This window comes from Alosa sapidissima, chromosome 2, assembly GCF_018492685.1.
Source record: "Alosa sapidissima isolate fAloSap1 chromosome 2, fAloSap1.pri, whole genome shotgun sequence".
NCBI lineage: Eukaryota > Metazoa > Chordata > Actinopteri > Clupeiformes > Clupeidae > Alosa > Alosa sapidissima.
The window spans coordinates 3,915,927-3,988,015 of record NC_055958.1 but is presented as its reverse complement, the minus strand read 5'-3'; the positions used below and the strand labels follow the sequence as shown (position 1 = coordinate 3,988,015).

Genomic DNA, 72,089 nt, shown 5'->3' with positions numbered 1-72,089 from the left:
AGCGAAGGATTGCAATACATATTATTTTTTACACAAATGACACCCTTTGTTGACTTATATTCAACTAATGCATCAAAATTACCATCAATTGTCATCTTTGTTGTACATGAGTCTGAAGATAGGCATTTCAAGGGTGTGGTAGTAATGAACATGGCAACTTTGGCCAGGAAATGACAACAGTATAGCAAACATTTTGGTGTTTCACAAGGCAAATGATAGTTGACTGAGTTGTGTCAACAAGAGTGAGAGTGGGATGAAGCATTAAATGATGACTCAATATTTGCTCATAGGTTTGTATTTGTGTTGTGGGGGCACAATATCAGAGCACTGATAAGATAAACACTAGTATTTACATGAACAAACACACATAGAAATGTCTACTTTTTCGCAAAACAATATAACCAAAACTGCTTGCACTCTGAATTACCTAGGGGCTTAACCTTCACTGAAAAGGCAAACAAGTGAATATTTCGACATACAAGGCAGTAACCAACATAAAAACTGCAATGTGGGACTTGTGGGAGCATGTACAGCACTGGTGACATTTACAGTAGAATAGAATCACTCAAGTGTGATCTTTAGAGCTTAAAACTTTCTATGCTCATCTGACTTGTTGGCTCCGCTCCCTAATTCACACACACCCACACAGAGTTTGAACTGCAAGCTGGGACATGAGAGGGAATACTGTCCCTCTGTCTCATATAGAAAAATGCGCACACACACACACATATATGTGATGCCACATACACACACACACACACACATGGACACATGCCACACACAAACGTGAATGTTGGCCACACTTCTCGTCTGACCCTTCAGTCTTGCAATTCTGTGCTCTTCTTTTTTTGGCTACCACGTGTGACTGGATGGCATTCAGATTGACAGTGTGACTGACTGAAATATCAGTGTAGTATTTTTCAGAATGTTCTATCAAAATTCCATGTTGAGGATTTTTTGTATAGAATTCAAATCACACATTTTCCCTACCATCCAATTGACACAGTGTTTCATAGTCTCTGCTAATGTTAGTTACATTTTACCCTCTCACTCCTAGACAACGAAAATGATTTCAAAGGGAGTAGCCCATAAAAAAGAGCGTCTCATTTAAAGGCTATTTGAATTGGGGCAGGATTTACGCTCTCCAGCTGGAGACCTCTCTGGACTACCTCTGACCCCCTGGCTCCCCCCACACAAAGACGGGCTTCAACTCCCCGTCAAGTCTGGCCGTGTGTGGGAACGGCTCCTAAGAAAGCTCTGTCGACAGGAGGCTGGACAATGACACTATTGTGCCAGGGGGGGAATTTTCCCACAGCCTGACCCCTCCGCTGCATCGCATCTTTACAACGCTGGGGTGCGTTTCCCAAAAACATACTTGCTAGCTAAGTTAGCAACTTTGTTGGTTGTAATGCAATTTCCCATTGCACCCCAACTAAGTTGGTGACAGGGTAGCAAGTATGGTTTTGGGAAACGCATCCCCGTGTGGGAGATGAGCTGCCTTGCCAGTGCTTTTCCTCCACCAGTCTGTAGCCCCGGGGGCCTCCTCATGGTGTGTAGGTGAGGCTGGGCCTCCATTGCTAACAGCTAAAGCCACCTAGCCTGGAGACACCTAGTGGGCCCATGGGTTTGTTTTTGTCTTTGTGCTGTGCAAATAAGAACAGCAGCTCCGCCTGCTCCATCAAAGACAGGATCTGAATGAGATCTGTACTCAGCAGGGGATGTTTGAACAGGAGGCCTTGTAAAGGTAGCCTTTAAGCAGTGCTTTAAGCTTGCCACAGTCCTTTGGCAAAAAGAGTCTTTTAAAGCGGCATAGAATATGAGTTCAGAGTGGAGTTCAGTTGACACTGTTATTTGATATGTAAAAGTTAACACAAAGAAATGAAAATTGTATTCAAATTCAGTGTATTTTAAAATAACCTAAATGTCTCATTTAGATTACCTGAGCCCATGGAATAGACAGCTTACTCATCATCCAAAGAAGATGGTTGCTATGTATTTTTCACATACGTGGGATATAAACATTTTCACTCCTGATACTTCTGTTAGCATACTTCATACATGTAGTGCACTGTGTAGCCTACTGCATGTTTGTGTTGTTGGTGAATTTGCATAGGGTTAAGTTGTGCACTAAAAGCAAATAGGCTAATATCGATCGCAACATTCATGCAACTTCTTACTGCCTTTTGAAAAAAAGACATCCCAGTTCCTCTTTTTCCGCCACATGGCCAACATTTTGACCAGTTGAGGGTGTGATGTGTCCGGCTTACCTCAAAGAAGTGTTTGGGTGCGTCTGCACATAATTACCATAATTATCAGTGTGAAGTCACTTAGGCATTCTAAGGCCTAGTCCACACGTACCAAACCGATCTTTTTTTCCTCCATCTTCCCTGGAACCGTATCAAGAATATTTGCGTCCAAACGGATCCATCTCAACACGACTCAACACGTTACTTCATACCCCAGGCCTATAGGTGGCACTGTGTCTTTACAGAAATTCACCAAAACTTGCAAAACTTGCGATTTAAAAACAGACAGAATAGGCTACGGCAAAATGGCTAGTGCAAGGAAACCTGTAGCCTGTAGCCAACTGTAAAACTAATAAACTTTATTTTACGGTTTGTGAAGGGTGCAGTCCCGTCCTTTATTTGGCTAACGCAGGTAGGCCTACTAATCACCTTTACTTTCTTTGGTTGTAGGATAGTCCGTGATTCACATTAGTTTTGGCCATCACCGCAATTAGGCTACTAAACGCAAGGCTTACCCAAGTTCTAGGCTATTCTGTCGCCACATTTATAATATTGCTATAAAACCTTCGTTAGTAACAGTCAATACTTTTGCCTGCATCAAATCGTGCATTCGCATTCAGTGGGCTACCATCGGCTTAACGTGAGTTCTAAGCGTCTTTGTATGCTTATATCTGATTTCACTCGACTGTGAATGCATGTATATATGTTGTAAGACATGTAAAATAAATGAATGACACTGGCACTACGCACAAATTAATGTAGCCTAAACCTAAAATAAGTGCAAGTCCAGGGCAGCTGAGGTGTGGCGATGACATCATCGATACGCAAGCAGGATGTGTGGTTTCGCTGTCTAAACGAACTCAAACGGGCTACGGTTTCAGATTTCTCCACTCTGGGACCAGGTTTCAGAAAAGTGCGGTTTCGTGCAGTGCGTTTACAGGATTCGTTTGGACACTCGGCCAAGACGAAGCAAAACCTCTGCGTTTAACCTAAAAAGTGTCTCCGTGTGGACAGGCCCTAAATAGTATGTGTTAGGGACATAGTGGGAACACACCGCAGGTTAGCAAGACAAAGATACGACTGGTCTTACCACTGTCACAGGTAGGGCTCGACAAACTGACTCGGGCAAACGGGTGGTTCATGTGTCCTCAACCACTGGATAGATTGAGGGACACAGATGGAAGAACACAAACACTGCTAATCGTTTAGCTAGACCAACCAGAAATCCAATGAAATCCAAATATTCTAGTGAGGGTAAGTCTCCTTGAATCCAATGGCAACCTATTAATTTTGCTAAGTTAACTAGTTAGCTAATGGGTGTGGAGGATTTTGATTTGTTTTCTATGAGGGGAAGATGTCAGTTGTCTGCAAGTAGCCTTGAGGTGTTCTCAGTGGAGGATATTCCAAATGTACAAATCAGTGCCGGCCCGAGCCTTTTGGTGGCCCTAAGCAAAATTTGATTTGGGGGCCCCCTCCCACAACGCGGAGTCACCTGTGCTTGGCGATAATTGACAACTTCACACTATAATGTCATATTATAAATTAATACAGTGAGGTTATGTATTAATACAGTGACTGATTATGAACTACTGTCCCCCTGGACACAGATGCATAAGGACTCGGTAGGCTCATTCAGTAATCCATCCTTGCTCACATGCCAAAAATGTTTTGGGGCTCCGCTCTAGACTTCTGGCCTCATGTGCTTGGTAAACCAATGTATTAGTTGTTATTTACACCAACCCTGTCACCATTTAATCTTAGAGGGTACTAAAATCACAGATTTATTTGAAACATTCATATTCAAAGTGAAGCACTAAGGGTGGTTTACTGAAGTTGAATTGACAAATAACAAAATACAGCATTTGTATTTGTTGTAAACAAGTACATCCGTTTAATGACCTGTTTTTTCAACAGATTTGCAGAACAAATCCGCAAATGTGCATTAAATGAGCAATCTTCAACTACAAAATAAAACCAAAATAGACAAACATTAATAATCAAAAATAAAATGTCCCAAAAAATAGATACTTATTCCTACTTCGTTCCTGGCTTTCAGGTATACAAGGATACAAGGAAGTTTATTGTCACATGCATATAGTTACTGGAAGTAAGAAATGCAGTGAAATTATGTCTGGTGTCAGCCTATTTGTGCATTAATGGGGGGGGGGGTAAAGAGTGCAGTAGAAGAGGGGTTTAGTAGATTAAGTGGCAAGGGCTGCATAAAAAAGGTGGGGGAGGATTGGGATTGGGTGGGGGGCACCAACAAGGAGCACCCAAGAGCAATCTATCTAAAAGTATCTGCAACTCTGCAGTGGATGAACCTGCAATGATTAAATAAATACATAAATAAATAAAACAAAAACTATGTTAAATGTGTCATGTCATATTAACAGGCTATGTAACCATTTGCCATCAAGAAAACCTCACCTTCTGTGTCATATCAGCCATGGAGGCAGACACTTGATGAGGTAGAGTTAGGTAGTTGTAGAGATGTGCTCCAAAGTACTTCAACAGTGTCTCTGAAAAAAATATATATTGCATAAGTGCATAGTTGATCGAGCAGAATGAGTTTATTTTGCTATCATTACTTACACTCATCAACAAGCAATTCCACATGTAACAATTCATATTCTGTTGGCAAATGAGGCAAAATCAAAAGTGTACTTAATTGCAGTGGTGAACGTTTAACATGGTGATCTACTGCAGCCTAAATATTAGGGTAGCACCGCTACATCATTTGCCACTATCTTAAACAAATGTAAGTTTATTTCCATCACAGAAGTCTCCCCACCCAACATGGTATATTTTCTCAAACACTACCATCTCTCTCCAAAGATCTTAGAGCAGAGCGCACGTACTGTTCCATCTTTGCCTATGAAGATGGAACGTTACCGATGCCCAGAGTCGCGCTAGTCAGTGGGTTGGGACTGGGAGCCTGGGCTTAGCCTGCTGTTGCTATCAGACTTACCACTATGTCACATATTATAGAACAGTAATAAACTATTCTAAAACTAACACTTTCAGGTGCGAAATCAGAAACAATCCCTCTGTGGTAAATTTGCCTTCAGCTACGTTTTCATGTAGCTACTGTAGTGCTAATGTCCACTTCAGTCAGCTAGCTAACTTTAATTTACAACATAAGCCCACCTATGGCTAGGGTACATGCTTGATTGAACATCCAAAACAATCCCAATATCCTTGACATCTGAAATACACCTAGATAAATATATATTAATGGGAGACATTTCTCTGTTGATGGCGAGGATTTAGCTCTGGTGATGGCTTATATTAGATCATGACAGCTAGCTAGCTACCTCAAGCACAAAACATACTGTAAATAATCATGCAAACATACCTGTATCTTGCTCGTTTTTCTCCTCCTCTGTCATTTTCTTCTATCTGTTTTCAGCACCAGAGCGATACGTCCTTTTTTGTGACTTTTCTTAACATTACCGTCTCTTCCGATTTTTTAACTTGATAGAGTGTCTGCACGAATTGTCTATGCACCCGAGGTGTCTAGTTTATGCGCGTGACTCAAAGGCTGGCAGACACAGTAGAGGTAGGCAGGCATATTGATCATGAAATCAGAATTTTCTTGTTTTGAATTATTAATTGTTTCATTTATTCATTCATTGATGTCACAATTGTTTACGTTATTTATTATGTAAAAAAAAAAAGAAACTCTATTGGGGGCCCCCTGGTGGTCAGGGGGCCCCAAGCAGCCGCTTAGTTCGCTTATGCCTCGGGCCGGCCCTGGTACAAATGCATCACATTTATCTTTCCACATTTTTCATATCACATTCACATTCACAAATAGTTTTATAGACAGAGGATAGAAAAGGACATTTTGCAGGGATTGGCATTCTGGAACACTGACAGCCTTCTTGCGTTTTGAATGGGCTGGTGGGAAGAAAAAGTCTCTTGCCATGTCTGTTCATAAAACAAAAGCGGTGGCATCTAATGATTCTTATGTCTGTCAGGTGTTTGTCTACGTGGCATACAAACATGTCCCTGTAACCTTTTAATTAGCTGCACTTTTGTGCAGAGCGTGAATTAGAGCGATCTGATTGGCTGCCAAGAGTGGGAGCCATCACCATGGAGAGAGAGTGGGGCTTTGGACTTCATTCAATCGTAATCCTTTGCATTCTGATGGATGTGTGCACCCCCCTTGGGTGAACCCAGTGCCTACAGACAGCTGTGAATGGTTGCCATGTCAACCGGTCACCGTCTAGCTTTTTGGGATGATCAAAACAAAGCTCTAATACTATTCCACAACTCCACTATACTCCCTGTTACTCCACAATAACAACTATTTAACTCCCATTTGCATTTCTTGTCACTTCAGTGAAGATAAATTCACATATTCATGTATTGTATTTTATTGTGCTGGTGGGCTGCATCTACCACCATTTGGGAAAACAGATCTTTTACACTCTAGACAGTCTGTTGGCCTCTTAACTATGTGCACAATGTGTTTTCAACATGAATACTTCCAGTGTTCGAGTCTCAACAGCTTTGCAAAGTTCTTCCAAGCTTCACCTATTCACAGGGCCAATATGACATGATTCATTAACCATATGATTGCAGTGGCAAGGCCAGTCCGTGTGTTAATGCCCTCAGAGGACTTCCAGACACCAGGTCACCAGACAACTTCCATTTGTTACCTTCACCTCACATGATAGTCTTTTCATTATGTTGTGAGATGACATTAGATTAGTCCAGTCATATGATTTCAAATGGACGGCCAGTCAGTCTTATACATACAGTATATTTCTGTTCCTAGGAGACGTCTAAATGTGTGATTTAACTTTGTCTCAAACTCATTGAATGGCTCTGACAGACTCAACAACAAGAGAGCATGCCAAATAGATTATCACCTTCACATAACGCTTCAACCAGAGGCCTCCTTTCTGAGTTGGCTTGAAGTGACACCTAAAAATAAGTAATCATCTGTGCAGATTTTCCACTGTGGCAGGAAGTGATAATGATTTTCTCTCAGCCGTTGCCTCACGCACATGGAAGGTGCGATGCCAGCAGTATCACTTCCGAGCTGCTGATATCCTCAGCTTCTCACATAGACTTCCTCTTTCCACACGTCCCATCGTTAAAGAAACCGCCTGCTGATATCCTCCGCTTCTCACATAGGCTTCCTCTTTCCACACGTCCCATCGTTAAAGAAACCGCCTGCTGTCAGCAGAAAAGAAAAGACTTAATAAAGATTTTAAACACACACACACACACACACATGTGCACACTCACATGGTGGTGCCGGAGAAAAGAGAACAGTCAGCACTCAAACACAGGAGTCTATGTCTGCCTAAGGGCCCACCCTGGCTGTTCAAAAATTGTTCCGAAACGGGAACGAACAACTCCTGGGCCATTCATTTTTCTCCAGAAAAATCAAAGGCTTTGCACAGGGAACCCGGCGTCTTTCTTTAAGGACATAATGGAGCTTTTTTCTCAATTTGCACCGCAGCATGAGGTCGAGAGGAGGATTGTAGGTGGAGATAATGAGGTGAGGAAATCCCTCCATCATCAACAATTAAACAGCCATTACGGGATCCGCAGCATCCTCACGTCCTGGCATCATACGCACGCCTTCCTCGTTCCATCCCCAATCCCACTGGCAAGCCATTAGGAGCTCAGACAAAAAGGCCCTGAAGTTATGTTAGGCCAATAAAGGTTTTATTATATATATATAATAATCCCTACTGCTAATGATTCTGTGTGGAAGGATTGGCCAAACTTTGCCCCATAACTGTGTTTAAGTAGGCATTTGCTAAACCTGTCTGAACAACTACATCCCTCAGTTTCATTTTGTGCCAGATAATCATGCCCAAATGTTAGCTTGGTAATACTCATTCCTCCATAATCTAAAAAGCATTACGCAGAAGCCCTTGACATGGTTTTTGTACAAACTACTACAATCACCGCCTACAGTAAAAGCTGTTTAGACTTGTTCACACAAATGATCAGGTGCCAAGCGGGAAAACAGGCCTGTGTCCCTCTCCTCCCACTCAGCTCCAGGGAAACCACAGATGTACAGCACCTCTGTTCAAAGCACCGCCATTATAGTTTAACTGTTCAAAGCACCGCCATTATAGTTTAACTGTTCAAAGCACCGCCATTATAGTTTAACTGTTCAAAGCTCGAGGCAGGCAAAGTTAAAAGGTGAAATTGCAAGACACAGAATCAGTGCAGTAAGAAAATAATGGGCTAACACACATACATTTTCAATTTTAATTTCACAATACTGAATAAACAACAGGATATCGGAAGATGATTAGCCAACAGTGTTGAAGACAGTCCCCCACAATAAAGTTGTTTGGGCACAGATATACAGAATACAGAAATACATGGACACATATAAAAGAAATAATGGCACAGTTGGAATTTACATGTACACATATGCAAGAAAATCATGGCACAATTGGAATTGACATCAACTATAAAGCTGTTATGTCTACTGCGGATATTGGCATGGGTCTGGTTTGTTTGCTTGGTCATGCATGGATGCAACAACCTCCACCCTTTGACCTTAGACCCCTATAATCTCCTCTCCCCTCCATCTAAAAGCAACCCTTCTCTTCTGGTGTCCTGCTCCTTTACTTACTGACCAACAGAGAAATAACCTTTGACCCTCTGCCTAATGGGAATGTTCCACTGCCCTCTCCATGCACCAGCGGAATGTGCCGCATTCAGGGTACAACATTTAGCACATGGCCAGGCTCCGACAGACAATGACAAGCACAGACGGAAGACTAAGCAGAAGACTAGATGAGGGTTATCTGTCTTAGGTTTTATTTGGGCTGGTTTTCCAGATATGGGATTAAGCTTAGACCTATAGACTAAAAGTTGTTGTTTTTCTTTTTTAGTGGAGATTTTCACTGAAGTTCTCTTGCAGTGTGGGGCGAGGATAATCAATGTCCGAGAAACCAGCCTATTGAGTAAGACAGCAGCTGGATTGGAGTTTGTTGGAGTCAGGGTGGAAGTGTATTTGTGAGGACAACTGTACTTCAGAGGCGTCAACTTTTCAAGTGCTAATCAAACAAACAACCAAATCCAATTGCTGTTAACAAAGTGAATGGGTATTTAGGGACATAACAGATGTCACGTAATGCTTCCTCAATACCATGAAATTCAGCTGTACCTTCCTCACCATTCAAAATGTGAAGATAGGAAAGAATAAACACTCTAATCATGCAATGTAAACAGAGGGAGTGATTACTTTGACACATACCTGAGATAGCAAGGTGTTAGCAGCAGTGAGTGAGTGTGTTTTGAGCTAATAGTGTTATTGCTTTGACACATCCGAAGTGTGAAGATTTAAAGTGCTAGACTTCCATCTGGCTGGTAAAATAGGAGTAGTGTGAGAGGACCTGCTGTTTGGAGGATGTATCACTGATTGCTACAGATCTTTCAGTTCCCTTGGCACATGTCTGTTAAAATACAACTCTTTTCACAAACTGTCCTTAAGTCGTGCAGACACTGCAGTTTTTCAGTGGCATATGGCCACACTAAACATTTCAGTTGGACAAAATTGCTGTGCTCACACTGTATGTTCAACTGCTCACACTGCAAGAAAGTCGATAAAAATGTGGACATGCCAGAAATCCAATCGGAACAGACCAGAACTAGAATGTTGATTGTTATATGCTCTAATCTGTTGTCAAAGGTTTGCTGGATCTGACTGATTTAGGGCTAAAATCATGTCAAAATTGCAGTGTCTGTTTGGCCTTGGGATTAATGAATTCATCTACAGAGAGGGACATTAGGTGCTGAAGATTTTCAGTGTAAGTTAACTACATAGTAATGGTTGTTTTCTTTTTCATCATGTAAACAGTGTAAAAAAACCATTACAATCATATAAAATAACAGTTAATATAAGTCAATAAGTCAATATTCATGAGTGATTTTTTGACGGTGCTCATCATACAATTTTCTCAGTATGCTCTCATTCACAGACAAATATTGCTCAATAGTAAGGGGGTCGGCAACATTTGCCGATGAGACATCTCTCAGTCATGCTGTAAGAATTATGTCGTAATTGTGTGTGACTTCCTTTTCCCTTTTACTCAAGGTCACTTTTGCATGCCCCCCCCCCCCCCCCATACAAAGATGTGCACAGACTCGTGTTCCTTAAAATAGCCATCTGTTTGTGGTACATGTAATTTCAGAAGCACTAGATAGGCAACAGGCCCCTGATGTTCAGGTCAGTTAAAGTTCAAATGTTTCAAAGTTTAAGGAACAATCACTAAAATATTATAAATGTTATGATAAACTACAGAAAGCAGTGACACATTTGCACAAAAATGTGCGTTCCTTCAGAGATTGAGAGGGTGAGTGGAAGAGGTGGAGGAGCAGGGCAACTGAAAAGTAGGGCAACAAAAAGTCTGCCACATTTCCATCTGAAAGGAGTTTCCCAGCGAGGGCCGGGGAGATTTGAAGGAGGAAATCATTTTCGCTTCACTTGTCACCAAGTAGCAGACCCAAGGAGAGCGGCACAGTTCTGCTTGGGTGTGCATGGATTCATGGACCCCTTCAAAAAAGAGAAACAGCAAATGTTGTCTTTCAGCCTTCACACACCGACTAGAGCTTTTTTTTTTTTTTTGGTCCAGTTCAGATCCAGCTGGCTGCTCTAATGAACACCTTACTGAAATGGCCCGGTCCATTCTAACAAATCACAGAACCACAGCAGAGAGAATAGGACTTTGTTTTTAGTCATCATTCCCAAAGGCCTCAGTTCAACCATGCAGGCTGGGCAAGGGTGGTGGACAACTGGCTAGTCTACATTCACCTCAGACCAGGCCCTGTTTCACTCAACCTGCCATTTAGAGACAGAGTAGCAGAGGGACCTAAACCTAAACTTAAACATGGTGTTGCTTTAAAAAACGTGACCCGTCTGAATGGGATCAGCATATTCTGGTGTTGGACATGTAGTCTTTAGAGTGGAACGTATTTAAAAAGATACAGCACGTCCTCCTCATGTGACACAACATCTAGTCTTTAGAGTGGAACGTATTTAAAAAAGATACAGCACGTCCTCCTCATGTGACACAACAGTAGATGCGATGCCATTCGTCTTCACTTGTACAGATAAGGCCGCATATCTACTTCCGATTGTAATTCTAATAATATAATCTATGTGATAACAATAGGCAATTTATGTCTAGTTTAGCATTCCAGTTAACTGACATCAGCACACATTTCTATGCACTCTACTTCCCCAAAGCTTTGCATGTAAAAAGGACATTGTATAATGATGTCATTTTTATCTAATTAGCAGTCAGTGCTCTCTGTGCAATAATAGACATATGTCAACCTGTTTATCAGTGGTCAGTCAAGTTATCAAATCTGGCTGTGACCCATGATCTAGTGGACATCCTACCCAATCAACAGCATTACATAGAACAATATCAAGTGTTCTGGGTGTGCATTGGCCATGTCAGAGACTTCATTCACCATATTCGGTGTAGCACCAAAATGATTTTGAAGCAGTTTCGGCTGCTCTGGTTCATTGGACATTGTTGCTAGTAAAACAGCAACGACCTCATTCCTGAGTGGTGGCATTCTTTATACTGTGATCTTGAAGGCTACACCACTCAGTTGTGACTGAGCAAGCCTAGAGTGGTTGACTAGCGAATTTCAGAAAAACACCAAAAGTGACCTCTTACTCATAGCTGTCTACTCTAAACTGGCTAAACTGGAAAACATGCCAGGCAAACAATGATGCCATTGTAGAATGACCTGAAAAGCAGAATGGGTTGAGGGGATGGTTAGGGGGTAATGCATGGCAACACAACGTGACCCATTTTTCTCTGACAATGGAGGAGGCTCTTTTTTAATGAAAGGAAGGTCAGGTTTAGTTCTCAGAGTAGCAGCCCAACCAGGTGCCAGATTATTATGACATGATGCTAGGAAGGAAAAAAGGGGGGAATGTTTTCACATTACATCTTATGTTCTCTGACTGTTTCTCAGATGCTGTGGCACCAGTGAAGATCACAGACAGGTGGCTCGCCCTGCTGAGTTAATGATGGATTCCCATGCCTGGCCATGTTGAGAGCCTGTTTATTTATTCTATGTTTGACAGCACTCCTTTGTCATCGGATTAAATGCATAATTCATCTATACATTACTAGCCGTGGGAGGGGGGTAGGGGCTGGGGGGGGGGAGTTCTGATGTTTTGTCGCCCCTACTGTTGGTTTCCAGGAGATTAATTATCCTGGATTTGGTGAGTGGGAGGAATGGGTACAGGCAGGAAGACAAATATACTGAGGTATGGTTATGCATGGAGTATTGCTGGAGTAAGCGCTGTGCTCTATTCAATGAGAATGTTACCGGTAGACAGCATTGAACCAAACACCAGGACATTAATCAGCCCTGTCATAGACAAAAGGGTGGGCCACTCACATGTATCCAGGTTCATACAGAATAGGGATAATTACAAAAACACACACACACACACACACACACACACACACACACACACACACACACACACAGAATATTTACACACTCACACACACAGAATACATACACACATATACACACTCACACATATACACACACAGAATATACACACTCATATAAACACACACTCACACATACACACACAGAATACATACACACTCTCACACACACACACATGGAATACATACACACTCTCACACACACACATGGAATACATACATAATCGCATACATAAATTATACAAATCAAATATCAAAAGCTCCATTAAACGTTGAAATGCCTTAATCACACAAGCCCTCTCTCTGTACTGTACCTCTGTCTGTCTGACTCCAACAGCAACACTTCCCAACTGACTTCAGTTAACATAACAAAGCCCAATCCTCCGACCCTTGCTGTTTTCAGCAGGGCTGAGGTGTCTGGGACAGTATGTGTTCGGAGCCTGCTGGGTAGGGGGATGGTGGCCTGGCATGGACACAGAGGAGAGCTCAGACTCCGTTGGGCCCAGCAAAAGGTCACGGACAAATGAACTGGTGGGAAGGCTGCTGTCGGCTCTCTCCTGACAGATGATGTTTGCTCAGCCATCCCCCACCCTGAACCCACCCCTGCATGTGTGAGATTGTGGGTTTCTCAATGCATGCTAAATTCACCAAAATGTCTTCAGTGGTCGCGGCTAAAGCGCTAGCTCCAGTGTTTTGGTATTCATAAGTGGGGACATTATGGCTTTATCTAAACCCATTTCCTCCTAACGTATCTGTTTGTGTTATGCGAGAAGTGCTCTTATGCTTCTCTGCTCAGCAAAAGTGCATTCTCAGAGACCACGCTTTCTTTTTATCTTACAATGACCTCATCAAACAAACCTACGGTGATAGAACACCTGCGGGTAATCACCAGTGTGAATAATTAAGCTCAACGTTTCTTGGCAGTCACCTCAAAGTGCTGGGAATATGTGAGAGAACTGTTACGATGCAACATGCTTTGTTTTTTAATCTAACAGCTATTTTAAAGTCATTGGGAAACAAAGCACACACACACACACACACACACACAGACACACACACACACACACACACACACTCTCTCTCTTAAATGTCTACTAATTTATTTGTGTGCAGCTAAGGTTGGTGTTTGTTTCCCCCTCAGTGATCACAGACCACCCAACCCCACACGAGGGACTGAGGCACCCATTCTTAAAGGAGTACCGTCACACCCATTCTTAAAGGAGTACCGTCACACCCATTCTTAAAGGAGTACCGTCACACCCATTCTTAAAGGATTTGTGTGCAAAGAAGGAGTGGGGGGGCAGGGGCAGGGGCAGGGGCAGGGGCAGGGGCAGGCGGTGGTATGAGCCAGGGGAGGGGAGGGGAGGGGAGCTTGTGGGAGGAATTGGATTGCTGTGGGAGCTCCGCTAACCCAGAGTCTGTCCCTTGAGGTTCCTTTCTCCTGATTGTGCCTCCCTCTCTCTCCCAGGGACACAGACTGCACCCCCACCCCCTCTCCTCTCCTCTCACCCACACCTCCCCTCTCCACTCCTCTCACCCCCACCCCCTCTCCTCTCCTCTCACCCACACCTCCCCTCTCCACTCCTCCGTCACACCTCCCCCACCATACAGCACATCCTTCCCCTTCCCTTTCTCCTCAGGCCAAGTCACCCATCCCCCTTCTGCACACACACACACAAACACACACATATGCACCCACACTGCACCCACCCACACACACACACACACACACACAAATGCATGCACCCAAACCAAGGTGTGCATCAACACAAGCACTTAGATACAGACACAAACACACACAATAACACACACACACACAAACAAGCACACATGCATGCACCTAAACCAACATATGCATCAACACATGTACCTTCATACAGACAGACACACACACACACACACAGACACACACACACACACACACACACAGAGACACACACACACAAACACACACACTCAAATGTAAGTATACATGCCTGCACCTAAACCAACATTATGCATTAACACATGCACCTACATACACCATACACACACAAACATACCGGTACTGTACCCACACACACACACCGTTGTTAGCTGCCTCCCTCTCTTTCAGGATTAGAGAGTGTCTCTCTCCGTCACTCTGGCAACACAGGGGATTGTGGTGGGGGGTATGCTACAGTTTGATTGGCAGCTCATCCCCACATAGGCACCAAGAGATGCTGGGGATGCAGCTGTCTCCACATAAACAGGGCACACAGTGACTGTGCTTACAAGGCTCTTATTGGAGATACAGATTTTGTTGGCGTCATAGCGTTCCTGTTAGTGTATGTCCTTGATACAATGTCTGGAAGATGGAGACAGGAAACCCACATGCCCCCCCCCCCCCCATCTCCCTACTTACATACAGAGAGATAGAACCCATACTTAAAAATACACATTGACCTATATATGTCAACAGCAAAAAAACAATCTGCGCCTTATCGGCCCCCACCAGGAAACAATACAGCTGAGAAAACAAAGTAGCTACAAGTGTCCTTGGTGTAGGATACACAAGCACGCTCTCACATGATTAGATAGTGCTCGGTGACTCAGTGTTTCACATTGCAGTTTTTCATAGGCTTGTAACCAAGACAATTTCATAGGCTTGTAACCAAGACAATTTCTTGAAAATTAACACATTGTTGACAAAAAGTATCAACATGTTTGTCATGCAAACTGGAATGCACACTAGAATGTTTTGGTCAGAGTGCTCTGAAGCACGCTCCCCAGCTTATCTGTCCATATTTCCGAGAGTAATCATTTGCGTCAGATTCAATATTAGTAAGTATTCAGACCACCAGTGGGTTAATTGCATCACAGTGGAGGAGTGTGAGTTATTAACATCCTGCTCTCTCTTCTGTATCTGAGACATGCTCTATTTTCAATTAAAATCATGTCCTTTGGTCGTTTGTCTTTGGAGTCATGTAGTCTCCTCCAAAGGCATTACTGCATTAGTGCTTTTTGAGAGAGGACATTTAAGTGACGGCCCTCCTCATTTACCCTTTCTGACGAGTTGCCTCCCCCTCTGTGTCAAGACACAGTTCAAGGCGCAGAACACACACTTGCCAACACAGGGTGCAATAGTGGAGACAAATAGTGTCTTGTTTGATAGGGGAAAGGAGAGGCCTAGAGTTGACGTGTGCTTGGGAGCCCTATGTACGTGACAAACAGTGAAACACTGTTGCTCCACAGAAATGGGTGACGCTCATCTCTCACTTAGCGCGGCGTTAGGTGTCATGGCACTCTCTGCATGTTTTGAATCGGCCCTAGAATCTGCCCTTGGCCTCGAGACATGAAGGACCACTGTCATGGCGTCCATGAAGACTGTCTTAAAAAAAACAACCTTCATGAAAGTTTAATGACTCAGAAGATGAAACATTGAACAACTGGCTTCACCCCACTAACCCCTCCACAAACACACACCATTCATTCACCCATCCACCCACCCTTCTCACATATCATCTGCGGGATCACATTTAAAGAACATGCCTCCTCCCAATCATCCTATCCTCATTAAATAATAATCCGCGTATTAGCAGATGTTTGTTGTTAACGTCGCTATTTCAGGCTGTTTCCCCAGCAACTGTGCTACTGACACAACTGTGCCACCATAAATAGTAATGAGATTTTTTCTTCTGTCAAATGACTTGGGCAGAATTAGTGATGCACAGCCATATCAACTAATAAAGCAAATAATCACAAACTGACTGTTTTGGGCAAATTTGTCAGATTACTACACCGAAGGCCCATTTGTAATGTTAGCCTACTTGACCTGCACAAAGGCACTGCTGCAGGTGAACCTGAGAGAGGCCCTAAAATGAAAAGGTTTTTGTTTGGGAAATACGCCTGAAAGCCTGGTGAAATATAAGATACTTGTGAGGATAAAAGGAGGCTTGTCATGCCCACATGGCTTGGCAGACAAATATACTAAAAAGAGCCAGTTCTTTTCTGTGTGCACAACTAAATAATACCGCATATTGAATTACATGTCGGATGTTGCTCTCAGAGAAACCTACTTCATAACATAATTAGGTGTTTGTCTCCAGCATTAGGATACAATACAGATTTGTCATTCTGTGCTGTGCTGTTGCTTCTTTCCTGTTGTTTATTGGTCATTACAATGAAGGTAGATAGTGCAGTCACTGAATAGAAGTCATGTGTTCATGCTTCTATTCAGTATTCAATGTCAATATAATATCAAGTTAACTTATTCCGATTGTTCTAACAACAGCATTACTTGCTGTTGTCATGACCAGACATAACTGCATTAATGTACTTGTGTAGTTAATCAGGTGTTCTATATAAATAACATATCACTACCAATGACTTATCCTAGTAAAGAGATATTTTAAACACTTGTGGGGACAGTCCAACCAGTGTTACTCAAAACAAGTCAGTTAGGACAGGGAACTCATTCTTCAAGTCAACGATCCATGTAACACAAACCAGTTTCTGAAAATGTCACCAATGTGGCTAATTGCTGAACTTTCAGGCCTTTCACACAGACAAGACAGAAAGAAAACATTGTCTCAGTACATGTGGCTGGGAAACTGTGTACTATACGTTCTCCTAGTCCCATCAGATAAAACCGCCTGTTAGCGCTCTCCAGCTGTATATCTTAATTAAGTGTCACATTACTAAACCGTATGGTGAGAAGTCATTCATGCAACTATCTGGTACAGTTCAGTTACCATAGTGGTTATGTGCTACCATGACAAATATGAGGGAAATTAATCAGGAAATAGATGATGCAATGTGCACATTTTAATTGCTGCATTTTTGATCACCCAATGCTTTCTCCTTGACACTTTCATGGATAGGATTTCTTGTAAATGCATCTGTAACCACTGTATAAGGCATAGATAGTATGTCATCTCACCATAACAACAATAAAGTAATAAAAGGTGGCAGCATTATAGAAGTTTAAGTCATTGTATCATAAAACCTAACAACCATTGTATGCCTAGTTATGGCTAAATAGCAGCCGTAAGGGGGAAATGTGCCAAACACTGCATTGCAGATTCATAAATTTAAGGAATAAGCACAGGCCAGCTCTCAGCAGATCAGAGTAGCTGTGGCATCTGTGTGTCTGGGTACATGGGGAAGAGAATAAAGAAGGCATGCATGTTGTGTGGAGATGAAAGGACTGATTGGAACATTTCTTTTCAAATGTAGCAGGAGTATTTTTTTTCTGTCAGCATTTTGTAATGGCGTCCAACAGGTCTCAAAGGCTGAGGCTTTGAAATGAACATTGTCCTCCTCCCTCCTCCAAGGGAAGGCTTTCACCAGGGGCTCTGTACTGGACTCTGACACTGTAAGGCCCCCAATTGTGCTTTAATGAAAGGGACCAACAAGAATGTATACCTGACCATAGCATTTGTCTCACACTAAAGAAAAGGGTTTGAATCAAAGACTTGTGTACAAGCCAGTGGTCTATGAGAGGGGTCTACAGGACAAAGGTAACACAAATAAAACAAGGTATACTATTGTTTCAAACATTTTAATAATAAAAATACTTCAGTAATCATGTTTTTTTTCAATACACGATCATCATCGGTTTTGCTATACAGTGTTTCACTCTAATATTTTGGTAAGAAATTAAAAGTGCTCAGTAGTGGTGGACCATCTTGCAGGCAAATCTAGGGACAGTCCACGCCACATGATGTAGGGCTACAATGTCTCCAGGAACAAAGTGAAAACCTGCACTGAGTCCATTTGAGACAGAGGCAACATTTCTACAGTATCATGTCATGGTGGTCGAGCTGGAGTGGTGTCCACACTTCAATAGTTCCTCGAATCTCAATGTTTAATATTGTTGTGATTTCATGAACATTGGCAGCAGGCATGAGATTCCTTCAACACATGGTCCACATCCAATCTTACATGCCTATGAGAAAATGGTTGTGAAAACGGGCATTCCGTATTGTCAACTGCAGTGTGTCCAAAATCCTCACAGTGCTCAACTCCTTCCATACACCATCCGGTTTGAAAATCCGTTGAAAGCAGCAAATAACGGGCCAGCCCGTTCTTGGCGTTTGTTTTGTTCTAACTCGTATCACTCAAGTTTTTGGTTCAACACATCAAACCACCTGTCCCATGGTGGAGGTGTTGTGTTAAAAAAAAAACACGTTAGGCATGTTTTACGCTTCAATTTCAAACATATTCCAAATGAGAACAATTTGAAAACACTTCAAATTAATAATGTAAACGGTGCAACAAAGAACTGGTAAATATACCAAAAAACAATGTCACATATAACTGTGCTAGAAACGGTTCCATGGACCATAGCAGGCCTACCGCTTCTTTTTTTGCTTCAGCGATTTCCGTCGCTTTAAAATCATTTCATAAAGTTTATCCATGCCCTCGTGAAGTCCCTCTCCAATAATTGCACAGGCGGGTTGAACGTGATATGTTGTTGATGGCGTGAGCTCGTGGAGGGCCAGTTGTTTCTCAATGTCAGCCACGGGAAGAGACTTGGGCAGGTCCTGCTTGTTAGCAATTACCAGCAGTGGCGTACCTTGGTTTTCCGCAAATTTGGTGACTTTGTGAAGCTCCGTCTTAGCCTCCTCAAGTCGGTCCACATCTACCGAGTCGACAACATATATGATGCCGTCCGTGCACCGACTGTAGGATTTCCACAAGGGCCGCAGCTTCTCCTGCCCACCGACGTCCCAAAAATGACAACTGATACCTTTAGCCGTACCATTGCTCAATTTGATCTTCTCTGTGTTAAATCCAATTGTTGGTACGGTGTTCACAAATTCGTTAAATTTAAGACGGTACAAGACAGTCGTTTTTCCAGCAGAGTCCAAACCCAGCATCACAATATGTAGAGACTGGAAGGCTGACACGTTAGAGAAACTGTTGCCCATTTTATGTCAAGAGATGCGCAGCTTTCAGCTGTATCTACGTGACCGAAAGCATCAAGTTCCAAGATGCGACTGTTTTTTCCACGCGTCAAGAAAATAGCTTCAATGTCGCATGACACGAATTCCGTGGAAAATGCCAGAGATGTATAATCCCGACACCTGACCAGCTATGAGTTGCAGCCTTGCTGTGAGAGCGTCCCCCCTAGACTAATAATAAGGTTTACATTTGCATTCTATAGGCAACCCTTAGTTTTTTTTAGTCCCACTGTGATTTCTCAGTCTCGTTCAACCGGTTCAGAAGGCGTCCTGGCCTGAAAACACCTTTGCTTTCTCCAACACTGAGGCAAAGGTGCGTTTTCCTTTTCTGTTTTCCCAAAATTCTGTCCAATAAATCCGCCGAGTATTTCAGACTCAATACATCCAGTCACTCTGTAATGTAGGCTATATGAAGAGTACCTTTTAGCAGTTTTAGTCCGGAGACAGAGAGACGTACAGCTGGGTTGGTGGCAGGTCGGCTACCACACCGGTGGAAGCAGCACACTGACTACAGCCTACAATGTTTGTAGAATCAGGACTGCAAAGCGGCGTTTCGCTGAAGATACTCCTCCCACAAATTCAAAAACAAACCTTTCTCCGACCAAATTGAATCGCTGTACCGGTGAAGTTGCCAGATAGTAATCAGTCGAGAAAATGAGCAGAGCAAGTTTATATGCAATCAAAGTAGCTATATTTAATTGGTGAGATATCTGAAAGATGCTTTTTACCATCGGGTTACCTCATGGCCTTACTGATAGCTTATTTACGAGTAATTCACCAAAGCGAGCAAAATTTCACTTCAGTGACTGTATGGGATAGAGAGGTAGATTTATTTCGGAATTAACAAATATATAACCAATAGGCCTATACCGGTAGTGCAAGTGTATGTATATAACTATAACTCAAAGTGCCATTTTTTGGGAGAAATGCTACCACCTACCGATTTGTGGAAAACGCCTATAGGCCTAGTAGCCTATAGCCTACCTCTTCACCAGCTTGCTCACACACACACACATAAAGTTGTAGGCTATGTTGCCAAGAGATTCTCTGCATAATGCTAATAAATAAATTAATAGAGCAGTATTATGCTAATCTGGCATACACATGCTTTTGTTTCTTTCTTTCTTTCTTGACCTAAACGAAGTATGCCTACTAGTATAGCCTAAAGTGCACATTAGAGTAGGTCTACTATCCTGCCACAATTACACCACCATCAGACCAGATACTATTATGAAATGCTTACCAGTTTTAATGCTCCTGTGTTGAGGAATAGCCTACCTTAGTTGTCTCAACAGGTCTGTCAGATATTGCACAAATAGATGCTCTAAGCAAAAAGAAGGGGAAGAAGAATGTAATGTTGCTGAATCATTAGGGAATGGAAATAAATAGTTACACGTGTTGGTTTCCACTTTCCAGTGGTGTCTAAAAGAGATATATATCATTTGTTGATGTCCATTCAGAAGCAGCTACCATAGATGTGGAGTTGCCTGCTTATAAACAGTGCACGTTTCCTGGAGAACTACTGAAACCTGCTGAGTTTATACAGTTGTAATGTGCCATCTAGTGGTGATCATTATTAGTTGCATTGCGAAATGATAGAAAATAGATCCATAGGATTTTTATATTATTATTATTGGGATACTGGAACAGTTATAATTTCTCAGTTCGCTTACATTTTAGGCAAATATTTGTGAATGTGAATCAGTTGCAGTTGGTATATCATGCATAAATTAACTTGGGAAAGTAGGATACTGTGCCAATAACTATCTAAGTTTTGGGCAACCTTTGCCTTTTTTCAGTTCTAAAATGATAAAATACACTGCTGGAATAGGACACAACCGGTTTGATTTTAAGTAAGATAAAAAATACATTTTGTAGTTTAGAATATTTACTAGGTTACCTCACTAGCACTTAACTTCTGACCAACACTATCCACAGAGTCCAATCCACCCAGCCATATATCTCATGTCAGGCGAAAGTTCTAACTACTCAGAGAAATTACCTACTCCCTGCACATACAGCACATGATATTCAGATGGTCAGTGAAATAATAATTGTGACTTGAATTTCATTTCTTCTTTTCGTCACTAGATGGCAGTGTTCATGTATGAAATCCCAGAGTAAAGAAGCAGTCTAACTGAAGTAGCACACAGAAGCTATGACATATTGTGTTCATTATGGAACAAGGCTGTGACCTGTGACTTGACATTTTGCAAAATGTTATCAAAAGGAGAGCTGTAATATAATGTGTTGTGGCATGTCATCTCTGTTTTAAAATCAAATGCAGATTGGTTGTTTTTGGAGAGCAGAGCTATATTTTGACTGCCTTACGGAGTCCCAAAATATGTTTAATCAGTATTGCGGAAGCCTCTGCCCTCTTTAAAAGGATTGCTTTGCAAGTTACCAAAGATCTTACATGAGACGTAGCTGAACTATAGGTAAAGCTCCATAGGGAAAAATGTGGTTAACTAAAGCCACAGAAACAGTTTAACCAAAAAAGTCACCAAATTGGGACTGCCACCCTACTGCACATGTGTTGTGAAACTGTTTATATTGCTAAAAGTACTTATATTTAAGTATTAAATAAGTAAGTATTTATATTTATGTAAATTGTGATGAAATCACTCAAAGGACAGATTAAGCTAGACAAATATGAAAATTTGAATTTGGGACAATGGTTTTTCCCTCAGTTCTTGTTGTAATTAGTTGTAAAGGAAACCTATTTAGTCAAAGAGAAATCAATTAAACAAACCCCTTTCAAATGTACAGTGTGTGTTGGCAGATTGTTCTCCTCTCTTGTCAGACCTTTTGATAGATGAATCTGAGACTGTCTCTGCCAGTGTTCCAACTGCAGCTCGACCTACAAAGGAATGCTCTCTAAATGAAGCCTGGGAGTACCAGTCACGGCCTCCCTGCTCTCTCATCTCCATGTATACAGAGAGAAGGAGAGAGAACAAGACACCCAGGTTAAGAGTGGTACTTTCTGGCAGCTTCTGTTTTGCATCAGACACACCCACACTATGGTGGACTTTTGGTACCGAGTTGCCGAGGCTATAGCCTCAGTAGAACTTAAACACACACACACACACACACACACACACACACACACACACACACACACACACACACACACACACACATACACACACACACATCTTATATCATAGCTCCTGGATGCCTCTTTTTAGTTTTTTTTTTTTTATGTATGTCGCTTTTTCATAAGGTAGAGGCACACAACAAATTTGACTAAGCGGCAAGTTGTTAAACATTTACAAGCTTAAACAAAAGTAGGTCACACAAGTTGCAATGCTTGGGTGAAAATTCATCTCTGTGGCATTCCGGACTATGACGACAGCATACTGTAAAGTTTGTTTGTAAAAATGTAGTAATTGCTGTTTACTCAACAGTAGACATAGTTGGGTGGGGACATGAGCACATTAAAATCCAATAAGAAAGCATTTATGGGATGGATAACCCCTTATTGTATTTCATAGAATGTGTTACAGTGACATATATGTTGATGTGGCTTGATGTATTCTTGAATAAGGGTTGATTGCATTACAACATCAATGTGTCAGTTCTAAAATAACACAGATGGCCCTTATGTGTTCCTCCTGTGATGGAGAGGAGATTTTGGAGAAGACAAATTGACAAATTGGATTTTCATATATATAACCTTGAGGATAATCTGAAAGTGTTTCAGTGATCTGAAAGGTCGTTCATACCCCTGAGGCTAACATGGTGGGTGAGGAACCTTAAGCAATACCTTTCCCCTGCCCCTGTTTCAACCTCTTGCACTCAGAGCAAGATTGAATCGCCTGTCATTTCCATGTTGTCAGGAGCTTCATGAGGCCTTGGATATTTCAGTGAATAGGGAATAGATGGAAATCTTTTGAAGTTCAATCCCTCAATGTATATGTATTAAGGGAACATCATCCTCCTTCTCTCCTTCATGTACAGTAAGGGCTGTAGTATATGTATTAAGGGAACATCCTCCTCCTTCTCTCCTTCATGTACAGTAAGGGCTGTAGTATATGTATTAAGGGAACATCCTCCTCCTTCTCTCCTTCATGTACAGTAAGGGCTGTAGTATATGTATTAAGGGAACATCCTCCTCCTTCTCTCCTTCATGTACAGTAAGGGCTGTAGTATATGTATTAAGGGAACATCCTCCTCCTTCTCTCCTTCATGTACAGTAAGGGCTGTAGTATATGTATTAAGGGAACATCCTCCTCCTTCTCTCCTTCATGTACAGTAAGGGCTGTAGTATATGTATTAAGGGAACATCCTCCTCCTTCTCTCCTTCATGTACAGTAAGGGCTGTAGTATATGTATTAAGGGGACATCCTCCTCCTTCTCTCCTTCATGTACAGTAAGGGCTGTAGTATATGTATTAAGGGAACATCCTCCTCCTTCTCTCCTTCATGTACAGTAAGGGCTGTAGTATATGTATTAAGGGAACATCCTCCTCCTTCTCTCCTTCATGTACAGTAAGGGCTGTAGTATATGTATTAAGGGAACATCCTCCTCCTTCTCTCCTTCATGTACAGTAAGGGCTGTAGTATTTTCCCAAGCTCTGCCCTCATTCTCTGCATGCTGGGGCAGTTCATATTTAATGCAAGACTGAGTAAAATAGTAGAGCAGCCTGACAGAGCAGAGTCACTGCGAGGTGTCTGGAGAGGAAAGTGATCAAATCCAATGGGATAGCCAAAACTTCGGTTCCAAACTTCAGTTCTGAGGCCAAGACTGGGAATACTCTACTATGAGGGGGTATCCCATGAGTAATTCCTGTCTCGCTTCTGAACACGCACCGAGCCCTTTTAGTGGGTGAATGCCATGCACTGTTCCCAGCAGGATGGCACACCAACTCATAAAAGAATCAAGGAGAGAGGAGTGAACATGGAAGAGGAAGACAGACCAGGAGCTGAAGAGAGAAGATGAGGAAAGCAGTTGCATTAGAGAAAGGATGCATGGGGAGAAATGATGCATGGGGAGAAAGGATCTTTTATTTATAATATGGACCTTTCTCTACGGCGGCGCATTGCACTCACATCACAAAAAAAATAATCAGGTTATCTCGTAAATAATCAGGTTATCTCGTAATTATGAGATAAATTATGAATTGTATACTAAAGGAAGAGAAACTATACTTTATTGAAGTATCATCCAGGTATAAATCGGTTCTGTAATAATTACTGTATATTGCACACTGGTATGGCCTTCCTTTCAAAATACACCTGCACTCAAAATTTTCAATAAAAGACCCGGGCTTTTAAAAAGTATCTTAACCTTTCAGACTGCTGAGTTTTCAATCTACATTACAGTAATGCCATTTTACTGTGATGTGCATAGCAATTTCCAGTTCTATCCAGATCTGGTTGGTAAGATACAAGATAGGTCTGGTTGGTAAGATACAAAATGTTTGCCTATATTTCACTCAGTTCAGAAGAAGTGCATTGACAATACACATTATACTCACAATGAATCACAATGAAGGAATTTAATGAATAGAAAACTACAGTGTAAAGGCTAATATTTTATTCCAAATGATGGTATGTAGTTCAATAAACATGCAACAAATAAATGTCCTAAATAAGCTTACAGTACACAGCACTGAATCCAGCACAAGAAATGCATAAACATGTTTTTTTCCAGACATCCTTGGCCTTTAAAATTACAGTGTTTTGACATACACATTTAAAGCATTTCATCTTTAAAAAACATCTTGATCATCAATGTTTGATACAAATGTACAAAACTGTCAGGCAAGAAAACAGTTTACCTAAATTAATTGGGTTTTGGTAGAAGAGACCAGGAAGGAAAGGTTCTCTGTAACAGATTAACTTGAAACACATAAACCGTAAACTTTTACATACATAAAACACATATGTTTGGCTGCCATATATACTTGATAAATATTTGATATATAAATGATGATATCATGTTTTTTTGTATTTTTCTCTTTTACAGTGTATTTAGTTAACATCAAAAAAGTGTCAAAGTGGTTCAAAAAGTATTTTGTGCTATATTCAAAAAAATATATCCTGTGTCAGAAAGAAACAATACAAATATTTGAATACTGCAGATTTGGTAACAGCCTGTTGTAAGAAGTAGCCTTTCATAGTTTGAATGCTAGCCCAGCAGTCAGGACAAAGAGCTTAGTTAACCACATCTGTGCAATCTCTATATCAGATCAGAACAAGTGATCGTGCATACTCAATAGTCTGAATTCCTCCTTTGCCTACACCATGGCTACTTGGACAGACTTCTCTGCAGCAGTTACAGGGGTCTTTGAAAACCAAGATCAGCTGTTATGAAAGTAAGTCGACGAGACGAGTGGACAAACCCCTCTTCAAAGACGAACAAAGAAGAATAGGTGCAAATAAGCACGATTTTCTGAACATGAACAGTACTGTCATTATTGTGGAGCCCTGCGAAGGACTGAACATTGGGTATAAAATGTTGAGTATAAGCTGAGTATGATCTACTGTAAATGCAGAGATGGGACCAGTCTAAAGCAGGGGGGTGGGGCTGGAGGATGAGGTCTGTGAAAGTGCAGTTTGTAGCGAGGAGGGCCGGGTGTCAAGCCAGGGGACTCATATAGCACAGTCAGGGCACTCATATAGCACAGTCAGGGCACTCATATAGCGCAGTCAGGGCACTCATATAGCACAGTCAGGGCACTCATATAGCACAGTCAGGGCACTCATATAGCACTCATATAGCACAGTCAGGGCACTCATATAGCACTCATATAGCACAGTCAGGGCACTCATATAGCACTCATATAGCACAGTCAGGGCTCTCATATAGCACAGTCGGGGGACTCTCAGCAAAGTCAAATAGCACAGTCATCCTGGTGCGCCGAGGAGAAGGCCGAGCTGCGCAGCAGGTCCAGACAGTGGACAAGGATGAGCGTGCCTGTCAGATGCTTCCAGCGGCGGGTGATGGGGTTCTTCATCCTGTCCAGGCCCAGGTGAAGCTCCTGCAGCACGTCACGGTAGCTGTCCCCAATCTGAGCCGCCCACGTCAGCAGGAAGTCATAGGCAGGCTTCCACATGGCCTGGTTCCACAGAGACACAGAGAGTGAGATCAACAACTGCAGGCTATTGATTTTTTCTCAAAGACTGCAGGCTATTGATTTTTTCTCATTTATCTAGACTCAAGGACATTATGGCAAAGCTGAAATTGTAATCTATAATAACATTTGTACTGAATGTAAACAACATTAGTCCCTAAAAGTTATACTTATAATTGCCTTTTATACATAAGGGTTTTATAAGTGTATGTGTTAACATGTGTGCTTTGTGTTGACATATATAGAGGGCAGCCGTGGCCTACTGGTTAGCGATTCGGACTTGTAACTGGAGGGTTGCCGGTTTGAACCCCAACCAGTAGGAACGGCTGAAGTGCCCTTGAGCAAAGCACCTAACTCCTCACTGCTCCCCGAGCGCCGCTGTTGTAGCAGGCAGCTCACTGCGCCGGGATTAGTGTGTGCTTCACCTCACTGTGTGTTCAATGTGTGCTGAGTGTCTTTCACTAATTTATGGATTGGGATAAATGCAGAGACCAAATTTCCCTCACGGGATCAAAAGAGTATACTTATGCTTATAATCTGATTAGTTCCATTTCTGCGGTCTCACCTCCACTTATCTAAAGCACGAATCTACAACTTCACTATTGTTTGTATTAGGCTTTATCCACTAGCCACTGCCAATGGCATATGGCAACAAAATCAAATCTACCCAAGCCAGTTCCACAGCTGGACAGTTGTCTCACCTCGCTGTCCACCACTCCGTTCCTGTCCCGATGCGGAGCCTCATAGGCGTCCATCTGCAGCCGGGACATTTTGGCCAGTTTGTCGGCCAGCTCTCTCCAGCGGCCGGCGATCTCCACAGCTGTGGTCAGCAGCACAAAGTCCATGACCAGACGTGCCACCAAGCCCTGACAGTCCATCCTCAGGAGAGCCTATGGAAGAAAATGTTGTGAGCGACAGCTGCTTAGATTTTGTGGCTTGACAAAATACCATTCCTAAAACTCTACTCCTCGTTCTCATCAGATAATAAATAACAAGATCATGACCCTGGCAACTAATTTCATTTCCACAGCTAAGCTCACAAGCATGGACAGATGCACGGCTGCATCTTTTTTGCAAATCTAATTGGATGAAATGAACCACTGTTGAATGTAATACATCTGCCACACGGCTTCATCCTCACTCTCAAGACTCAACTGCAGCGTGTATAAATCAGCCTGGCCTCTGACTCACACCAGGAGGCTGCCAGCGTGTTGTTATCACCTGACATCCTGACACAGAAATAGGGACTCTGGGTCCCTGGGTCCACCTCTTCATGCTACCAGAGTGGTACATGCCTCTTCTCACAGCCAGAGGAGCCCTTGAGAATATCAAGGGGACTTCTACAGTAGTCACTTCCCTCACAAGTTTGTTTTTATTGGAGCCACCCACTCATCTTCCACAGTGAGAGTCCTAGCCTTGTGTCGTTCTAACCCACCCTTCCCGCTATTCAGTTGGCATTACTGCATTATATATCTATTATCAGTGACTCAGTGTCCTCTCATTCTCAAAGCAAAACCGTAGCGTCATCATGACGAAGCCATTTAAACCGCTGTATTCAATTTGTGAAATTCCCTTTGTGTCTATACTACTTGTAAATGGCCTTTGGCACACACACCTTATTCATTCTTGTAAGTGCATACATTATGTTTGTGCTCTCCTCTGTGTGATGAATTGTTTTGTTGCGACACGCCAGGAAGTAGAAACGTAGAAGCTGCAGCGGAGGAGAGTGTGTGTGTGTGTGTGTACATGGGCGCACATGTTTAAACTCCTGTCTTATCTGTGGGGTCGGGTTTTAGTGCTGGATGCGTTTTTCAGCACTGCTCCCAGACAGCCCAGCAATCAATCCAGGCCTGTGCAGCTGCTGGCATGCTGGGCGGCTTGATGAACACACAGATAGGCCGAGGCCCAGGAAACCACGTGCTATTATGAGGCATGGCAAGCTGGGGGCACTGGAGGTAACAACTTCGCTTTTTAAATGAAGTGAAGGAGGCCAGTCTGTGTGTGTGTGTGTGTGTGTGTGTGTGTGTGTGTGTGTGTGTGTGTGTTAGTGTGTGATTGTGTGTGTGCTGGGGTGGGTGGGGGGGTTCATCCTGTTGGCTTTGTGGCATGAATGGTGGTTCTCCTCCCTAAAAGTCGACGCTTCCTTCTCTCCTGCCCTGACAGAGTGAAGTAGTGCCCATGAGAGAAGGGACATAATGAACAGCCTAACATACCTTGTTAAACATCCACTTATTATCACACATATGACACATGTTCTGTTCTCGCAAGACTAAATCCTGAAGGACACCAGCTGTACAAGCACAGACATGCTGCAGGGTTCTCCCTGTCTCACATACACACACACACTGCCATTCTTTCCAACAGGCAAATACATGTTCAACAGTTACTGAGGAAAAGCAGTCATGGCACAAATAACCACAAATTCTAACGCCTCCACTGAATCCTTGCAAATAACTAACCAACCAAACAAAACACACACACAGACACACATACGGAGAAGAATACACATTCCACGACAAGATGCACTGTAAATGATTTCGATTCCTATACTGACTCCATTGTCAGGTTCAGGCCAGCCTGATAGATAGAGACGGCCAGCACCATGACACACATTATCAGGCACACCCTACTAATCTCTGGAAGCTCCAATTCTGGTTCTGGAAGCAGGAATGCAAGGAATGACAGGAAATCCGTGGGGGGGGGGGGGGTCGTAGGCAGTAGTGGCGGCTGTGTAACATGGCCTCTGACTTTGTCTCGCTCACTCACACTTGCACTGAGGGACGGCTTCCATTTCAGACAGGAGAATGAGATAGCAGGGGTCCAGGTTATCTAAACATGTGAGCCTCGAACACTGGCACCAGCAGGGAGCTGCTCAGGGGTTTCTTCAGCACTCTCTCTCTGGCACACTGGAGTGTTAAAGAATATCTCTCTCTCCCCTTTCTCTTCCTTTCTGTGTTCATATTTGTCCTTGAATGTGTTTTCAGAGGGCTGGTCAGGAGGATTTCATTACATCCTGTGTTTACAACTGTTTTTTTCTGACTCATCTGAAGTAAGTTAATTTAAACAAATCAACATCCCACAATTCTGTTGACAATAAACTCTGTGTGAGCGAGAGCGTGTAAAAAAAGACTATTCCTTCTACAAACACAAGGATTTTTGCCTTTAATGTGCACCTGTTTCCTCTGCAGGAAGTTCACAAAGCTACAACCAAATCATACTTTAAGACATGCTCAAAACTATCTGTCAATTTCCGTTGAACATAACAGACCAAATCAATGAGACAGGGATGTGGAGCAGCAACCATGTTTTGAAAATGTCATGTTTAGAGTGAGCTCTACTGCTTCAGAGGCTCAGAAAGTGATCTTGCCTCAACAAGCATTCCACTCCCCTCGCACTCTTCCTCCTGCCATTTCCAATTAGGTTCAAGTTAGGTTCTCAATACTTTCAACACACCACGCCAGCTTCACTGGTTCATCTCTGACATGGCACAAATACTCTGACTGTATTATGGAGACATAATGACTGCTGCTGATAAATCAACATCTCTCTCTAGAGATAAGGAAATAGGAGAGCTATAAATTAAAACAATTTGCCAAGTTTCTGCCAATACAACATCAATCTTAGCAAAAAGAACATCACTGGCCATCTCAGTAATGATAGGACAGAGCAGCAAATCTCAATTTAGAATAAAATACCATACTGATTGCTCTGCCCCTTCGGGCAAGTTTGAATTTGGAGTCCGTGTTCTGAGTCAGTTAAGGGAGGTCGGCAGGCGCCTCCTGGTCCTTATATGGCACTTGTGTTTACAGACTAACAATGAAGCAGGAAACATCTGTAGAGCCATGATTCTTCACAAAAGACATGTCCTGACGCTGAGGATGATTGCAAATCTCTGGTTAGTGACCCAAAGACACAGCAGGACTTGAAATAGTATGGTTTTAGTGCTATTTTCACGTGCATGTGAACGTGCCTCATGGTATGTAGGCTATTTTTGTTTTTTTGAAGAACAATACAACCCCAGGTATGACAGAAACTTCAGTTTCCTTTGTGGAGTCCATAGTGCAACGCATTTACATACGCAGTCATTTACCGTCTTTACTTGCTGTCGTCTCATATGAAACCAGCGTGAGGCCCTCATTCTCATCTCTTCATGGAATCTTCACAGATAGACCAATTGAGATGATCTAGCCCTGCCAAGCACTCTACCTAAACTAGTTTGTAGCTTTATTATTGTCCAGGAGCACATGGCCTAGGAAATGCTGATGTATAAGAAGTTTGTAGAATTCAGAAGAATGTAAGAGTCACACTACCAAGAGCTGTTGCCTGTATCATGATCATTACAGCACATGAGTAAGACTGGCATGAAATATTTGAATTCTATAAAAAAGAAGGACCTTGGTCAATATTGCATTTAATGCTTAGTGTGCAAATATTTACTGAGTGCTTCCAACTAGGCTAAGTGTGAAACCAAAATGCTGAGTTTGTGTGTGTGTGTGTGTGTGTGTGTGTGTGTGTGTGTGTGTGTGTGTGTGTGTGTGTGTGTGTGTGTGTGTGCATGTGAGCAGTGCTAGCCGCTGATTCAGTGAAGTGGAATTTCTGGTGGGAAAAAGCCTGGGAACTGCTACAGCTCAAAACAACCTGCTTTGATGTTAAACTTCCATCAAGTGAGAGCCAATCAAGAGCCAAGGCACGAGGCGGCTTTCTGTACAGAATAAATGTGTTTAAATGCCTTTATGATGTAAGGAATTACGGAAGGGTTTAATCTGAGAGGCACCAGGGGGGGAGAGGCTCAGGCTGGTAAGACTCCGCTCCGACACGTGTGATATAACTGACCCTGCAGGTGGGCAAGACAATGCACTGTTAAGAGTAAACTGGCATGGCCACTGAACAGCTGAGAGTGCAGCAAGCATGCATGCAGGCCTTTCAGCACGCACAGGGTTGACCAAGAAATGAACATAAATCTATTATGCTATTTGATGACACTGAAATGCCTGAAACACTGAAAAACAAGGCTGAAAATACTGTTTATCTTGGAAGTTATGTGTAGTTTACACTTTGGGGAACCAAGGCACAGTATATAAAGCACATATATTCCAAAGCACACACTTAGAAAAAGGGTAACCTCCCATCTTAAAGTTTCTAAAGTCACACTCAGCCAGACGATCAACATTAATCCAAAAGTTTGTTCTGAGCTTCTCTGGCTGAGGACACGCAGCTCTTGCCATGAGAAACATCCTGTTGCAGGTTCCTGTGGAGTCACGGCTGTTCCCTTCCTGTCTTGTTGACACAGGGAAAAGGGAGCAGAATGCTTGCAGGAAGTCTGCAGCGTAGGTGAGAGAAAAAAAAGCCAAGTGCTTTCATCTCAGCTACTGCCCCAGTCCCTATCAGAGGCGAAGCTGATGAGGACGATATGTACTGAAGACGATGTCTTATACAAAGCCTCCTATTTGTTTTTAGTGCCACACTTGCTTGGCATTGTCTGTACAACTATGAAAAACCCTAATGTTTGAAGCCTAATGAAATACATTTGTATTTTAAACATCACAGAATGTCAATAAAAAAAGAAAAGTGGTTAAATAGTCATAAGAAAGAAAATATTTACACTTACTACACATGGATCCTTAAACCAATTCTTCCATAAAAGATGGTATTTTTCTGGGACAATCAGAAAATAAAACTCTAAGCAAGACAGACATCCACACTTACAATTACCCCTCGAGGACAGAGATGCAGCTTAATCTCTGTGCAGGAGTTCTGTCAGGTCACTTTCATCTGTGCACAAAATTCCTTTTGATTTCCTTTTGCTATTTCCTATTTTTCTAAAAATACACTTGCAGGCCCCTCACCAACCAGAATATTAAACAGAACTGTCAGACTGGAACAAAGCTACAGAAGCACTAGAGATTCTACAGTAGCTGATTATATCAGCTGAGACTGAAGCCTAAAAACTCAGTTCGTCAGTTAATCTTCACCATTATCCAACAATATCAATGGAGAGACTGTCACAGCTGTGAAAAAGAGGGATAGACGTCTATGTGTAGTATTGACAGGAGAAGAACTAGGAAGATAGAAAATGATTGATTAAATTACTAGATGATTGCAAATGAAAACACATGAGCACATGAACTACCTGGGTGTACTATATTTGATCCTCTTTTACATCTTACAGATTGTGCATGGACATGACAAGCAATGTGCAAATGTGCATCCACCTAGTACAAAAATAGTCTTCAAATATCAAACTCATCTTTTCCCATAATGTGCTAACAAGGCACAATTCAAAGATGAATGGCTCAGCGGGGGAGAGAGAGGAGTATTCACTGCTAAATGCAGGTGTTCCAGCACAGCTGTGGTAAGGGGTGCTGATGCCAAACACATCTGTACAGTGCACACTCTACTCAATGCTGCCAGCATTGTGACACATCATTAATTATACAAACCTAGATGCATTCTGCATGGTTCAGTCTATAAAGTCACTGAGGCGTGAGTGGCTGATTCTGTTCAACAAGACGGTAATTTTAGATACATTTATGGGGGCGAGGCTGGTGGGAACATTGCTTAAATACAGCAATTTGTCATTGGTCCAAAATCTTTACCAGCAGCTCACAACTCCACATAAAACACTTTATTGTCAGCAACAGTGAAGTCAGCAACAGCAGCATGTCTTAGAAAATGCATGGTGTACTGCTGTGGATTACAGTCAACCAGAGAACACACAAGTGAAAATAAGTAGACACTGGACAGACTTCTTCAAAGTCTCTCAAGACAGCTGTTTGCTCCATAATGATAAACACTCTGAAACCCACATAGACCTTGTTGCTGGGGAGGATTCATAGGGAACAATGCAAACAAGAAGTTTTGAGTGTTACCTGTATGACTCTTCACAAAAAATGATGCCAGTTCATTGTAGGATGCAACCTATTGTAATTTTAAGTCAATTATAGTTGTGTAGGGAACTATTTCAAACCTAAGTGTCAGTTACACAATACCACTGTGGTGCAAGTTAACTTGGAGAGCAAGACATGATACAGCATGTCATAATCAGTGGATGGTTGAGGTTTCACAATGCTTTCTCACCGGTATGATGTACAGTATAGTTCTTCCATTGAAAGGTGCCTCTTGATAAATCTGCCAGTATGTCCTGCAATCTGACCATTATTTCTTGATACCCTAAATTTGGATCTTTTTTCATGTTACAATATGGTAAGATGATCTCATATTGTATGATGCAAGTCACCTGGCCCTTGTAGTTCAGTAGCAAATGGAAAGCCATCCTCCACCTCCTCCAGCACCAAGCTTCTAGCTAATTTCAGTTTTGTTTTCCCCCACAAGGTCTGCTTGACATTAAAAAATCCCTTTGAGCTTTAGAAACCTAATTAACCAGGTGCACCACACCTTCAAGCAAATGGCAACATGACCCAAAGGCTATGATTATGACAAGAAGTGGTAAAATATGAACATTCGCTCACAAATGAGACAATGATTTTCACAGGAACTGAAACTGCACACTCAAACTTATATCTTTTGTGTTGTGGGGAGGACTATAAGAATCATTCTTATCCTACTCTATGATTTATCATCAGTACTGATATGATCTTTGTCACATGTATTTTGTCTGTCAACTTGAAAAACATGAAGTATTTGACTGAATATATTGACTCAGTGTATGCAAACAAGTACTCACAGTCATGAGCTCTTTCTGGAAGGACTTCCTGTCCTTGCCCTCAGAGTTGTTGCAGTCCTCCTTCAGTCTCTCCAGCACAGAAGCCACCTTCTCAGGCTCGCTGTCCGGCTCTGTCCGACAGAAATGTGTCAGTGGCAGGTTCACATACCCCAAGGCGTCAGCGAATGCCCTCCAGCTGCCTACGTTCTCCATCAATATTGTCCTTACTGACGCATAGATGTAAGTGAGGAACTTGCAGGGCTTCAGGCTCTGTTCCAGGAGAATGGTAGTTGTCAGGTCGGGCCCGCTGAAGTAAATTGGCTTCACTTTCCCCACCACAAGCACGTTTTTGGTATGAACCAGGCCTGTCTTTCCGTGACAGTAACCAACGTACCACTCCTTGGTCCAAAGCTGTCCCTTGAGTTTAATTCGCTCTTCGCTCAGAAGAGCTACTATATCTCCTTTCTTGTACTCCAACAGATAGGGGTTCTTGGTCTGTCGGATCACTGTCTTGATTAATTTGCCAAATTTTAAATTTGTGACTTTTCGCTCCTGAAACACAGGGTATTTTGTGGTGACGGCAAGTGGTGACAGCACAATTTTGTTCGCCTCCTTCTTCTTCAAGAAACGCCTCTGCACTGAGGTTTTTGGCCCTATTTTGGGTGGCGGCTGGGGTGTCTGAACGCAAAACTGTGCAAGGATACAGTCCTGGCAGTCTTTGACCTGGACCCTCAGAGTAAAGTCTGATATATCTCCGGTCGTCCGTGTGGCAATCATGTAGATCAGCCGACTCACTTTTCCTAGCTTGACCTGGAAGCCCCTCACGGTTCTCTCCTGCCCCATGGCCTTGACCTCATAGTTGGCCATGTTGGAGTACACGCCCACTTGTAGGTCTTGCGGCTTCGCTAACACAAACTGGTGCTTCCCCCACAGCTGGAGAGCAACTGGCGGCGTCGACTGTGCTTGTTTGCCAACTTCACTGACCATCAAGGTGTTGGGGGCACAGTCATGGCCAAAGATGCCTACCACTGTCTTGAAGGACGGGTGGATGTGCTTGGGCCCGTAAACGCCAAGGGTTACCTTCTTTACAACATGCTCCCACACTGATGTAAATGGAGAAACCGACTGGGCTTGTGCTACAACCGACACGTACATGCAGGGCTCAAGGTTATCAAGGCATACCTGGACCGTGTCGCCATACATATACACCTCAGGCACAGGAGTGTAAGGACCCTCTTTGCAATCACTTCGCACGCAAATCACTTTGGCTATTTGTCTACTGTCCATCTTCACCACGACAGACACCTTCATTTCCAAAGTGATTGCCGTCTTTGTTTCCATGTTACTCAACTTGACCTCAACCACTGGGCTCACTGTGGTGCATCGGTCATTGTTTAGCTCGAGTGGTGGGTCAAGGAGAGCCTTCATGGAGATTTGCTGGGCGTCGCCCATGGCAACATGACCCTCTGGGACATGAATACTGATGCTGGTGTCTGGCAGTTGAACAGCCCCTCCTGAACTATCAAGCTTGCAAACAATATTTGTCTCTATGGGCTGTGTTTGTCCCCATCCTGGACTCTGTCCCAGGGAGTCCAAATCATGGCATGACCTCGCGAGTTTCCTGTGGTTCAGCCAAGCTGTCCGAAAGTCCTCCCTGCTTTGAAACTGCTCTGGTGCTGGAGCTTTTAAACCACCAAAGAATCCTGTGTACCCCTGAGGGGCATCTCTTTGGGCCCTCAAGGTGGACAGCTCTGACAAACTGTATGAGCGTTTGCTCCTAAAAAATGGGTTGTCTTTATCAAACGCCATATCTGTGCTGGTGTTTGTATCAAACATGGAGCTATCAAAACCATTGACGTTGATGTTACTGCTGGTGGAATTGGTGACTGAAGGAGTGAGGGTGTCAAAGAGAAGCAAGTCAACTGAGCTCCTGTTGCTGTTCTGATCCACATACTCTTGGACACATCCATTAAGAAAAGGGTTAGTTGAGGTCCTGGCAGCAAAGGGGTTTCCGTTTTGGAGTTCTACAGGCTTCAGGACCACTCCTGTCCATTCTCCAAGGAGATCCAGCTCCTTGGCCCCATCTTCACTGCAGTCGCCTACGCTGTCAATCATCCCACTGTCACTGAACGAGGAGTCCCGATGATTGACAGGTTGAACATACGCTGCTGGGATGTAGCCCATCTCTGTGTTGTTATGGGCGTACCACCACTCTCCTCCTGATGTATCCAGCACAAACAGGCGTTCTCCCTTTGAAAACTTCAAAGTGGTGAAGCTGGATGGGCAGTAGTCCTTGATGGCAACAACTTCCCTTGCAGTACCCAATGATGCAGTTGTATCAAGCCTCAATGCACTTGGAGAAAGCACTAAAATCATAATAATAAAAACAAAAAAACATAGTGAACAACATTTAGTTAGGATTATGAACCAAAACCAAAAACAGTGATGATATATTATTAACATTATACACTTCTGTCATTAAATGCATATAAGTAGTTAGTAATTGTATTCATACATGTAGTAAAACTTGATGTCAGTGCGGGGATGTACCTTTGACATCTGTTAGAGTGGCCTCAGTCACTCCCTCACTCAGGTCTATGAGAGTGCCCTCTGACTTGCAGCGGGGTAGGGCTATGTTGTTGGTGGTTCTGATTCTATGGGCGGCCATGTTCAGTTCTTTGTTAATCCCAGATATTTCAGGCAGGTCTTTCTTATTGCCAGTGGCACATGTCAAGTGTTAACAGCCGGCCGTGTTGTCTGAAGAGAAACAAGAAGAACAAAGAGCATGAAGACACAAGGAGTATATCTGCCAAAAGTGTGAACCATGGTGGGAAGTTTAAGGTCGTGCCATTATTGCCTGGTTGTTATGTAACGTGTAGTGTTGCAATCAGCAATAAACAGAAAGGAACAATTACTATGTCTTAAAATATATACTGCTTTGAGAGAGTAAAGGAAATTTAAACAACATGAGATCACATGACCTTTCCATACTTGATAGAGATGAGATGAGATAGATAAAACCATGTGTTTTCACAGAGCCTAAGTGATATGTTAAATACTATTTACATGATGTGGCTAAGACTGTTATCCCAAGTGGTCCAAAGTATGACAACAAATTATTACAGCTTAAAAAGGTTTTCTGCTGACAAGTACCCATTAGTGTTATAACAGTGCATGAAACAAGCTACACATAATGAGTATCTTTTGCTGCTTTTTCATGAATGCTCAAAAATCCACAAGAGACTCCAATGTGATAATAAAAAAAAGATAATAGAAAAATCATGTCTTCAGGCCATTCATTCACTAGCCTAATTATTTTGTCATTTTCTTTGTTATGAAATAAACACTGAACTGATGCCAAGTATGATGCACGGAAAACAAACTAATAAACAGGCTGCCGTGTCAGGGCTGGTTTGAAACTTATACTGCTAAAATGCCTCTAGCATCCACCACACTGCTTTTACTAAAAACATAAGGCCATAGGATGTTCTCTACAGTTACTGTACTTGAACACGTAGCCTACTCCATAACAAATTATACCAAGTGAAACTATTGCCAGGGCAATGTGTGAAGCCAGGGCAATGTTGGGTAAAAGTTTATATATTAAGTTACTCCCTCTTACCCATTGTTATAACTGTCTATAACCCTGGTTACAGTATTTCACACTGAAGCTATTAAGTCTAGCAATCAATAAATCTTAAGAGTATCTAAATCTTAAGTGTGTCTAAATCTTAAGTGTGTCTAACTCTTAAGTGTGTCTAAATCTTAAGTGTATCTAACTCTTAAGTGTGTCTAACTCTTAAGTGTGTCTAAATCTTAAGTGTGTCTAACTCTTAAGTGTGTCTAACTCTTAAGTGTATCTAAATCTTAAGTGTGTCTAACTCTTAAGTGTGTCTAACTCTTAAGTGTATCTAAATCTTAAGTGTGTCTAAATCTTAAGTGTATCTAACTCTTAAGTGTGTCTAACTCTTAAGTGTGTCTAACTCTTAAGTGTATCTAAATCTTAAGTGTGTCTAAATCTTAAGTGTGTCTAAATCTTAAGTGTGTCTAACTCTTAAGTGTGTCTAAATCTTAAGTGTGTCTAACTCTTAAGTGTGTCTAAATCTTAAGTGTGTCTAAATCTTTGACGCTTCTCTCTCTTCTGCAGCACTCTCCCTTCCAGGCTAGAAGGGCATCCAAGACAGTTTCTAAGGATACAGCCTTAGGGGACAAATGAAGCATTACACTAGAGGATGGGATAAAAGCCCAACTACTTTACCACTGAGAATATTTAGCACAAACATAGCCAAACTAAACAAGAAGATAAGCAAAACAAACAAGTTCTATGCATTGTTGTAACTTTGTATTGTCACTTTAATGTAAAACGTTCACAAGTGGCGATATGTAAAGTGATTATGGCAATGGCCAAAAATTATGTAGCTGTAACATACAATGTTCCCCTATCTCTCTCTCTCTCTCTCTCTCACACACACACACACAAAGAGAGAGACAGAGAGAGAGAGAGAGAGAGAGAAAAAATAGGTCTTCATCAGCTCATGCAAGCTATCTCACTATGCTAAAACCATAAGACCAGCTAATCTTGAATCACATGCCGCCTCATTTACACAATGAGCTCTAGAATACTTAACCATGAGCATAGTTTCATTATCGCAGTCAATAGGCTAACTGTTATACTTCAAATTGAAGAACTTAACACATTTTAGCATTAGTCATACACAAGTTAAGCTAGCCTATATCACAAACTGCGTTTGCTGTCCTTCCTAAAGGATTCAGAAACAGTTTAATGTAGCAGGGGCCTTTATCAAATGTAAAAGCCTGAATATGCTCTCATAAGCTAAATGATAAATGAGATCTCACCTGTTTTTCCAAAGGGGCTTCCCTCCTTTTGTCTCAATTTAAATTCAACTTCAGATCTCAACATAGCCTACTGTTTTTCTTAATTTATTCTTATAACTTATAACAGGTGAGATCTCAGTAAGAGCGGGCTTATTTCTCATCAGACAAAGAAGAGACATTTTTGAGACAAGGGATTTTCCTTGGTCTTTATAGCAGATTAAGGCCTCTGGCAGTCTGCGAGTAGTTCAGTGTTAGTTTATGAATTAATATCTCGGAGGTACTTCAGCGTTGCTTTATGAATGAATATCTAGGAGTTAAGAAACAATAGTAAAATATCTCTATTAAAAAACAGTAGAATAGGCCAACCGCAGGCTAGCCTTGGCTACTTTACGCATATACACGGGTTTCCCGTTTACCAACAAAACTAGATGCGCGCGCAGCCGTGAGGCAGAAGACGCTTGGTGGCCGTCCACAACGTTATAAACTTAACCTAAATAGTCGGCTGCTGTAAGCTACAATCGGATTTTTTTGTATAGCCCTGTTGTCTCAATGATAATAACATCTCATTTCAGACTATATTTCAAAGTTTGACGTTCATTTGAATGATATAACACCGTATTTTGTCATTTTTGGCGAAGACATGCAATCCGTTAGGGATATTGAACATATTTAACATTCTCTAACCATCGTGATTTCGAATTGGTGCAGTTTTCAGCACAAAAACTCATTTTATTCTTTTGCTCTTTTGCATTGCTCTATGCTGTTTTATGGTGCTTTCTGCCTCTTGGTTGCGCACCCATGTTTTCATGACGTTCCATAGAAATCCATGTATAGGCTAATTCACTTAAGGCCCCGAGACCAAGCTGCTCACAGCAGTGTGTAGGCTACTGTGGAGTCTTCCTTTCAAAAAAACTGCAAACTCTGTCTCGGGTAAACTTGTAACTGGATTTACAATACCAGGTATTATACCCTAAGAAAAAACAAGGTAGGCTACAACTTTATATCTTGTAAGGGACATATCCTTTTCACTCCGAGAACGCGCATCAACTGTGCGGATAAAAGTGGAATGTTTGATGCCATGGCAACGAACGTCACGCTTTTGAGCACGGTCCAAAGAAAGTGCTTGGTGGTGAGGACGCTCTCTCAACATCCGAGATATCATTTCTACCATCCATTCACCACTTATAACCATATGAATTATGTTCGGCGAAACAAACTTTCACTCCATTGCCTTAAACAGCCTCATAGTTCGGTCATTGCAAATGGCTCTAATGTTTCGGCAACTCTAGGCTATTTTCTGATCTTAGAATATGGCATGGTTGATCAAGCGTTTTCCATCCATATCGTCGGCACATAGGTTTAAACAAAATAGAAATGATTCCGTAGACTGTAGGTCTCAGATAAAGTCTGGTCGGCAATTTCCCACGGTAGCCTACTTCTAAAAGACGCACATATTAGCCTAACTGTTTCGAATAGCATACTGTTTACACCCACATATGGAAAGACTTTAGAAGTGCAACTACTGAACTTACCTAGGTAAAAAAAAGTAACACCGTTGGATATAGGCTATACATGTTCAGGCTTCTGTCTTCTATCCTTTTACCACCCCGCGATACTTTATGATGCTCCGCCAGTTGCCAGCCACCTACCGAAGTCCCTCAAGAGAAGAGAAGCCCAGAGCATGCTGATGTCACTGACTGGGAGGAGCAAACAAAAAGTTACATTTCTATGAATTAGCTTATTTCCTTTTTCCTATTTTCTGTGAAATGTTTGTGAAAACACTAGCCTATGTGTTTTTAGGTCCTAAACAAAGAGGCTAGAAAATGTAGAGGCTATTTAATATTCAGCATAGGCCTACGCTATAAACCTAGGAGACACACAGAACATGCAGTTAGGCCTATTTCAGCTATAGGCTATAACATATTTTTCCTGATGTCGGCTAAACTAACTAGACTTTTTGCAATTTTAAAAGTGCGAATAATACACTTTCTTTCAAAATCATACATTTCTTCTGACCAATAGCACCACCCCAAGGATACAAAGAAAGACGCAGCTTTTATGCACAGTTCAAATGAACGGCATGAAATTCGTGAAATCAAGGGATAAAGTCAAGTCAAGTCAAGTCAAGTCAAGTCAATGCTTTATAGCCAGTACGATGGAACATCGCCTGGAATTTGGTTTAGTGCTTAGGCTCATGCAGTAGGCCTACAGAGAGACAGAACATTAAGACAGTACAGACAGTACTACATACACAGTCCATACAAAACATACACACAAAACAGTACAAAATGTAAATGGCTAAAATGCAATATGTCTTAAAAACATATACAGAAACTCTGGAGCCCTCAATAAATAACTAAAACAAATAAAATAGATAAATAAAACAAAACAAAATTGTTAGTTCCTTAAGACAGCTGAGGGGGACGAAACCAGGTTCTGTGCAGATAAGATACTGAGATAATGTGTGTTGATGGCGAAGTGCAATGAAGTGTCAACGTTAAGAAATGGATGAAGAAGTCGATTAGACAGAGGAGACAGAAGGAAGACCAGCAGCAATCAAAGCAGAGTAGTTTCCCTATAACAAAATTGTTGATATGACAAGGCCCATAGAATAATTAGCTATACACTGTTCTCAATAATTAAGAATATGGATGTTGAACCTCCTCCTAGTTTTGCATGCCAAGGCTAACCTGACATCATCATACTCAAATTCTAGTCAGAATATGAGTCTGATCTTGCTCCATTGGGATGTGATTATGGGACGTGTTTCAACAGATATAGGCTACAGGGGAAGAATCCTGTAGGAAGAACACCCAAACCATCCTTCTTCTCCACAATTGCCTCAACACTGTGTTCTAGTCGTTTTTTAAAATTATTGCACTGTCAATATCTTCTACAATAGCCTGGGTGCCAGCTGAACTTAGTCCCACCCACAACATTTGAGGTAAGTTCGGTCTGGCATTGCTTTGTTGTGGAGCAACTATGCTCGCCCTAGATCTGGCGGACCAATCAAATCGGGCTTTACATTGATGGACAGGTGAGCAACAGCGCCTTGTCTATCACGCCATCTGTGCACGCTTAGATTAGGCCTATGTTTGAAACAAAAACGCGGCTAGAAGGAGACATGGCTTTTAAGACCCCATATGGAAAATGTATATTATTTAATGAGATTTTATCACTGAAAATGATTATTTCTGAAAACTTTGGCCACGGTCGAGATGTGGGAAAACTCATGGTTTCACTTTCATCAAGGGAAAACAGCGTGTTGCATTGTGACATGTTGTTCCCTTGTTCGTTTGAAATCTCTGATTGACCACCTGTTCGAGGGATTTGCGACAGTTTTTCCCAGCTGTTTATAACATGTTTGTAGCATATCAGTGTTCAACAGAATTATTTTTTAAAACGGAGGGGATATCAGTATTTTCAGTATCAGTTTTTTCCTAATAGCCTATACCCTACTACGTATCTCTTAGATTTCGCTAATGTGTTGTAGTGTTGTAGGAGATATTGATGGCACAATAACTTTTACAAAAGACCAGAAAACAATGTTAAGGATTTTGTGGAGAAGAAGGATGGTTTGTGTGTTCTTCCCACACCTCACGGTCAGCTATTTCGTTGCTCTGATCGGTTAGGTCTATCCAATTGAGTGCAGAGGCATTCCCCCCCTGTATCGGTTGAAACACGGCCCATAATATGTCCCAATGAGCAGTATCAGACTCATATTCTGACTATATTGATTATGGCTACGTCAGGCTACTTCTACAACAGACGCTATGGCGAAATCTAAATAGATAGATAGATAGATACTTTATTGATCCCCAGGGGAAATTCAAGGTCTCAGCAGCAGCATACAGACATCACAAACACAAACACATTAACAGCAGAAAGAGTAATTAAAGTATATAATATAAAAACACAACTAAGCAATAAGGACAGTAGAAGATAAAGAATATGCTAAATATACTAAAATACAAATTATACTAACTAACACTTTATCTAAATCAATACTAAAAAATAGTATCCACATAGTGGTGATATCAATCAGAGGCGCTTGCAATGACTGAGGCAGGGACTGAGCCTGTGATTCTCTGTGCATAGTAAGGTAAGGTAAGGTGCTCTGTGTGAATGAGTGTCATGGTGATAGTGCAAATGAGTAAGTGCAGCAGTGCAACAATGCAGAAATAAAGTAAAGTAAAGTCTATATATCTATATATTTAACTATTTTAAGAAAAGGTATAAGTGTGGCCACAGTTCGGCTGTGGCATGGAGGGAGGGGTTATGCATATGTGCTAATGTGCTAATATAGCACGCAAACAATGAGGCAGAAAGACAGTGTTAAAAGTGGCTAGTGGACAGACAGTATCCAAACATGGAGGGGATGAAGAGGCAGACAGACTATGCAGAGAAGTCTATCTCTCCTCTTCCCTTAAGTGAAGCATTGAACAGTTCAATGGCCCTGGGGACAAATGACTTTCTCAGTCTGTCTGTTGTGCAAGGCAGTGAGCAAAGTCTCCAGCTGATCAGGCTCTTCTGCCTAACAATAGTGCTGTGGAGTGGGTGACACTCATTGTCCAAGATGTTGATCAGTTTGTTCAGGGTCCTTTTGTCAGATAGTGAAGTAATGCACTCCAGTTCAGCTCCTACTACAGAGCCAGCTTTCCTTACCAGCCTGTCAATTCGCCCCGCATCCTTGTGCTTCCTCCCCAACATACTACTGCATAGAAGATGTCTGGATGTCTGCATTTGTATGTCTGGAACATGTGAAGAAATTGACAATAAAGCTGACTTTGACTTTGACTTTGACTTTGAAGAGGACGCTGGCAACAACAGACTGGTAGAACATCCTGAGGAGCTTACTGCACACATTGAAGGACCGCAGCCTCCTCAGGAAGTACAGCCTGCTCTGTCCTGTCTACCTTCGAGGAACAGTGTTTTTGTTAGGGAGAACCGGGATGAATGAAACACTTTGTAATTAAACGTCATGTACAAATACAATGCCATATTGGTGGGGGCAACAATAACTGGAGGCCAATGGAGAAACACGTGACTCTGACTGGAAATCAAACAGGTGTCTCTGATTGCAGCAGGTGTTGCTGTCACTCCCCCATAGACAATTGCCCCCACCAATATGGCAGCGCTATTTACGTACATTCGGGAGCCCAATGCGGTATCTAGCTTTCTAATATCTATGATGCCAAGGCCATACTCACAACAAAATTCCTATCAGGTTCAATAAATTAACAATATAGACCCAAACACATAATCGAGGCTTAAACTTAATTAATGGCTGTAACACCTCCCGTAGGCCTAGGTGCCGCCAGAAAGGTGATGGTGACAGGCTTTGCTGAAATGACATGGAAGTCAAACATACATTGCATTCATTTATTTGCCTGCTTTTTTTATTTGATGCTTTTATCCAAAGCAGTTGATAAAAATAAGCAACATTTTTATAGTGACTCTGATTACCAGCGGTCAATATAGTAGCAGTATTAATTTGACCAGTGTTAAGTAATGACTGCCTCATGCCTAACAAATCAAAATATAGAAGGCTAAAAAGAAGTTATTTTTCAGAATGAAAAATACTGGTTAGGCCTACTGGTTAGGGCTCCGGGCTTGTAACCGAAGGGTTGCCGGTTCGATCCCCGACCAGTGGGAACGGCAGAAGTCCCCTTGAGCGCTGCTGTGTTCATGAATTCACGGATGGGATAAATGCAGAGACCAAATTCCTTGTGCAAGTTTACTTGGCCGAGAAACCTGATTTACATTTTACATTCACATTTACACTCTTTGAAAAACTTGCAGTTATCATCTGTAATATAAACTGCAGTTTTCATCTGTAATATAAACTTAACTTGAGTGTTGGTGCAGTTATCATCTGTAATATAATTGTTGCCATGAATAATATTTGACCAGATAATCGCTGTGCACCTTTAATGCAATATCTGTAAAGATCACAGATTAGCCGTCTCTGTATAAAGACATTGTACACTGCAGAGGGCAAGTGTAGAAAAGCTCTATGGAGCAATTCCAAAAACACAGGCAACATTTCTTGCATGTTTTTTGTTTCTTTGTTTCTTCCTTTCTTTGGGTATATTGCATGGAATTGTCTGGGGCCTCAAAAAATGTAAGCAAATGTGATACAATGTCTGAAAAAGGGAAAAAATGATATTCATAAACCATTGAAATCACGGCGCAAGTGTACCATTCTTTTCAACCAGAAGATGGTGCTATTGTTCCATCCGTGACCTACGCCCCAGAATAATCAAGAGTTCTCTCATGACTATGGCATTGCCACCAAACAAAATGTAGAACACACTGTTTTGTTCACAGATGGACCTTGGCATATGGTTTTTGATAGGAGTTCACCTTGAAAAAAAGAACTTTTCACTGTGTATCACTGAAGTGTGTATCAGCAGAAATTGGTGAATGTGCTTATTCAGTATCACTGTTATTGTCTCTTTGTCTTTTTTTACATGGGTATGTTTCATAAGCTATTACTTTGGATATCATGTGACATGATAACCAGTATTTAGCTTCTACTATACAGTACTTTTATAGTCTTAGAAAGATTTCATGTCATTAGCCTACTAAAACTCAACTGATCATTTATACTCCAAATTGTATGGGATCTGGCTCTGGTTTGCTCTCATTAAAAGAATTACAGGGCAGTAACATTTACAAGACAACTGTAAGCGATGCATAAAGTTGAAATGCATAAAAATGTTGTACAGATGGATCGTATAACAGTTTTCGTTGGTTTATCTTCTTAGTAAACAATCGACAGAATAGCAAGCAGTTAAAAAACACAGAAAGGGTGTAAATATACAAACTGATTATTATATTGGTGCAAATGGCTAGCTGTTTCAAGTCATATTCAGCCCAAGAGAACATGTTGGTACAACCACCTTAAAGCGATGGTTTGGAGTAATTTCACTCTAGGGTCCTTTGCACCATGACCCCGAGCAAAACACCCTCCCAGAACCTGTTTTCCCTTGGTCAAACCCTGGTCGAGTAGCGCTGTCAGAAACTAATGACTTTCTGCAGGCGCTATGGAACCAACTTATAGTATCTCGTAAATTACCCCACTAATAATTCCCAGAATGGTACGAAACTTTCTAGTAGTACTAGAGTACTCTTTACTCATAAAATGAGGCATTGGAAAGTTTGTAAGTACACCAGGAGTTTATTTAAATAACACTTGCCTGATAGCTTCTACGCTGCTGCTATCTACCGCTGAGTCAACGTTACTTCAGTGATTTGGGAAAAGCCCGTAAAAGTCCTGGCAGGAAGCCAACTGGTATATCCAGTATTTTTTTTTCCGAAGTGTTTACAACTTAGTGTTAACTAATAATTGTTGCAAACTGGTACTACGAACAAAATATTAGTGCATTCCTGGATCTACATCCTTATGCATGCTTCTTGCCAGGACTTTTACGGGCTTTTCCTAAATCACAGAAGTAACGTCGACGCAGCGGTAGATAGTAGCAGAGAGTAGAATCCATCAGGCAAGTGTTATTTAAATAAACTCCTGGTGTACTTACAAACTTTTCAATGCCCCGTTTTATGAGTAAAGAACATAGTTGTACTACTGTAGAAGCTTCGTACCATTCAGGGCATTATTAGTGGGGTAATTTATGAGATATTCTATAGGTTCCATAAGCGCCTGCAGAAAGTCATTAGTTTCTGACAGCGCTACTCGACCAGCGTTTGACCAAGGGAAAACAGGTTCTGGCAGGGTGTTTGGCCCGGGGTCATGGTGCAAAGGACCCTAGGGTAAAATTACTCCGAACCATCGCTTTAACCATCTTCTGAAGTGCTGCATCAGGATTATGAGGTAAAGAAGTATATGTGTGGTCATAACAGAGAGCATACCAATGTCCCCAACTTGTAACACACTGGATATGCATATGCTGTGTAACACACTGGATATGCATATGCTGCCAGTTGTGCTGTCTATCTACATAGAAGATTTTGTCTTGCTGCTTCAGACAAAATGTTCACCACAGTGAAACCAGAAAAAAAGAGACCAACATGTTTCTGTTTGATGTGAAGAAGTGAGCAAGTGTAGCCAGCAGGTACACGTGTTGTGCTGTGAGTACATTTCTCTCCTCCACTAACCCGGCAGACACTATAGCACCCATGGGTTTTAGCCTTCTTGCTGAACCCTCACGCCTGAATTTGTCAGTTTGAGTCTGGTGCTAGACTGTGACTTGTCTACACACTAGAGGTTACAACAGTGTGTATACTGAAAACGCAAGCATGGCAGATGAGCCAACAAGTTAGTAAAGACTTCCATCAGTAAACCATCCAACCTTAGCAGTTTTGCTGCACAGACCAAGGTTAGTTAACTGTCCTTGAGAAAGCGAGCAGTTTCTTATCAAGCCATGTGAAAGATATAGCTTGATTAAAGAAAGCATCATCTAATGAGCCTCTCGTTAAATTTCGCTACACTTCCCCTTGGATTTGATGCATTAAATAATAGCCCATTAAGATGGTTTCACATATGTGCGACATTATCATGCGGATTGCTTACTTTTATATGAAATTAGTGCGATGGGCAGAGAGGGAGGCAGCGGTATCATGTGGGACACTGCAGAGGAGCAACATCTGGCGAGGCTGCAGAGACAGGGCCGCAGCTGCTGAGGCGTCCCAGCTGTGTTCTGAGGGGGAGCATTCAAATGACACAGTGCGGAGAATAGAAGCTCTCAAGAAAATAACCTGTGCCAATTTTTCTCTCTCCCTCCCTCCATCCCTCCCTCTCTCTCTCTCTCTCTCTCTCTCTCTCTGTCTCTCCCCTCTCTCTGTGTATCACACTTTCAGTGAAATGAAGTAGCCTACTGTAGTGGTTAGTGAGCTGCAATTTAAAAAAGTAAGTTTCACTGTGACTCCTGCCCTGCCATACCTACAGTGTATATGACAAATGTCACAGGAAGTCCACAGTGCGACAACGGTGGGCTCTGTCAAGGCTCATTTCCTTTTCTTACCTCATTTCCACTCAACCTTTATTTAGCTCTCTCTTTGTAAACAGTCAGCGACTATCAACTCTTCATGGCACATCCCATACCATTTATTCTGATTCTAATTCTAAAGGGTAAGGGAGTCTACAGAGACAATATATCTATTTTTAAAAATCAATTCATCTTGATATCGATACTTTGTTTAATTTTGAACAATGTCGTGTTTGTCGTCACCATGTCTGTCGTATAGGTGTTTTCACAGCGCCACTTTCTGCTCCGCAAGAAATATGTGTGGTTGAGGGTGGTAGTGCTGTTATCTCATGCCATTACCATACATTCTACCTTGCCTATGTGAAGTACTGGTGCAAGGGCTACTACTGGAATCACTGCACTGTCTTGGTCAAAACAAATGAGGCTAAGAACAAGAAGGAGAAAATACAGATATCAGATGACCAACACAGCAGGACATTCAACATCACTATGAAGAATGTCAAAATGGAAGACGGTGGATGGTACTGGTGTGCAATTGAAAGGGTCAGCAAGCATGTCAAAGTTGGTGTGCTGGTAACAATAATTGCAGGTATGTGTGCTTTTTGTAATACAAATGACGCCATCAGATTTAAACCAGAAAAGTTTCACCATGTTGCAATATGTGTCATCAGTCCAACTTAATATGTTTTTTTTTTCCCTATTGCTTGTACAATCATACTGTATCTTCTGTCTCTGCCAGAATTTGTGTCAGATTGGCACAAAAAAGTGTTATTAATTATTACTAGTTGATCTTTTCATCTTAGATTGTGTGTCCACCCACACTGTTATGGGGGGGCAATGGGAATAAACATTGGAACCAAGTGACTGACAAGATGATGTTATTGTGTGATGGTGTGCAATCACGGCCAAAGAATAGTCAGACAACCATTATAAACCCACATTTTTTAAGAGAATGCAGTATAGGTATAGGTTTTGTTTACTCCTCTAGTGCTGATGTGTACAGTTATATTGATGCAGTAATGGTTATGATCATCCTTTGATTTTTCTCATATTAAGGTACACCATATCAGTCTCCAAAGACTTCAAAAACAACCCCAATACCTCCACAAGTCAAGGTAACCACAAGTTCTGTGCTGTCAACGACATTATGTTTACCATCTACGACGAATGAACAAACACAAACACTAAGCAGTCCGATAAATTTGTCAAGAACAACAGAAAGGTAATGAACAACATTTCTATATTTTCAATTATTAATGAATTGTTAATTATATTTTGAATGTATTATTTTGTCTCTCTGAATCAACAACTGGGGGTTTACAGGCGTTATAGTTTTTTTTTCTCTCTCTCTTCAGTACAACCTACAAACCTCCAGATTTGGTTTGGGGTGTGTGGAGCATCGGACGCTGGATTCTCTTCTTTGGCCTCACTCTCTACCTGTTTGGTTTTATGGCATACCATCACTTCAGAAAGAAAAGAAGGAAAATGCCAAGTTCACATATGACGCCTGATATGTCGAGTGATGGCTTTTCTTCTGGGTTGGTCACATCTCACCATCAGCCCAGTGTGGCACACAGCTTAGCAGAGAACTCACTGTACTGCCGCTACAGAGACAGGAGGAGGTCTTTAGAGTAAAACCTCTGAGGGTCACACCTTCATGTATGGAACCTTTTGTGGTACTGAACCCCACCACCCATCCTTATTACAGACGATGATATATTACATTCGACTTTCCATTTCAGAACAACTATAAGGGCTCTACGACTTTAATCCAAGCCTTTACTCTGAACTTTTTGTTACCTTTACTCTGAACTTTTTGTTATCTTTACATTGAACTTTTTGGTATCTGTGAATCAGCTTATTCTAACCCAATAAACATTTTCTATTTATTTTTCTGTGTCAAAATACTCAACAAATAAGGTATATCTAAAATACACACCACATTAACAACGGAAATATTATACCTATACAAATAAATCAGACAACTTTTGATTGAAAACCTCACTGCCATTTTGTGCACTGACAACTCCTTTCTATTGGCTTGACAGACATGAGAGCACTGACAACAACCCTATTTGTGGTTAAATATGCAGCCAGTGAAACTGCATGCTCTGGTGCAATTATGACAGCTCATGAATAATTAGCATGTCCAGGCCATGGAGAGACCACTACTGTAAGGATGACAAATTACCCTCGAAAGTGTGCAAAAATACTTTTTTTCTCACACACTGTTCTATTTCAAACTAATACAATGTATAATAATATCTCTGCATGTAGGATTGTATCAACAAGCAATTTCTCAAAGAGAAATATTGTAGAGACCTCTGCACTCAGTATGATGTCTCAGTGCAAACTGTATAAAGATAATAAAAGAAAATATTATGTGCACATTATCATTCACTAAATGTAACTGTTTATGAGGTGCCACATAATTCATACTTGGGCATACACACACAATATCATAACCTCACATACACACTATCATAATCTCGCATACACACTATCTCTCACATATACATCACTACTCAGACACAAATACTATTTGGGTAGGTCTATGTGAGAGTTATGACAGTGTGTATGACAGATTATGATAGTGTGTGTGTATGGCCAAGTGTGAATTATTTCCCAAGTGACCTCTTATAGTTGTGTTGTTTGTGGGTATATTTAATGGAAGGGGATTTTTAAGTAAACAATATAAGTCAACTCTTGCAAACACTTGTTGCGAGTTCTTCAATTTGAACTAATTCAAGGGGCCTATTTGACGATCAGAAACGCAGCGCATAGCGTATTCTTATCACAACGCAAAGTTTATTTCTATCTTACACTCTAATTTTTCGCCATGCACTTCTCTTTTATTAAAATATGTGCCCAGGGGTGTGGCAATTAACGACCTAAGGTGTGGTCTGGCGCATGATCTAAAAATAGCTATCTTACACTATCTAAAAAGCATTACGCCACTGACCAAGAAAAACCTGGTCTACAGCGAAAGGTGCATATGAAGCACAGCTGAAGATGCACTGTCACGAGATGTAAGCAACTTCTCTGCAGGATAAATGCCCTTAGGATTTTTATTCAGTCATTCGAACATTATTGGGGAAGTGTTGCTTTTTTCAGGTTATGTTTTCGATGGTAACCCATTGTCAGTCAATAGTGAAAGTAATTAACTGTGTATAACTGTTTTGTCATTGACTATGTTACCACGGTGAAGTTAGTTTCACTTTGCCTATGAGTTCAAATAATAGATGAGTGCAGATGTGTGTAAGCTATACTCTGCTAGGTTTTAGTAAAGCATGGAATACCTGTTCGATACGGTCTTGCGTGCAAACAGATTCCTTCAAATGCGCCACTGACTATCAAAATACCGATGCGCTGTTTGAAGTTGCGCTGCTTGCTGTTAAAGGGAATGACAGATGTCCTTCTCATTGGTTTAAAGGATGTTACGCCCAAAACACACCCATGACTGATTAGAGCAGCACAACAGAGTTTTTTGTACATTAAAATAATGTTTCCAAAATTGTTTCAGTGGTTCATCAACTCGTAACAGGGTGAACGACACTTCTGCATTTGCTTCACGACCCTCTATCGGCTATAACCGCACTATGCCAGATTGGGTAGCGGATCTGTAGTTCGATGGAATGAAACATAAGAAACTACAAATTTGACTTGCTTCTGATGTCGCAATCATACTTTCATAAAATCATGCAACATACTCTACCGTGTCTGTGGACATTGTTATTTGCAAAGCCGGTGCTGGATAAACGAATAGCGTGTGTGTGAGGAATAGTGCTTTAGTGTTGTTTTAAGAAACATAAGAACTGCCTTTTTGTGCCAAGCGCCCAACGTTTGATATCAAAACCACCCCAAATGTGGACTGGACAAACCCCTAAATGTATTTAAGCTATTTGCCAGTGACCATGTGTTTTAGATCGCCAAAATAGGGCCCAACAACTTGTACAGTAATGTAAATCTGGCAACTCAGTTCTTAAATGCTGTGTCAAGTCATTCTTAGACTACTGTATGTCCTTTTTTGCGCAGTGCATAGCTCTTCTTTGTCATTGAAAGGTGGTGTGTGGCAGATGTTCACGGCCCCATTGCATTGCCTGTGCCAATCCTGAGTCACATCCCAAACCTCCGAAGGGATGAATGCTGTTGTTGCCTGGTGTGCAGAACATAATAGTACATCATTGTAGTGCAGGGAAAAACTTGCTGAAGTAGCATTTTCTCTGAGGGTTTTTTTTCTGTTATGTTAACAGTTTGGTACATTGTAAATGGTACAAGATCTTCGAAATGCTTCATTTTGACGATTTAGAGGACAGCTTGGATTAGACTTTTGTCATTTCAAGATGAAGAGACACTTTGCACTCAGCATCTGTGTACAGGCCCCTTCCTCTGTGTACCCTTCAGTATGATGGAAGGAAATATATAAGAACCATCAGTGAGAGATTATAGTGCATGCTCTTTTCATTGTTCCTGTAAAGGCTTTGTCATTTCAGTCATATCAAACATGGCTAACTGGTTATTTAACCAGAAAACATTGTCGACCATTAAAGTAGGATACATTGTTGTGTGTAACGTCCAATTTCAGCAAAGTTTTACACAACAATCTCTCAAACCTTTGCATAGTTTTTTTGGGGGGGATTCAGACACATTGCATGCTGTATAATTTGTCAGCAACATGTTTTTTTTTGTGTTGCCGTTGTTGTAGTTATTTTTTCTCCAGTGTTGACAGTAGTACGTCATTCTCCCAAACCCAGAACTGGATAGCGCCCTGCAGGACCTCCCTGCAAGTGACCGCTATAGTGCCGAGATGAAAGGCCATGCTGAGAACCGATGCGATCAGGCAGACAGAATATGGTGATGAACTCAAATGAGCCGTGAACACTGGCTATGCCTGTTATCACGGAGAGGCACTGGTGGATGGTGAAGAGTACTATCAAATCAACTCTCTCACTTGCATTCACAATCACACACATAATACCTCTGCATGTTGTGTGTTGTTTAACACTGGCACTTGTATGTTAGAACGTTGTGAAATTCGGGACACAATTCACAGAGGAAGAGATAGTGAGGGAACTCAGTGATGTGATATTCTGAAACACAAATGTACGAGCCATTAATAAGATCGGCTTCAACAGCTCTATTAAAATAGCAGTACTAGCTGGCTATATTTTACAAGAGATATTATTGCAATTAGACATTTCACAGAGCTGAGGATGGAGAGGGCCACTGACTCTGTAGAGATCTTAGTGAGTTAGTGTATAGCCTCCACATTAGTGAGTTAGTGTATAGCCTCCACATGATCCCTGACTCCGTAGAGATCTTAGTGAGTTAGTGTATAGCCTCCACATGATCCCTGACTCTGTAGAGATCTTAGTGAGTTAGTGTATAGCCTCCACATGATCCCTGACTCCGTAGAGATCTTAGTGAGTTAGTGTATAGCCTCCACATGATCCCTGACTCTGTAGAGATCTTAGTGAGTTAGTGTATAGCCTCCACATGATCCCTGACTCTGTAGAGATCTTAGTGAGTTAGTGTATAGCCTCCACATGATCCCTGACTCTGTAGAGATCTTAGTGAGTTAGTGTATAGCCTCCACATGATCCCTGGTCCATCACAAAGAAGTAACACAGCCGTTACGCTTTCATGTGCCACTGCTTATTTCAGTCTTGCACCGCTGACTGCAAACCATGAACCTAGCTAGATTAATGATAGATGCAGGATACATCTTCATTCCAAAGAGTTGCAGCTTTCTTCAACAATCAACCATTCAAACTATAAGCAAACATTTGAGGGTGTCCTCATTTTGGCCTCATTTTGGAGGGTGTCTTCCTTTGTCTGTCTGGTCTGTTGGTGGCCAGTGCTCATCCTATTTCTGTTACTTTACAGATGAAGCCTCCCGTTCCTCTTTTAAACAAATTATGACTATCAGCTGGTCTGTTCAATGTATTTCTACACGGAACCACTTGCGCCAAGCAAAAAAAAAAAACACCCCTTTTATTCTCTCTAGCTGGATTGTGGTTGCAGCGTGGTTGGAGCTGAGCCTGAGACGTATATGATGGAGACAGTGTGGCTTCTGTGTCCTGCTAACATGGGCGCCAACATGAAAATCAACTTGCAATGGGGCTGTTCCACACATGCAACACAGGCATCAAGTGTAAGATAAGAATGAGCCTTGTGACACGCTTTGCACCACCAGGTGCACAACAGGGCCCTTAGTGTCACTCTGATAATGCTGTTAGCAGTATGTAAAAAGTTCATGTTGACATTTTTCCTGTCAGCACTCCAAGATATATAGCTGTATCAATATTTTGTTGAATTTTAGCTGTTGTGCTGTTGTTTCTCCTATTAGAGGAGTTCTGCTGAAAACACACATTTCCAGTGATGAGAGGCAGGCAGTGTTAGCCAGTGATGAGAGGCAGGCAGTGTTAGCCAGAGTTCCTAAATGTTTCAACTTCTACAGAACCCATGAGCTCCACAGTAGGCAATAATCTAATTCATTCAGATTTACCAGCATGGTAAAAAAAGGTGGAAGAAAGTGGTGATCCACAAACTGCGGTGGCCATAATTGTACCGTAATCAATTTGATGTATGTATAGCTTTGCTGGGCTAACGTTTTGTATGAAAGGAATTAAAGGTCTTTTCCTAAATAGACAAATGTCTCAAATATAAGCAGGCTGAGTTATTGAGAAACTAGGCATGAAAACAGATCCAACATCTGAAATAGGTTTGAAAATGGATCCATAAGATTTTTTGACAGTGGTTGTGCATGCACACAAAGGTCCACATATTGGGGGAAAGAAACACCAAATCCAGCCCCTGCTAAGCCAAAGATGTACAGTAATTAATATCATTATGACAACAATTTTACTAATTTTGATACTTGCACTGGGTTTGACAAAGAGCTACCCAATTTATTTGATCTTTAAACCAAAACATACACTGTTCTTTCACCATTGTGTGTTCTCTTTGATCATAATGATATGTTTTCCACATTATGTTTAAATATGCACCAAATATAGATATACAGTAACTTGGGTGACTTATAACATTAGACTTTTGTGGTTGTCACCAGTTTATGCTTTGACTTCCTGTTGGTCAGGCAGCAAAATCAGCAGGAACACTCTGAGGTTTCCTGTTAACCCTGAGAGACCTGCAGAAAGCTCACAGTGTGCATCACAAATAAAATAAAATAAAATAAAAAAAAGATAAAATAAAAATAAAATAAAAGGGTTACAGACACTGACCATGAGCATGTGCTTCTTAATGCTATTAGTGATCATCATGCTTCCATACATCTACTCTTTAGTTGAATCGTTATATAAATCTCCATCAATATTTAATTAAGCTAGATGACTTCACCCCTACTCAAAACACAAACACTGCAGTCATTTCAACACAACCTAAATGAAAGAATATATATGATTGCAGTTGTGAACACTGTTGCTTATCCCCCTTCAACAAGATGTGGGGTCCTTCAACATATATCTATTTAACATCGCTCTCGTGTTAATAATCCATGGCAGTAGGAAGAGCTCTGTTGCTTCAGCCAGTTCTTTATGAGAGACTCCCCCTGGTGTTCTTCCTCAAACCTATCACTGGTGTTGTCATGACGCAATCTATGACGAACGGCCCAGCAATTGACTATAATCAATATTCACCACACATTCAAATTGAGTTACAAATGCCCTTGTTGAAGAGAATTAGGCAATTAATCTTATTGTTTGTTTACCCTCGTGCTATTGACAGGTACTCATTTGACCAGACTTAATAACAGCAGTGCATTATAGTTGATTAATTGTTTAATTATAGACCTACAGTCAAACTGTTTTGTAAGGCTTTGCAATGTGTCTGACATATGGATATCCACAATTATATGGTGCAAACTATCAGAAGAATGCAAATCATTGTCATGTCTGCACAATCACTTAACTGTCCTGGCTAGTGGTTACATGGTTACACTGACAGTTTGGAATAGTGAATTGTGTAAGACTTATGACATGTGTATAGGTATTTTCTTAATGTGTGATCATTTCTGTGATGGTAGATATTTCAAATATTTCTGTAGCTCTGCTATCACAGCACTGAAACAGCTCTCATTAAAGTTTCCAATGACATACGCCTCAACACAGATTCAGGTAAAACATCAGTCCTAGTGCTACTGGACCTTAGTGCAGCATTTGACACTGTTGATCACAATATTTTACTACACAGACTAGAACACTGGGTTGGATTTACAGGCATAGTTATCAGCTGGCTAAAATCATATCTACAAGAAAGGAGCTTCTTTGTTGCCATCGGAAACTGTACCTCAACACCAACGTCCTTGACCTGTGGTGTTCCCCAGGGGTCGATCTTGGGGCCACTATTATTCAACCTCTATATGCTCCCACTTGGACAAATCATTCAAAATAATTTGATTTCATATCATAGCTATGCAGATGACACACAAATTTACTTAGCTCTATCACCAAACAACTATGGTCCTCTTGAATCTATGTGTCAGTGTATAGAACAAATCAACACCTGGATGTCTCAAAATTTTCTTCAGCTGAACAAAGAAAAAACTGAAGTAATTATATTTGGTAAAAATGAGGAAAGACTTAGGGTTGCCACTCTCCTTGACACAAAAGGGTTGAAGGCAAAGGATACTGTTAAAAACCTTGGTGTATTAATTGACAGTGATCTAAATTTCAACAGCCACATGAAAGCGATAACTAAATCAGCTTTTTACCACCTCAAAAATATTGTCAAACTCAGAGGGCTGATGTCAAAACATGACTTAGAAAAACTCATTCATGCATTTATCTCCAGCAGGGTTGATTACTGCAATGGACTGTTCACAGGCCTTCCTAAAAAGACTATTAAACAGCTTCAGGTGATACAAAATGCAGCAGCTAGGACTCTAACAAAAACTAAAAGAACTGACCACATTACTCCAATTCTTAAGTCCTTGCACTGGCTTCCAGTAAGTCACAGAATTGACTTTAAAGCACTATTGCTTGTTTATAAATCAGTAAATGGAGCAGGACCTAAATACTTGTCAGACATGCTTCAGCAGTACACACCTTCTCGTCCTCTCAGGTCCCAGGTGAAAAACCTGCTAGTAAAACCTACAGTTAGAACTAAACATGGTGAAGCAGCTTTTAGCTGCTATGCGGCTCAGCTGTGGAACCAACTTTCGGATGACATTAAAAAGGCCCCAACTGTAGCCAGTTTTAAATCTAGACTTAAGACCAAACTGTTCTCAGACGCTTTCTGCTAACTGTGCCGAGTTACAAATTCTGAATCTGCCTCGATAATTATTCTACTTTGTCTTTTATTACTTTTTTTACTACTTTTGCCTTTGTTTTTGCTTACTAATTATTCTTTATTTTTAAATGATTTTACCTTGTGTTTTATGTTTTCTTTTTATTATGATCTTTACCTTTTAACTATTCTTTGACTATATTGCCCTTCTATGCTTTTATTTGTTATTATCGTTTGGTTTTGTTTATGTAAAGCACATTGAATGACCTCTGTGTATGAAATGTGCTATATAAATAAACTTGACTTGACTTGACTTGACTGCTAGTAGAACAAGGGGCCAAAATCTTCAAGGTCATGCATTTACTCCCCAGGGAGTACACTCTGACAGCAAAAAAAAAAAATGATATACACATATACACTGTCAGCAACAAAAACGTGTTCCTAAATGTAAATCTATACCATGGTCACAGGTGACAAAGCTATATATGATAGTGTGAGTGTGTCAGTAATCACGTCGTGTGAGGGATGACTTTGAAAGACTGGGGATACTCTCCTCTCAATATTTTGTATTAGGATTCGTTCCTGGCAGTGGATGATCTTTTTGACATTGCCTTTCCGCAATACCCAAACCTCCACTTCACCAGCGGTTCTGTGGTCCCCTTCCCCCCTTTGCTTACCGTAGACCTCCAGGGCATGATGGATGAAAACAATCCTAGCATACCATCAGTCAGCACTGCCTCAGGACCCGGGCAAATGAAAGCATAATCTGGGGTTGGTGGTAGGGGACAGGGGTTATTTATCTGTCTATTTGTCCAGCATATACACTGTTTAACAAGTCCTATTTCAGTGACACTGCAGAATATTCAGCATCCATATAAGACATTTCAGTAGTAAGATTTCAATATAGTCCTGTACCCTGAACTGGACTATAACAATAGTCAACTCAACAATGACTATCGAACGCTCCGTAAGCAACGTCAGATCAATGAGCCGCTTGAAATATGTCATATTGTTCCAAAAATTATAATAGATCTCATAGCAAATGACTGCAGCACTCTTGCTGAGATTGCGTCCTTGTAGAGGAGCACTGTTCATAGGGGAGGTGACTTGTGTTTTGCTTATAGTGCAATGCCGTATGAGAAGTTTACCACCGAAAATAACTGACAGCGGTAGAACACCCCAAGAGCTGTGTCACCTGGAGTCTCACTACACTAAACGAGATGATGGATGATGGTGCCCGCAATGCACAATCCTGCCCGTGGTGGGCTGCGGCATGCACACGCGCGCACGGCTGCTCCTCGTGGGGCGAAACCAATCTTGGAATCGGATGCCAAGCACACACAGAACCTGGCCCCTCCAAAAACCTTAGCTGCACTCTGTGTGAGGTGACAAATCACCGCCACTATTCATCTACAATCTCTGGGGATGTGTTGGTGCATTAATGCTCACACCGTCTTCAGCAAAATGCTGATCTTATACCTTAACATTGGGATGTGTAAAAATTGATCGTGATTGCACCAAATCGATATATGTTATCATCCTTCAGAGATGTTAGTTATGAGTTATTCATGAATCAGTGTCTGAATCTGTGTAAATAATCAATCTCATGGTCTAAAGGGTAAACGACTTTCAGTGTGTAAATTACAGGATCAAATAGATGTTGTCTGGAGACTCCACTGACACACTGTGTGTTCCCATGCATAGAGAAGGAAATTGTTGTGTACAACTACAGCCCGTCTAGAGCTTTCCCTACGCTTTGTGTGAGAACATTTATATAATGCCCTAAAAGCATGTCATGTGTTTTTGCAAGCCTCAGGGACATTGAGGGTACATTTTCTCAGGCCCCTCGTCTCTTTCTTTGTCAGCTTCTCCACCCTCTGATGGACAGACATGGGTTTAAAATGTCCCTCAGCAGCTCTGAGGATGGGATAAAAGCTCCCAGGGCATTACCAGAGGGGCTCTTCCATGTCAGAGAGAAGAGACAGTTTACCCCCCCCCCCCCCCCCCCCCCACAGATCACACAACATAATTGCCTCTCTCTTCTGGCTTCATTCTCCATCAGTGCTGCAAGGAACAGAAGATCCTAGTCTGTTTACTAACCATTTTTTTTTTTATCTAAGTTCATTTTTTTTATATATATATATTTTTTAAAGTTCCATACTGCTGTTTCTATCAATTCTAGTCTGAAAGGTGGTGAAAGACAAATGAAACAAGTTGAAAATTCTGCAGCAAAAGTGTAAAATTATAGGTGTGGAACAGTGGAAATGAGAAAGTGTTGTATGGTTGCCTCGCCTCCTTTCAAAACAGTCCTACTGTGAGATGCTGTGACCTACTGTGACACCCTCTGGCTACCTAGTCATCTTAGGGATACAAGTACAATGAGTGAAGCCAGTGAGTGAGACAAGATGTGTGTCACTGATCCAATGGCCCAAATGCTGGCATGCTTACTGTACTAGGTCAGTTCAGGTCAGTCAGGACAGGGTCTTTCTGCCATCAGCCAAAATTATTTTTTCATGACCTGCACTGCGTGGGAGCTGCCTCACAATTCTCAGTTGCAAGGAAATCACTGTTAAAAGCAGTAAACACAAAACATGAGTCTTTTAAAGAAATACAATTTTAAATTAAGGACAACATCTGCGGGCTGTGGGATTGCAACAAACACAAATAAATAGACAGATACTTGTTTGACAGATCCCCCCCCCCCATTAAGATTTCCACTGCTGTACCTTTCTTGTGTGAATGGGAACAAACAAGTGTAGTGAGTTTGTCTCTCTCACTTTCCTCATCAGGCGCAAACACAGACAGCTTAGCGTAAGAAGATGATATCTGAAAACAAACAGTTTGCTGTTTAGGCAAGTACAGTAGTTCAATACTCATACACATTCTCATTTTGCAGAATAAAGCTTTCATATCTCTTTACACCTAAGCATGTCTGTCAACAAAGTAAAAACGAAAAACAACGAAAAAATATATATAGAGTATATATACATAGTATACATACATGTGTTGAAGTGTTCCTGCTTGTACATCCACTTTATAAAGTTCAGTTCATTTTCTTTCAGCAGAAAGAAAAAATATGCATTTGTACATTTTGGTAACTATTTTTCCTGCTAGGGCAGGACCAGTGGTAGCGTAATAGCCCGAGCAGTCGGGCCAGATTCGATTCCTGAGCCCACTGTTGCAAGTCACTTTGGATGGAAGTGTCTGCTAAATATCACTTTTACTGTTGAAAACAACTTTGCGCCTAAATATAAAATGTTTATTGAATGCTCTGAGGAGTATGTATGCTCTGAGGAGAATACAAACCTTCTCTGTCATTCTGTGGTATATCATATCTGTTTTTAGAAAAACCAAGCCAGTTCCATATCTCTCTCTCTCTCTCTCTCTTTCTCTCTCTCACTCTCTCTCTCTCTCACACACACACACATACACACACACACACACACACATTGCCCATAACATCCTGGAGTTTGTTTACAGATCACTTTCGTCAGCATAATCAGCAGCAGAGTGTCAATTTGATGCCAAGGACATCAGACGCATTCCATGAGCTGTGCACTGATGGTCATACTGGCATTGCATATGAAACCAGACACACTCTCTAAACATTCCAGGAAATCGATTAATGACATCATTCATAATTGAAGAGTATTGATCCACAGAAGCAGCAATCTTAATTGGTCGTGGAAAACAGAGAGGGGTTTTAGAATGTCACAGAATTTGCAGTTTTATCACCATAATGTATAAAGCAGACTATACTGATTGCTTTACTGCCATCATTCCACATACATGTGCCATGGCTACCTCTATTACTGGTGGCTTTTCTTTCCAGTTTTTCCAATACCAGAGCATAACCATTTACAGAAAATGTTCTGTTTTAATCAGTTTTGCATTTTATGTTCCTGAATCAGTTTTGCATTTTATGCTCCTGAATGGATCATTAAAGCCTGGCTGCTTTAATTTCCGTCTTAAGCTTTTTTTTTTACTAACCTCTGTGAAGCAATCAAGTTTATCTTATTTTTTTCAAACACCCAGCACAAGTTCAGGAAGAAAAAAAAGAATGAGACTACTCATCTGCGTGAAGCAGTGAAAGTTAAAAAGCGACCTGAGCCACTGGTTCTTGTGAGATACCAACATCTCTTTTTGCACCCCTCTTTTCAAAAGAATTCAAACGCACATATTGATCTCACGAAGAAATCACTTCAGCCGTCACAACTCAAATGCAGGGCTTGTTTTCATGCCCCCCCCTTGTGCGTTTAAGAAGTGCTCTTACAGAGATTACTTTCATTCGTCGAACAACAAAAGATTTCACAGAGCGCTGCTGCACAGAGACACATTAGGGCTTTTTTTAGGAAAGAAAACGAAAAAAACTGATGTGATTGTGATTAAAGGGCAAGAGGCAAGGTGTTATCAAAAATATTTAACATATCACAAACATGCACACTTTTAAAAGTTTTTCGATTATAAAAAAGAAATCGTACATAACAAGTAAAGCACATTTTAAAGGCAGGTCAAGAGAAAAATTGTTACGAGTCTGATGATTTACTGATACAACCAGACTTGCACACCAAAAATGAAAAGAAGGAAAAAAGAGAAAATAAATCTGAGCATGAGGGTAAATACCTCAGTTCTAACAGACCATATACAGTGTTGGATATATTATCAGTTGTTACCAGACTTGTTTTTTTGATGAATTATTCGCTATTTAACCCCAATTGTAGTGAAACCAAAAGTAAGGTGGTTTGGTTTAAAATTAGATACCTATAAGGCATGATTAAATCTTGCTTGTGTTGTGAAAGCTTTTCATATGGTGGTTAATCAAAGTTAAAGCTGCAGTAGGCAAGATTTGTTTGATCATATTCACTGAAACCGACACTATGCTCTGACAGAACAACATAAATCAGCCGGTTTTAGAAAAAAACCCGCACTTCTACCTCCACCTAGAGCCTGTTATTTGTTTTGCAAAATTCCACAGCTCCCGGTTCTTCTGGTCCAATCAGAGCAGGGCTGTGTGAGATCTGACTGTCAATCACAGTCTGGTGCAGTCTGGTGCGCACTGACGAGCACAAACTCGATGAGAGGATGCTCAGTGGTAGTGGGGGAGGGCCATGAAAAATTTGGCTAAGTCCCCTCAAACTGTCAGACTTGCCTACTGCAGCTTTAATTAATGTATTGCCCACTGATGCTTTAGTTGGAAAATGGAAGATAAACCTAATCAGCATTCTCCAAAAGCACTCTGTTCAGTAAGAATTATTGTGGAAATGTCAACAGCCAGCTTCATGATCAACTTCATTCAGTGAGGTTAATTTTTTTCAAGTTTCTCATGAAGAAAACATGTCACTTGTCACATGGTGAGCCATATCATGTTTTAAATTAATCCAAGCAATATGTGTGGCGAGTATATTATTAGCATGATAATTAAAAACCAATCTGTTCATTATGTTTAGTTGAGATGTCTCAAAAATAGCTTTCAAAAAGGGTGGATATAACTGTTATTGGACCCAGTGCAATCTGCATACGACCTTCAATCTAGCTGTGGTGGAAGGTTCACTCTGTTTATCAGGGAGAGATCTATAGATAAACCAAATGCCGCGCAGGCACCAGTTAATTATCATTCTCATTAGTCGCGAGTGCATAATTAAGACAAAAATGTCATACTTTTATGTTTTTTGGAATTTAATGTTTAAACACATCAGAATACAGTAATGGCAGTAATGCATATGTAATGTTTAAACACATCAGAATACAGTAATGGCTGTGATGCATATGTAATTGTAACCCTCATGAAATTAGGGCTACTAATCTAGATGCAATTACATGTATCTTCCTATGGAGGGCGCTCTATGTGTCAGAAGACTAGAGCGTCCTACTAGCAAACATTCTCTCTCTCTACCAGCGACATATTTCCTGTGAACGTGCACCTGAAAGAGCTCCCAGATTAGAAGATAAATAATAACGAAATACTTTTGAAAAGTTAATACTTTACATCTAGTTATATCCATAAGATATTAGTCTACCTCAAACTCAACTTTGAATAAGAAAGAAAAGTGATTCTGTCGAGTTTATAGCAAATTGGAACTCCGGTGAGTAAGGCACGTTTTGCTAGTTTCTCACTAGCATTCTAGGAAAGGATGTAATTCATAAAAACCAATCGGAGTATGAGTGAGACGATGCTCAATGTTTGTATGAAACCTTGGTATGCCATATCATAGTTAAATAGAATGTTTAATCTCTGACGAGAATCTTGATGTTTCCTGCCACTTTGGTACAAGCCGTGTCATTGTGCTCAATGTTAAAACCTAGCTAACGCCCTAACTAGCTGGCGCAGCATGGTAGCCTGGTCAACCGAGCCGTTAGTAGCGCTTTGAACCATGCGAGATGCGTGGCGCTTAACTTGTTTACATTTTAGCATTCAGTTTTGTTGTAATAACGAATGCTAATGAGTTATAATACAGATACATTAGAAATGCATAGCTTTTGAGTTTCACATGTATATTTTGAATAAGTTAGTTGTAATATTTAATTCATAGTCATGTTACAATGCAATATGTTAAAATAGTCCTTGAAAAGGTTAAAAAGGAAAATGTTTTAGTAAATGGAAGTAAAATAGATAAGCACACTGCTTAATGATGTTAAAAACATTATTGTTGTTTCATTTATGCAATTCGTTGAATTGTACTGAAAGTACATGCTTATAAGTAATGTAATTGCTTATATTTCATTTGTATAGTTTATTGTGATGTAAGTAATTCATCTCAATGTAATCTTAAGTGCATCCTTAGTTATTGGTTACACATTAGAAGATGTTCTAAAAGAAAGAAAGAAGTTAATGAGGTCTCATGTTGAAGAATAGAAATAGAACAGAATTCTTATTATTCTGCACTTTGTGTAGATTGGTTTTTTGAACGACCAGATCAGATTTGGATCCCAGTGGCGAGCCAGCCAGGAGGGGTTTTGAGCTCATTTTTAGTGAAACGTTGAACATTTTGACGCTTTTATTGCATCCTATTTGTGAATACTGCTATTACATACTTTTTTTGCATTTTTTTGTGGTGATAGCATAAAGTATGGATGTAATTCGGTCAGAAAATGTGAAGGTACCTAATTCACTCTTAGTGAGTGGTTTAACTGGTGGTGAAGAGGATAATGAAGTAATGGAGTACTTAGGAACAGTTGGTTCTGTTCAAAGAATAATTAAAGTAACTAGCGATGAATCCCAGTTTAAAGACACTGCCATCGTAGAATTCACATCAGGAGAAACCATTCAGTTTCTTCACGAAGCTTTGCCCTGCAAAAGACCTAGCAGTAACCCAGATGTTATCCATCAAATTCAGCTTCTCTCTGAGTTATATGTAGCTGATAAAAGTTCTAGCTTAACACAGTCTTACTTAGCTGAGCTACAAGATGTTGCTAAACTAAGCGGAACAAACTTTGAGAAACTTTTGCTAGATGAGCTGGCTAAAATACAGGGAGCTACTAAAAGTAATCCCACAACCGAACTACCCACAACCCCACCGCCCACTAACAATACAGCCCAAGCCAACCCACTAGCTCCTGAAACTCAATCTCCTACTCAAATAGTCCCTGACCTACCCTACTTACCTGAGCGTGATTCTCTCCCAGTCACTGTTAGTGCTCCGACATCAGCCCTACATAGGCAACGGACTCTCAACTTAACTCCTGAACAGCTTACCACTCCTGAAGTCCAGAAAGTAGTGGTTGAGCATGTCATTAAGAACAGCAACTTGTCCTCCCAATATCATGATCGTGTCAAACTTAGGCCTTTCTCAGGAAAAATCCCTTGCCCAGGTTCTGAGTCTGACTATGATACATGGCGCAACAATGTCGAGTTTCTTCTCGCAGATGTCACTGCGTCTGACAAACACACAGTTCGGAAGATGGTTGAGAGCCTTCTTCCACCTGCTGCCCACATTGTGAAGCACCTTGGGCCAAAAGCATCTCCTCATGACTACCTTAGCCTTCTCGACTCAGCATACGACACTGTTGATGATGGAGACGAGCTTTTTGCAAGGTTCTTGAGCACTAACCAGAACTCAGGTGAGAAACCCTCCAGCTATTTGCAGCGATTGCAGACAGCCTTGAGCAAAGTAGTGAAAAGAGGCGGCATTGCTGCTAGTGAGTTAGAGCGCCAGCTACTTAAGCAGTTCTGTAGAGGGTGCTGGAACAATGCCTTAATTACTAGTCTTCAGCTTGAACAGAAAAAACTGAATCCACCCTCATTCTCTGAGCTTCTTCTTTTGCTGCGTACTGAAGAGGACCGGCAAGCTGCTAAGTCCAGCCGGATGAAACAACACTTGGGCTTCCCTAAAGCCAGAGCTCAAGCAAACGTCCACACAGTTCAGGATTATGACACAGACACAGACACAGCAACCTTTGCAGATAGTGCATCTTCCACTGAGATGCATAAACTTGAAAAGCAAATTGCAAAGTTACAAACTCAAATGGCTTCACTGAAAGCATCCATGAATAGCTCACGCCAGGCTACTGATAAGCAAAATAAGAAACTAAAGACCAAAACCAAAGTCTCCACTCAGGAAAACTTCTCAGTAGAGACAATACTCACAAAGAGACCCCGCCCGGGGTATTGCTTCAAGTGCGGTGAGGACGGTCACATCGTACCATCCTGCAGCAATGAGCCGAATCCTGAATTAGTGGAAAAGAAACGTAGAGAGTTGAAACAAAAGCAACAGGCTTGGGACGAGCAAAATGAGCAGCATTTAAACTGAACTCAGTTCCTGAGGCGGGACTATCAGGGACTGAAAGTAAGCATAAATGTCCCAAAACAAAACGTCAAACTAAAGCATCCATTCAGTCACACAGAACAGAGAATCAGCACCAATTTCCTAAAGGGCTTATTGGACAGAAATGTACAGCTAATATCATGGTGTCAGGAGTGAATTGCAATTGTCTCCTTGACACCGGGTCTCAAGTGACCACCGTTTCTGCTTCTTTTTATGAGAGCAATTTATCAGAGCACCCTATCCAGCCACTTGACGGTCTGAATGTTGAAGGCGCTAATGGCCAAAATGTTCCATACTTGGGCTACGTGCCTATCCGCCTGAAGTTTCCGAAGAACTTTGTTGAAAATGAACCTGAGGTCTCTACTTTAGCATTAGTAATCCCCGACTTGCGCAGTAGCAACAACTTACCTGTACTGATTGGAACAAATGCTCTTGATGTCCTTTACAATGAACACTGTCACGGCAGAAGGCCAAATGACTTGTCATCTGTCCATGGCTATAGAAAAATTCTTCGCACACTCCAGCTTCGGAAAGAAGTGAACTCAACAGGGAGAATTGGGTTGATGACTCTTCAAGGCAAGGTGCAAAAAGTAATACCTGCTCAAGAGAGAATCCTACTTGAAGGATACGTCAAAGCTAACAGCAGTAGCGAGTATGCCGTGATTGAACAGCCGACAACATCTGCCTTACCTGGGGGAATCCTTGTAGAGTGCTGTCTTGTTGCGTTGCTCAAGCAGAACCCTCACAAGCTACAGGTGTGGATTAGAAATGAAGCCGACCATGACATAACACTCCCTTCACACTGTGTCTTTGCTGAACTCCATACTCCTGAGGCGATATATGACAACTTACCTGCTTCGAACAAAAATGTTGCCAGTGTGAAATGTTGTGCTGTCACTTCTCAGCCAGTCAGTGAACCTAACCAGTCTGAGCTGAAGTTTGATTTTGGTGATTCACCTCTTCCGAAAGAATGGAAAGTCAGAATAACACAGAGTCTAAAGTCTTATACCGATGTTTTTGCCCAACATGATCTCGACTTTGGGCATGCATCTAAAGTACGACATCATATAAACCTAAAAGACGAGACACCTTTCAAACAGAAGTCCCGACCCATCCACCCCAATGATTATGAAGCCGTAAGGAAGCATCTGCAAACCCTTCTTGATGCAGGAGTGATTCGCGAATCAGAGTCTCCTTACTCCTCCCCAATCGTTGTTGTTCGGAAAAAGAATGGAGACGTCCGTCTTTGTATTGATTATAGGAAACTAAATGCACTGACAATCCGCGATGCATACGCACTTCCCAACCTTGAAGAAGCCTTTTCTTCCCTTGCCGGATCCAAGTGGTTTTCGGTAATGGATCTCAAGTCTGGGTATTACCAGATTGAGATGGAGGAACGGGATAAGGCTAAGACTGCTTTTGTGTGTCCCTTAGGGTTCTACGAATTCAATCGCATGCCCCAAGGTGTCACCAATGCTCCTAGTACCTTTCAAAGGTTAATGGAGAGATGTATGGGCAGTCTTAATTTGAAAGAAGTACTAGTGTTTCTAGATGATGTAATAGTGTTCTCCAGCACACTAGAAGAACACGAAGCTAGGCTTTTACGTGTTCTTCAGCAGTTGAGAGAATATGGCTTGAAACTTTCTCCTTCAAAATGTCATTTCTTCCAAAGCTCAGTGAGCTATTTAGGACATATAGTTTCCAGTAATGGAGTAGCAACCAATCCCGAGAAGGTCAGTGCTCTCCGCACCTGGCCTAGGCCTCAAACTCTCAAAGAGCTCAAATCATTTTTAGGCTTCGCAGGATATTATCGCCGGTTTGTAAGGGATTATTCTAAAATAGTCAAACCTTTGAATGACCTCACCAAGGGCTACCCTCCCTACACGAAGGGTAAAAGAGCAACACCCTGCACTGAGGGATACTTCAGTGTCAAGGAGCCTTTTGCAAATCGGTGGACACCTGCTTGCCAGAGAGCTTTTGAAACGGTCATAGAGAAACTCACATCATCGCCTGTACTTGGATTTGCCAATCCGAAACTTCCATATATTCTACACACAGATGCAAGCACGTATGGTTTAGGGGCAGCTCTTTACCAGGAACAGGATGGTGACATGCGAGTTATCGCCTATGCGAGCAGAGGGCTTTCGCCCAGTGAGAAGCGGTATCCTGCCCACAAATTGGAATTTCTTGCTTTAAAGTGGTCTGTTGTGGAAAAATTCCAAGACTATCTATATGGAAACACATTCACAGTCGTAACGGATAACAATCCATTGACATACATTCTGAAGTCGGCTAAACTTGACGCTGCCAGTTACCGCTGGTTGGCTGCACTTTCCACATTCAATTTTAATATCAAGTATCGTGCTGGAAAATGCAACCAAGACGCTGATGGCCTTTCCAGACGGCCACATGACACCCTGGAAGACGACCATGTTTCTCTTGAGGAAAAGGAGCGAATGAAACTGTTTGCTTCTCATCACCTCTCTTCATCTCCTGACCATCAACATTTAGCAGCTGACACAGTTCATGCCTTGTATCACCGCCATCTCTTGAGTGAGGCTGATGACTGCTTACCTTCCATCACCTTGGTAGAATCCCTGGCTCTTCATGCGGACGCGGTTCCAGATGAATATGAAGATGCCGGAGCACTAGGTTGTCCTACCATACCCACCTACAGTGAGGAAGAGCTCCAATATCATCAGCGCTCTGATCCAGTCATTGGTCCTGTCGTCGAGCTGTTAGAGACCGGAGATGAAGCAAACCCCAACCTCAAGTCTGATTCTTTAGAGCTCAAGTTAGTGCTCAAGGAGTGGAAACGACTAGAGTTGAGAAATGGTCTTCTTTACAGAACCCGCCAATATGATAATGACATCACTTACCAGTTTGTGGTTCCTACGTCCCTGAGGTCCACCATCCTCAAGTGCCTCCACGATGATATGGCACACATGGGTCTGGAGAGAACTACAGACTTAGTCCGGTCAAGATTCTATTGGCCTAAGATGGCCGTAGATGTTGAGAACAAGATAAAGACATGCGGACGCTGTGTTCGTAGGAAAACGCCTCCTGAAAAGTCAGCACCTCTCGTGAATATCCAAACAACCCGTCCCATGGAACTCGTATGCATGGATTATCTGTCTTTAGAGCCTGATAGTCACAATACAAAAGACATCTTGGTTATTACAGATCATTTTACTAAGTATGCGGTTGCCATACCTACAAAGGATCAGAAGGCTACAACAGTTGCAAAGTCACTTTGGGAGCAGTATTTGGTACATTACGGGTTCCCAGAGCGCCTACTTAGTGATCAGGGTAGAGACTTTGAGTCTCAACTCATAAAAGAGCTCTGTGCCCTTGCCGGTATCACCAAAGTACGCACCAGTCCCTATCACCCGAGGGGGAACCCAGTAGAACGGTTTAACCGAACTCTTCTTGGTATGTTAGGAACCCTGAGTGACAAGAAGAAAATTCACTGGCGTGACTATGTGAAACCCCTAACCCATGCATATAACTGCACCAAAAATGAGGTCACCGGGTTTAGCCCATACGAGTTGATGTTTGGGCGCCAGCCTAGACTCCCAGTGGATATTGCATTCTGCTTACCTGTTAAGAATGGTGCTCCTAGGTCTCACTCCCAGTATGTGAGAAACCTGAAAGCACGGCTCGAAGAAAGCTACCAGATTGCCAAAAGGAATTCACAAAAGGTTGCTGAACGAAATAAACGACGCTTTGACAAGACAGTAAGAGAGTCAACACTAGCGGAAGGTGACCAAGTGCTTGTGAGAAACATACGGCTGCGAAACAAGCACAAGCTCGCGGATAAATGGGAATCCAGTGTTTACAAAGTTCTGAAACAGATGGGAGACCTACCTGTGTACATGGTACAGCCCATAGATGAAGATGGTCCCGTCAGAACCCTACATAGGGATCTCCTACTCCCTTGCGGTGACTTATCTGAACCAGAGGAACCTGAACAGGACAAGCCAAAAGAAAAACGACCAAGAACCAGGCGTAGTCAACCTCAGCACCTCGAGGAGAACTCTGACTCCGACGATGACTTACCGTACTGTTCCGTCCAGCCATCTGTCGCTCCTGAGGAAAGGTTCATCCAAGTGTGTGAAATCCCAAGAACACTCCAAACGCCTGTGACACCAGCCATGCCGTTGACCTCCCAGCTTCAGGATGAACCTAATGCAGACCATTCCGCGTTGCCTGCAGAACCTGCTGGAACACCTCCTGTGGTAGATGAATCAGTGGAACCAGAGGTTATGATTGACCAACCCCATACTGACATGGATAGAACGTTACCTCATGTGACAAATGAAGCTCCAGCTGCGGTTGTTGGTGACAAAGATACATCTTCTGTTAACCCAGAGAGTCCTGAAAAAGAAGCTGAGACTGAAGTTCAAAATAGTGACTCAGATAACTCAATAACACATATAGAAACTGATACATGCAAAGAAAGTGAAAATGTTACACATACAGAAACACATGACCCTACACGTAAATCTGAGAGATCACGCCGACCACCTGGTCGTTTCAGCTACCCGGAGTTAGGTAAACCCTTAATCTCCTTTGCAAAGAGTCTCTTAGAAAGCTTTAATCTAACACTTGACACCCTTACTGATTATGATGTTTCCCCTATTAGTGTCGTTTAGACTGACAATAGGTCAAGCATGAGAGGACCCATGCAGAGTCAAGGGGGGAGGGTGTAACCCTCATGAAATTAGGGCTACTAATCTAGATGCAATTACATGTATCTTCCTATGGAGGGCGCTCTATGTGTCAGAAGACTAGAGCGTCCTACTAGCAAACATTCTCTCTCTCTACCAGCGACATATTTCCTGTGAACGTGCACCTGAAAGAGCTCCCAGATTAGAAGATAAATAATAACGAAATACTTTTGAAAAGTTAATACTTTACATCTAGTTATATCCATAAGATATTAGTCTACCTCAAACTCAACTTTGAATAAGAAAGAAAAGTGATTCTGTCGAGTTTATAGCAAATTGGAACTCCGGTGAGTAAGGCACGTTTTGCTAGTTTCTCACTAGCATTCTAGGAAAGGATGTAATTCATAAAAACCAATCGGAGTATGAGTGAGACGATGCTCAATGTTTGTATGAAACCTTGGTATGCCATATCATAGTTAAATAGAATGTTTAATCTCTGACGAGAATCTTGATGTTTCCTGCCACTTTGGTACAAGCCGTGTCATTGTGCTCAATGTTAAAACCTAGCTAACGCCCTAACTAGCTGGCGCAGCATGGTAGCCTGGTCAACCGAGCCGTTAGTAGCGCTTTGAACCATGCGAGATGCGTGGCGCTTAACTTGTTTACATTTTAGCATTCAGTTTTGTTGTAATAACGAATGCTAATGAGTTATAATACAGATACATTAGAAATGCATAGCTTTTGAGTTTCACATGTATATTTTGAATAAGTTAGTTGTAATATTTAATTCATAGTCATGTTACAATGCAATATGTTAAAATAGTCCTTGAAAAGGTTAAAAAGGAAAATGTTTTAGTAAATGGAAGTAAAATAGATAAGCACACTGCTTAATGATGTTAAAAACATTATTGTTGTTTCATTTATGCAATTCGTTGAATTGTACTGAAAGTACATGCTTATAAGTAATGTAATTGCTTATATTTCATTTGTATAGTTTATTGTGATGTAAGTAATTCATCTCAATGTAATCTTAAGTGCATCCTTAGTTATTGGTTACACATTAGAAGATGTTCTAAAAGAAAGAAAGAAGTTAATGAGGTCTCATGTTGAAGAATAGAAATAGAACAGAATTCTTATTATTCTGCACTTTGTGTAGATTGGTTTTTTGAACGACCAGATCAGATTTGGATCCCAGATGGCGAGCCCAGCCCAGTGAGACTGAGAACGATCGTGGAAGCGGTGTGG

The 72,089-nt window shown here is 41.5% G+C and overlaps 3 protein-coding genes across 3 annotated transcripts; 1 reads left to right on the top strand and 2 right to left on the bottom strand.

Moving 5' to 3' along the window:
* Nucleotides 1-18,220: 18,220 nt before the first annotated feature.
* arl4cb (ADP-ribosylation factor-like 4Cb) lies at nucleotides 18,221-20,149 on the bottom strand. Its single transcript, XM_042074499.1, has one exon. The coding sequence runs from the start codon at nucleotides 19,606-19,608 to the stop codon at nucleotides 19,030-19,032; it is 579 nt and encodes a 192-aa protein (XP_041930433.1). The 5' UTR covers nucleotides 19,609-20,149; the 3' UTR covers nucleotides 18,221-19,029.
* Nucleotides 20,150-25,164: 5,015 nt separating this feature from the next.
* On the bottom strand, nucleotides 25,165-40,872 carry LOC121693788 (SH3 domain-binding protein 4-like). Its single transcript, XM_042073471.1, has 5 exons — nucleotides 40,751-40,872; nucleotides 36,933-37,139; nucleotides 34,404-36,748; nucleotides 27,421-27,609; nucleotides 25,165-26,704 (listed from the first exon to the last, which is right to left on the bottom strand). The coding sequence occupies exons 2-5, from the start codon at nucleotides 37,048-37,050 to the stop codon at nucleotides 26,480-26,482; spliced, it is 2,877 nt and encodes a 958-aa protein (XP_041929405.1). The 5' UTR covers nucleotides 37,051-37,139; nucleotides 40,751-40,872; the 3' UTR covers nucleotides 25,165-26,479.
* Nucleotides 40,873-48,223: 7,351 nt separating this feature from the next.
* Nucleotides 48,224-50,017, top strand: LOC121694258 (CMRF35-like molecule 5). Its single transcript, XM_042074310.1, has 4 exons — nucleotides 48,224-48,309; nucleotides 48,426-48,755; nucleotides 49,223-49,388; nucleotides 49,522-50,017. Exons 1-4 carry the CDS (start codon nucleotides 48,267-48,269, stop codon nucleotides 49,799-49,801), a joined length of 819 nt encoding a protein of 272 aa, XP_041930244.1. The 5' UTR covers nucleotides 48,224-48,266; the 3' UTR covers nucleotides 49,802-50,017.
* The last annotated feature ends 22,072 nt before the right edge of the window (nucleotides 50,018-72,089 follow it).

What these genes read in the sequence shown, in the direction of transcription:
- arl4cb (XM_042074499.1), bottom strand. Translation starts at nt 19,608, where the DNA reads ATGGGCAACAGTTTCTCTAACGTGTCAGCCTTCCAGTCTCTACATATT.
- LOC121693788 (XM_042073471.1), bottom strand. Translation starts at nt 37,050, where the DNA reads ATGGCCGCCCATAGAATCAGAACCACCAACAACATAGCCCTACCCCGC. An exon ending in CACTCTAACAGATGTCAAAG is followed by an intron (nt 36,749 to 36,932) that starts GTACATCCCCGC and finishes TTATGATTTTAG; the next exon opens with TGCTTTCTCCAAGTGCATTG. An exon ending in ACGGAGTGGTGGACAGCGAG is followed by an intron (nt 26,705 to 27,420) that starts GTGAGACAACTG and finishes CTGTGGAACCAG; the next exon opens with GCCATGTGGAAGCCTGCCTA.
- LOC121694258 (XM_042074310.1), top strand. Translation starts at nt 48,267, where the DNA reads ATGGCACATCCCATACCATTTATTCTGATTCTAATTCTAAAGG. An exon ending in GCTGGTAACAATAATTGCAG is followed by an intron (nt 48,756 to 49,222) that starts GTATGTGTGCTT and finishes TCTCATATTAAG; the next exon opens with GTACACCATATCAGTCTCCA. An exon ending in TTGTCAAGAACAACAGAAAG is followed by an intron (nt 49,389 to 49,521) that starts GTAATGAACAAC and finishes CTCTCTCTTCAG; the next exon opens with TACAACCTACAAACCTCCAG.